General features: G+C 45.4%; 1 protein-coding gene across 1 annotated transcript; it reads right to left on the bottom strand.

Annotated features, from left to right (window-relative positions):
* Positions 1-12,881: 12,881 nt before the first annotated feature.
* TBX22 (T-box transcription factor 22) lies at positions 12,882-68,663 on the bottom strand. The gene is made up of 8 exons (XM_073597867.1): positions 68,560-68,663; positions 68,296-68,442; positions 56,212-56,313; positions 55,462-55,636; positions 25,056-25,220; positions 17,348-17,412; positions 17,170-17,276; positions 12,882-13,450 (listed from the first exon to the last, which is right to left on the bottom strand). Exons 1-8 carry the CDS (start codon positions 68,661-68,663, stop codon positions 12,882-12,884), a joined length of 1,434 nt encoding a protein of 477 aa, XP_073453968.1.
* Between the last annotated feature and the right edge of the window lie 3,426 nt (positions 68,664-72,089).

The following is a 72,089-nucleotide window of genomic DNA, read 5'->3' as shown; positions in this document are numbered from 1 at the left end:
ATATATTCATAATTATTATTATTATAATTATTAATATTGTTATTATTATTATTGTTATTAATATTATTATTATGATTATCATTTATTTTTAAATGTTATCAATAAACAATAATCAATGTAGCACTTCTATAGATACTGTTGTGGATTTTTCTGGAAGAGACAGTGAAATAAATATATTAGTGATATAATTATTTGGGATGGACACTCAGGGGGGGGGGGATTTACTAAAAATGGAGCCCTCAGAATCCGGTGCAGCTCTGCATGGCGGCCAATCAGCTTCTAGCTTCAGTTTCTTCAGTGAAGCTTTGGCAAAGAAACCTGGAAGCTGATTGGCTGCGGTGCTGAGCTGCTCTCCAGTGTGAAATCTCTTTGTATTTAGTAAATGATGATCTGATATATAGAACGTGTCCCCATCCCCCGACACTAGGAGGAGAAATCGATGGCAGTGATTGGAGGAGATCAGTGGGTTGTAGGCGGGGTGACACGGTGACACAATATGACATGCGGTTAATCTTCGTGGCGATTAGCGGCCATGATTGTCCTTTAAATAATATTTTTTTCATATGTAGTGATATTTGGAGAATATTGGATCGTTGGGTCGCTCTCACATATATCTGTTTTTGATGTGTTTTCAGCACATTTCAGGTTTCATGACTCCCAGCATGCACCTGTGAAACACCAACATGTGACCTACACATACCGAAGCGCAGTGCGTTATTGATGCGTTTTCTATTCATTTCAATGGAGAGCTGCGTTTGTGCTGCAGGTTTAAAAACTGCGCCAAAAATGCAGCAAGCGGGACTGAAGACAGAAGTGAAACGCGTCGGACCAACGTGAGGAGCTCCATGGGGTGAAGAGGACACATTGTTCATGCTTTTTTCTTCCACCTGTTTTTTAACTGAAAAACTGATCATTGTGAGAACGCCGTTATAGTGTCATGGCGTCTGTGTGCGCCCCCCACTGAAATTATACCGTATATATAAATCCTGTATTATAATATTAATTGTTACTTGTCCACTTCTGATTTCTTCTTGATACTCTTTTACTTATTTTTCCATTTTTATCACTTCAGGTGGTGTTCGGTGTATTTTAATCATTTCTAATCTTGTCCAGGAAACGCGTCGGCAAACCCTGAAGATTCGATCTTTGGTCCATTGAGGTGTATTGAGGTCCCGCTCACACGCGGACGTAGCAGAAACGCGGGTAGAAATGAGCGTTTCGGCAAACACATGAAAAATGCGCTAAAACTTGCAATGAACTTCCAGCGCCGTTCAAAAAACTTGCAACACTGAGGTGTGAGCGGAGCCTGAGGATAATGTCCCCCCTCCCCCACACATCGCCACCCGGGGTGTATTTTTGTGAATGCCAAATCTCACCATGCGGATCGGTGCCCCACCCCCACCCCCCCAGAACACACAGCCATTGGCTGCCAGCACTGATTGGATGAGGTTTTCCAACATACCTGATACCAATCGTCAGACCGACTTCTGTACACATCGATCGATAGCGGCTGATAATCACCCCGGGTGTATCGGTCTTCAGCGAATGAGGTGAAGGGAAAGTTCACATTACATAGAACACCCAATCAGGTTCAAGGAAAATAAAAATACAGGATTGTTACTGGAATATGATTGGATGATTGAGGTCAGCACCACTTCACCTCCCCCTCATTTCCTGAACCCCCCTCCCTTCATAACCCCCCTCCCTTCATAACCCCCCTCCCTTCCTGAACCCCCTCCCTTCCTGAACCCCTCCTTTCCTGCACCCCCTTCCCATAACCCCTTCTTTTCTGAACCCCTCTCCTTTCCTAAACCCCCCTCCCTTCCTGAACCCCCTCCTTTCCTAAACCCCCCTCCCTTCCTGAACCCCCTCCTTTCCTGCACCCCCTTCCCATAACCCCTGCTTTTCTGAACCCCCTCCTTTCCTGAACCCCCCTTTCCCATACCCCCTGCTTTTCTGAACCCCCTCCTTTCCTAAACCCCCCTCCCTTCCTGAACCCCCTCCTTCCCTGAACCCCTTCCCTTCCTGAACCCCCTCCTTTTCTGCACCCCCTTCCCATAACCCCTGCTTTTCTGAACCCCCTCCTTTCCTAAACCCCCCTCCCTTCCTGAACCCCCTCCTTTCCTAAACCCCCCTCCCTTCCTGAACCCCCTCCTTTCCTGCACCCCCTTCCCATAACCCCTGCTTTTCTGAACCCCCTCCTTTCCTGAACCCCCCTTTCCCATACCCCCTGCTTTTCTGAACCCCCTCCTTTCCTAAACCCCCCTCCCTTCCTGAACCCCCTCCTTCCCTGAACCCCTTCCCTTCCTGAACCCCCTCCTTTTCTGCACCCCCTTCCCATAACCCCTGCTTTTCTGAACCCCCTCCTTTCCTAAACCCCCCTCCCTTCCTGAACCCCCTCCTTTCCTAAACCCCCCTCCCTTCCTGAACCCCCTCCTTTCCTGCACCCCCTTCCCATAACCCCTGCTTTTCTGAACCCCCTCCTTTCCTGAACCCCCCTTTCCCATACCCCCTGCTTTTCTGAACCCCCTCCTTTCCTAAACCCCCCTCCCTTCCTGAACCCCCTCCTTCCCTGAACCCCTTCCCTTCCTGAACCCCCTCCTTTTCTGCACCCCCTTCCCATAACCCCTGCTTTTCTGAACCCCCTCCTTTCCTAAACCCCCCTCCCTTCCTGAACCCCCTCCTTTCCTGCACCCCCTTCCCATAACCCCTGCTTTTCTGAACCCCCTCCTTTCCTGAACCCCCCCTTTCCCATACCCCCTGCTTTTCTGAACCCCCTCCCTTCCTAACCCCCTCTTTTCCTGACCCCCCTCCTTTCCTGAACCCCCTTTTTTCTGAACACCCCTCCTTTCCTGAACTCCCCATCTTTTCCTAAACCCCCTCCCTTCCTGAACCCCCCTTTCCTAAACCCCCTCCTTCCCTGAACCCCCTTCCTTCCTGAAACCCCCTCCTTTTCTGAACCCCCCTCCCAACCTGAACCCCCTCCTTTCCTGAACCCCCACTCTTTTCCTGAACCCCCTCCTTTCCTGAACCCCCCTCCCTTCCTAAACCCCCTTTTTTCTGAACCCCCCTCCTTTCCTAAACCCCCTCCTTTCCTAATCACCCTCCTTTCCTGAACCCCCCTCCTTTCCTAAACCCTCCTCCTTTCCTGAACCCCCTCTTTTCCTGAACCCCCCTCTTTTCCTGAACCCCCTTCTTTTCCTGAAGCCTCCTCTTTTCCTGAACCCCCTCCTTTTCTGAACCCCCTCCTTTCCTAAACCCCCTCCTTTCCTAATCACCCTCCTTTCCTGAACCCCCCTCCTTTCCTAAACCCTCCTCCTTTCCTGAACCCCCTCTTTTCCTGAACCCCCTCCTTTCCTGAACCCCCTCCTTTTCCTAACCCCCCTCCATTTCTGAACCCCACTTCCTTTCCTGAACCCCTCCTTTCCTGAACCCCCTCCTTTTCTGAACCCCCTTCCTCTATTCCTGAACCCCCTTCTTTTCATGAACCCCCTCCTCTGAACCCTCTTCTTTCCTGAACCCCTCTCCTTTCCTAAACCCCCTCCTTTCCTAATCACCCTCCTTTCCTGAACCCCCCTCTTTTCCTGAACCCCCTTCTTTTCCTGAAGCCTCCTCTTTTCCTGAACCTCCTCCTTTTCTGAACCCCCTCCTTTCCTAAACCCCCTCCTTTCCTGAACCCCCTCCTTTTCTGAACCCCCCTCCTCTATTCCTGAATGCCCCCTTTCCTGAACCCCATTGTTTTCATGAACCCCCCTCCTTTTCTGAACCCCCTCCCTGAACCCTCCTTTTTTTCTGAACCCCCCTCCTTTCCTAAACCCTCCTCCTTTCCTGAACCCCCTCTTTTCCCGAACCTCCCTTCTATAGTGAACCCCCCTCCTTTTCTGAACCCCCCTCCTTTCCTGAACCCCCCCTCCTCTATTCCTGAATGCCCCCTTTCCTGAACCACCCTTCTTTTAATGAACCCCCCCTCTTTTCCTGAACCTCCCTCCTTTCCTGAACCCCCCACCGTTTCTGAACCCCCTCTGAGTGACACTGAACAGTGCCAGCAGTACCAATCAGTGATAAAGCTGATCTGCAGAGGAATTCCTTGTCTATGTGCCGTTCAAATCAAATCTTATATAGAAGAAAACAGACATGAAGAACTTCCACTGACACCAATGTTGGGGGTTATTATTACATCCACTGACACCAATGTTGGGGGTTATTATTGCTTCATCTGACACCAATGTTGGGGGTTATTATTACTTCATCTGACACCAATGTTGGGGGTTATTATTACTTCATCTGACACAAGTGTTGGGGGTTATTATTGCGTCCACTGACACCAATGTTGGGGGTTATTATTACATCCACTGACACCAATGTTGGGGGTTATTATTGCGTCCACTGACACCAATGTTGGGGGTTATTATTCCATCCACTGACACCAATGTTGGGGGTTATTATTGCTTCATCTGACACCAATGCTGGGGGTTATTATTGCGTCCACTGACACCAATGTTGGGGGTTATTATTCCATCCACTGACACCAATGTTGGGGGTTATTATTGCTTCATCTGACACCAATGCTGGGGGTTATTATTGCATCCCCTAACACCAATGTTGGGGGTTATTATTCCATCCACTGACACCAATGCTGGGGGTTATTATTACTTCATCTGACACCAATGTTGGGGGTTATTATTGCGTCCACTGACACCAATTTTGGGGGTTATTATTGCATCCACTGACACCAATGTTGGGGGTTATTATTGCATCCCCTGACACCAATGTTGGGGGTTATTATTGCATCCCCTAACACCAATGTTGGGGGTTATTATTCCATCCCCTGGCACCAATGTTGGGGGTTATTATTGCATCCCCTAACACCAATGTTGGGGGTTATTATTCCATCCCCTGGCACCAATGTTGGGGGTTATTATTGCATCCCCTAACACCAATGTTGGGGGTTATTATTCCATCCCCTGGCACCAATGTTGGGGGTTATTATTTCGTCCACTGACACCAATGTTGGGGGTTATTATTGCTTCATCTGACACCAATGCTGGGGGTTATTATTGCTTCATCTGACACCAATGTTGGGGGTTATTATTGCTTCATCTGACACCAATGCTGGGGGTTATTATTGCTTCATCTGACACCAATGTTGGAGGTTAATATTGCATCCCCTGACACCAATGTTGGGGGTTATTATTCCATCCACTGACAAAAATGCTGGGGGTTATTATTGCTTCATCTGACACCAATGTTGGGGGTTATTATTGTATCCTTTGACACCAATGTTGGGGGTTATTATTGCTTCCCCTGACACCAATGTTGGGGGTTATTATTGCTTCATCTGACACCAATGTTGGGGGTTATTATTGTATCCTTTGACACCAATGTTGGGGGTTATTATTGCTTCCCCTGGCACCAATGTTGGGGGTTATTATTGTATCCTTTGACACCAATGTTGGGGGTTATTATTGCTTCATCTGACACCAATGTTGGGGGTTATTATTGCATCCTTTGACACCAATGTTGGGGGTTATTCCATCCCCTGACACCAATGTTGGGGGTTATTATTCCATCCCCTGACACCAATGTTGGGGGTTATTATTCCATCCCCTGACACCAATGTTGGGGTTATTATTGCTTCCCCTGACACCAATGCTGGCATACAGTATACATGGCTAGTCGGGTGTGTTCTGCTATGTAAGCCCCCTAACCTTCCTGCAATGATGGTCAGTGGTGGTCTATAAACCTTCTCTTCCCATTGGTGGTCAGTGGCAGTTGTTATTAACCCCTTTATGGTGCAGCATGAAGGGGTTAATAATCATGGCCACTAATGCAGTAATGTCATGTGACAGTGATAATTACCCCCCTCACTCCCCCACAAGGGGGTAATTATACAAAGCTGCATCTATCCCCGGCATTTGTATTGAACCCTCTCCGCCCCCCCCCCCCGGCCTGCAAATGGCGCCATATCAGAGCTGCAGGTGAATGTTAGTAAATATGGTTGGTTTGTACTCATTTGAACAGCCAATGATCTGCGAGGATCAGTCTGATCACATTTCTTTCACATTCTATGTTCCCACAACAACCAATCAGCATCCATCACTCATTATCATTCATATGAAGATTGGGAATGAGATGAAATAACATCACACATTGCGCTGAGCGAAGCGGTTTTATTATAGGATTTGGGGGTACAGGGGGGAGGGGGGTCTGTAGGAAATGTACAAAGCAGAAATCTTCATAGAATTATTACAGTTTTTATTTACATTCCGGGACCCCCCACTGACTGGAGTCTATGAGGGTGACAACCTATGCGGTATGAGCGAGCTAAGGAGGGACTGGGGTCACTGGGGAAGGAGTTCGGGGTCACCGGGGACAGAGTGCGGGGTCAACGGGGAGGGAGTTCGGGGTCACCGGGGACAGAGTGCGGGGTCACCTGGGAGGGATTGTGGGGTCACCGGGGAGGGAGTGCGGGGTCACCGGGGAGGGAGTTCAGGGTCACCTGGGAGGGAGTGCGGGGTCACCTGGGAGGGAGTTCAGGGTCACCTGGGAGGGATTGCGGGGTCACCGGGGAGGGAGTTCGGGGTCACCGGGGAGGGAGTTCAGGGTCACCTGGGAGGGAGTGCGGGGTCACCGGGGAGGGAGTTCGGGGTCACCGGGGAGGGAGTTCAGGGTCACCTGGGAGGGAGTGCGGGGTCACCGGGGAGGGAGTTCGGGGTCACCGGGGAGGGAGTTCAGGGTCACCTGGGAGGGAGTGCGGGGTCACCGGGGAGGGAGTTCAGGGTCACCTGGGAGGGAATGCGGGGTCACCGGGGAGGGAGTTCAGGGTCACCTGGGAGGGAGTGCGGGGTCACCGGGGAGGGAGTTCAGGGTCACCTGGGAGGGAGTGCGGGGTCACCGGGGAGGGAGTGCGGGGTCACCGGGGAGGGAGTTCGGGGTCACCGGGGAGGGAGTTCAGGGTCACCTGGGAGGGATTGCGGGGTCACCTGGGAGGGAGTTCAGGGTCACCTGGGAGGGATTGCGGGGTCACCTGGGAGGGAGTTCAGGGTCACCTGGGAGGGATTGCGGGGTCACCTGGGAGGGAGTTCAGGGTCACCTGGGAGGGAGTGCGGGGTCACCTGCACCTGATTGGGTATTCTTTGCACTGTGAACAGTCTGTAGTGACTCCTCCCCCTCTCTGGGCTCCGGCTCACCTCTCATTTTCTGTGACAGAAAAAAGATCCCGGACGAGCCCCCCGCCGAGGGGCCATCTACACCCCAATACGGGGAAATGTATAAAGCCGTGTGCGTTCCATGACAGGAGGATTCCTCATCCAATCACATTCATCTCTTCCTATTCAGTATGACATCACAGAGAACTCACAAATATTCAATCCTTCCTCTGCAGACGATCGATAACCGGAAACGGACGCAGGTGACGTCTGCGAAATCTGCTGCGGGGCACGACCGCATATTATTTCAAAGAACGGTTTGCACCTTTGATGGTCTTTGTTTGTATTTTGAAAATTGCAATTTTTTTATAACTGAATATAACAAATAATTATTAAGAGTAATACAATGTATACAAATGGAGGTGACACCGTCCTCCCAGAACTTCTCCGGTGACACCGTCCTCCCAGAACCCCTCCGGTGACACCGTCCTCCCAGAACTTCTCCGGTGACACCATCCTCCCAGAACTTCTCCGGTGGCACCGTCCTCCCAGAACCCCTCCGGTGACACCGTCCTCCCAGAACCCCTCCGGTGACACCGTCCTCCCAGAACGCATCCGGTGACACCGTCCTCGCAGAATGGCTCCAGTGACCCTGTCCTCCCAGAACCCCTCCGGTGACACCGTCCTCACAGAACGCATCCGGTGACACCGTCCTCCCATAACCCCTCCGGTGACACCGTCCTCCCAGAACACATCCGTGACACCGTCCTCCCATAACCCCTCCGGTGACACCGTCCTCCCAGAACGCATCCGGTGACACCGTCCTCGCAGAATGGCTCCAGTGACCCTGTCCTCCCAGAACCCCTCCGGTGACACCGTCCTCCCAGAAACCCTCCGGTGACACCGTCCTCCCAGAAACCCTCCGGTGACACCGTCCTCCCAGAACCCCTCCGGTGACACCGTCCTCACAGAACGCCTCCGGTGACACCGTCCTCCCAGAACTTCTCCGGTGACACCGTCCTCCCAGAACCCCTTCGGTGACACCATCCTCCCAGAACCCCTCCGGTGACACCGTCCTCCCAGAACTTCTCCGGTGACACCGTCCTCCCAGAACCCCTCCGGTGACACCATCCTCCCAGAAAGCCTCCGGCAACACCGTCCTCCCAGAACGCCTCCAGTGACACCGTCCTCCCAGAACTTCTCCGGTGACACCGTCCTCCGAGAATGCCTCCGGTGACACCGTCCTCCCAGAACACCTCCGGCAACACCGTCCTCCCAGAACGCCTCTGGTGACACCGTCCTCCCAGAACCCCTCCGGTGACACCGTCCTCCCAGAACCCCTCCGGTGACACCATCCTCCCAGAACCCCTCCAGTCACACCGTCCTCCCAGAATGCCTCCAGTGACACCGTCCTCCCAGAACCCCTCCGGTGACACCATCCTCCCAGAACCCCTCCAGTCACACCGTCCTCCCAGAACCCCTCCGGTGACACCATCCTCCCAGAACGCCTCCGGTGACACCGTCCTCCCAGAACCCCTCCGGTGACACCGTTCTCCCAGAACCCCTCCGGTGACACCGTCCTCCCAGAACCCCTCCGGTGACACCATCCTCCCAGAACGCCTCCGGTGACACCGTCCTCCCAGAACACCTCCGGTGACACCATTCATAGACAACCAAGAGACTTCCAAATGTTCTTTTCCTTCAATCCACCATTAATTGAGAATGTCTCTGCCCACAATGTCTCCACCTACAATGTCTCCTCCCACAATGTCTCCTCCCACAATGTCTCTCCTACAATGTCCCCACCTACAATGTCTCCACCCACAATGTCTCCTCCCACAATGTCTCCTCCCACAATGTCTCCACCTACAATGTCTACACCTACAATGTCTACACCCTCAAAACCTCCCTTCACAATGTCTCCACCTACAATGTCTCCACTCACAATGTCTCCACCTACAATGTCTCCTCCCACAATGTCTCCACCCACAATGTCTCCTCCCACAATGTCTCCGCCCACAATTTCTCCTCCTACAATGTCTCCGCTCACAATGTCCCTACCTACAATGTCTCCTCCCACAATGTCTCTGCCCACAATGTCTCCTCCCACAATGTCTCCACCCACAATGTCTCCTCCCACAATGTCGCCGCCCACAATGTCTCTTCTTACAATGTCTCCACCCACAATGTCTCCTCCCACAATGTCTCCACCTACAATGTCTCCTCCCACAATGTCTCCACCCACAATGTCTCTTCTTACAATGTCTCAACCCACAATGTCTCCACCCACAATGTCTCCTCCCACAATGTCTCTGCCCACAATGTCTCCACCCACAATGTCTCCTCCCGCAATGTCTCCACCCACAATGTCTCTTCTTACAATGTCTCCACCCACAATGTCTCCTCCCACAATCTCTCCGCCCACAATGTCTCTTCTTACAATGTCTCAACCCACAATGTCTCCACCCACAATGTCTCCACCCACAATGTCTCCACCCACAATGTCTCCTCCCACAATGTCTCCGCCCACAATGCATCCTCCTACAATGTCTCCACCCACAATGTCTCCTCCTACAATGTCTCCGCCCACAATGCATCCTCCTACAATGTCTCCACCCACAATGTCTCCTCCTACAATGTCTCCACCCACAATGTCTCCACTAACAATCGGAAACCCTCCCACCATCTCTCACATTCTAATTATGGAAAGTCTAGTGTGTGTGGAACTCCTGCCGATCGGATCTTCCCAATATGTGTGATATTCCAAGGATTCTGCAAGCTCCGCCCATAATCTCTCATGTACATCACATGACAGAGAATATAGTACAGAATCCTCCATATTGTAACAATTTGAAACTCCACCCATTAATGGTATCAACACCTCAACAAGGATGTTTACTGATGCGTTTCATATCTATGACAACGTCTGGATGAAACGCGTTAGACTGGAGCCTGGGTGACATAATTATTGTAGTTGGTGGGCGGAGTTTCAGATATACCGATTGCGATATGCATTAGAGATTGGAGAGAGGCCCCGCCCCCTGTGTTTAGCGCTGACAGCGACTATTTTATGGTCATGTTATTTTGGTATTATGAGTTTTAATAAACCCCCCAAGGCCAAGAGCCAATCACAGCGCTCACATGATACAGAAGCCATGCCACCTCCTGAGCATTAAAGCCCGGTATGGCTTCTAAATCAGGCGACCGCTGTGATTGGCTCTCATGACAGTCACATAATCAGGACCGTGTCCCACTGGCTCCCAATCAAAGCCATGGGGGAGGGACGGTGACAGCTCAGTCAGTGTGCTGGGAGCCAACAATGGGCGCATTCTTAGTACATAAGCCTGTTGCCATGACGTTACCACCAAATTTTCTTGCCACGTATGTGTCACATGGTCAGAAAGAAGTTACAATTTGTAGGATTTTCTGCTATTCTCTATCATATGATGGGGGGAGGATCCTTAGAATATCACACAGGAAGTTCCATACTGGGAGAGGGCGCTTTTATCCGGCCCTCGGGGTACTATTTTCATTTACTGACACCAACAATGGGGAATTGTTTATACCCCCTGTGTTGGGACCTTTTCAGTCCGTTCCCTCCTAAGTCTGAAGGACAGTAAAGGAAAGGAGGAGGGGGCGCCAACTAAGTGTAGTTTTAAAATAGGATTTAAATATTGCAAAGTAAAAGAAACACTTACAAGATGAAGGGTTAAACATATAATAAGGTCCTTTGCCCGGAGGCGGGGCTTCCGATCCTCCGGTGATGTCACTTCCACCCGGGCCTGTGAGAGTTCCCGCCTCCTTCCATGCACTGCCAGCGAGGAGGACCCAGCCGGCGAAGCCTGTAGGACGATATTACCCCCCGGGCAGAGGACCTCATTATGGGCACTGTTTAACCCTTCATCTTCTAAGTGTTTATTTTACCTTGCGATATTAAAATCCTACTTCAATACTACACTTAGTTGGCGCCCCCCATCAGAGTTGGACTCACTCTCACTGCTATTTAATGACTTTTCATTCATGGACTGAGTTTCCTTTGTTCTTCTCCCTTTTTTAAGAGACCCTCTTTGGTTCGGGATGCACCCCCTCTTTTTCCTCTGAAGGACAGTAAAGGGGTCCTTTGTTAGGTTCCCCGGTTCTGGAGCACCAGACGTTCCACCAATAGAGGGAGACGGCGAGTGTTTTCCATTGTGGGCGGAGTCACAATTATTGGTGGAGTGAAGGAAAGGAACATCTGGAAGTCTCTCTGATTATAAATGGTGTCACTGGAGATGTTTTGGGACGATGGTGTCACCTTCATCTACAGAAGACTCCTCAGAGGTGGAATACGTTGTATGAGGGATATTATTGGTCCCATTGACTCCTTTTATCTCATGTTCTTTGTCACCGATGTCGTATTTCTGTAGTTGTGGAATGAGCCGGGATGTCGGCTTCCATGGTGCCGATCCGGTAATAATCACTTCCCATGTTTAGGATTGTAGCTCATGTTTTTAGCCGAATCTTATGAATCCTCCTGTCTGCGTCCGGCCTGTCAGTAATCTGCAAAATTCTGAAAACAGATAGGAGATACACTATATTCCCAAAAGTATTGGGACGCCTGCCTTTACACACACATGACCTTTAATGACATCCTAGTCTTAGTCCGGAGGGTTCAATATTGAGTTGGCTCCGCCCTTTGCAGCTATAACAGCTTCACCTCTTCTGGGAAGACCGTCCACAAGGTTTAGGAGGGTGTCTATGGGAACGTTTGACCATTCTTCCAGAAGAGCATTTGAGAGGTCAGGCACTGATGTTGGATGAGAAGGCCTGGCTCGCAGTCTCCGCTCTAATTCATCCTGAAGGTGTTCTATTAGGTTGAGGTCAGGACTCTGTGCAGGCCAGTCAAGTTCCTCCACCCCAAACTCGCTCATCCATGTCTTTATGGACCTTGCTTTGTGCACTGGTGGGCAGTCATGTTGGAACATGAAGGGGCCGTCCCCAAACTCCTCCCACAAAGTTGGTAGCATGAAATTGTCCAAAATGTCTTGGTATGCTGACGCCTTAAGAGTTCCTTTCGCTGGAACTAAGAGGCCAAACCCAACCCCTGAAAAACAACCCCCCACCATAATCCCCCCTCCCCCCCCCACACCATAATCCCCCCTCCACCAAATGATTTAGACCAGTGTACAAAGCAAGGACCATAAAGACATGGATGAACGAGTTTGGAGTGGAGGAAATTGACTGGCCTGCACAGAGTCCTGACCTCAACCCCATAGAACCCCTTTGGGATGAATTAGAGTGGAGACTGTGAGCCAGGCCTTCTCATCCAACATCAGTGGCTGACCTCACAAACGCTCTTCTGGAAGAATGGTCAAACATTCCCATAGACACCCTCCTAAACCTTGTGGATGGTCTTCCCAGAAGAGGTGAAGCTGTTATAGCTGCAAAGGGCGGAGCCAACTCAATATTGAACCCTCCGGACTAAGACTGGGATGTCATTAAAGGTCATGTGTGTGTAAAGGCAGGCGTCCCAATACTTTTGGGAATATAGTGTATCTGTGTAAATAAGGGCAGCTTGTACTGTGACTTTATTATGTAAGAAGCAATTGGCTCTCCCTCTCTGGAGCCGGTCAGATAAAAGTCGGGTTTTTTAGGAACGGTTTTGGGGTCATCTGTGATTAACCCGCGTCGGCCAGTCAGAGAAGTCCATTCAGACCAGTAACAAAGTATCTCATATTAAATAATTTTGGTCATTTACAGGCAATGGTTGAGCGGTGACGGCCAGCGGGAACTGTTGGGTCGGCCATCTCTGTGTGATGCGGTTAAAGTGTCCGCCATCTTGAAATGGTTTGCGGTGGCGAGGAAATGAGGGGGCACTGAGAAGTTGACCAAACCGTAGGAAGGATGTAAAGAACAATGGAGGGTTTCCCGGGAGGGGAGAACATTCCCAGTTGTGGGGAGTCCGTACAACATCTGTGCAGGGGGGGAGAAGGCCTGGACACAAGGCCCCTTGGAGCTTTCCAGTTTGTTGGATTTGGAGATGCCGAACGCGGACAAGATCGGGACGTCCAGCACGAGCGGAGAAAGGAGCGGCCCGGCCGCATAGGCCTGCTTATCCTGGCTGGGGAAGAGGATGGACCGCGGCCTCAGAATGCTGGTGGGACAGACCCGATAGCACAGCGGGAGGTTTATATTGTGCAAATAGTTCTCCGAATACGGAAGGCCAAGATTACCGGCGGGAAGGTGGAAGGCCGGGGGCGATGAGGATGGAGATAGGAGAGGGGACGGCGCTCCACCGCTGGAGGTGATCGGAGATGAGCCGCCTGCAGGGACAGAGAGGAGAGAATTATACTAATCAATTATACAATATATACTTCACCACATCACCGAGCTCAACCCAAACTCTGGCAATCTGAGAACACCACCACATTCATGGCTGGAATCTTTATTTCTAAAGAATTGATGATAATCAAGAAACATAATTCATATTTACACCATTTTTTCAGTTTTGTATTAGTCTCAATGTGAGGGAAATTGTTCTACGGAGGTGAGCGGTGCGCGGCATGATCCATCCCCCAGAGAGGGGTCTCCATATCCCAACATCCGCAAGGAAACCGATATTTACAGCTTTGGGGTAAAAAAAAATTGTTATACAAAATATATGTATATGGTCACCTGTTTGTGACCATCACAACTATAGGGGCTTCTCAGACATTCCAAACCCATAGCCTTGGATATCGAATTTCCCCCCTTCCATGGCCCTTATTATGAAGTTGTCCCCTCCCCCCCCACGTCAATTAATATGGAGTTATCCCCCTCCCCTACATCCATTAATATGACATTGCCCACCTCCTCCAGGGCCAATAATATGGAGTTGCCCCGTATTGGATATACCATCCTTCACGCCTCTGTGAAGACTTTTCACGAGATTTTGGAGGGTGTCTGTGGGAATTTGTGCCATTCCCAAGGTCAGGTACTGATGTTGGATGAGAAGACCTGGCTTACATCTTGGGGCATCGTGCACCAAAAAAAGACCTAGCTCATAATCTGTGTTCCAATTCATCCCAAAGGTGTTCAGTAGGGATGAGGTCAGGGCTCTGTGCTGGACACTCAAATTTATCCAGACCAAGCTAGTCAACCCATGCCTTTTATGGAGCTGGTCCAAACTGGTCAACTCGTGTTCATGGAGCTGGTCCACACTGGTCAACCCATGTCTTTATGGAGCTGGCCCAAACAGGTCAACCCATGTCTTTATGGAGCTGGTCCAAACAGGTCAACCCATGTCTTTATGGAGCTGGTCTAAACTGGTCAACCCATGTCTTTTTGGAGCTGGTCCACAATGGTCAACCCATGTCTTCACACATCTGGCCCAAACAGGTCAACCCATGTCTTTATGGAGCTGGTCTAAACTGGTCAACCCATGTCTTTATGGAGCTGGCCCAAATAGGTCAACCCATGTCTTTATGGAGCTGGTCTAAACTGGTCAACCCATGTCTTTTTGGAGCTGGTCCACAATGGTCAACCCATGTCTTCACACATCTGGCCCAAACAGGTCAACCCATGTCTTTATGGAGCTGGTCTAAACTGGTCAACCCATTTCTTTTTGGAGCTGGTCCACAATGGTCAACCCATGTCTTCATGCATCTGGTCCAAACTGGTCACCCCATGTCTTTATGGAGCTGGTCCAAACTGGTCAACCCATGTCTTCATGCATCTGGTCCAAACTGGTCACCCCATGTCTTTATGGAGCTGGTCCAAACTGGTCAACCCATGTCTTCATGGAGCTGGCTTTGTACACAGGGGACAGTCATGCTGAAACAGGTTGAAAGAGCACACATGTCTCCAATGCCTTTGTATGATGGAGTATAAAGGAACCCTTCACTGAAGACCCCTGAACTCTATCATTTGGAGAGGGGTCCACTGGTCACAGAGTGGGCTTCATGGTCAGGCTGTACATTTATTATTATAATTATTATTATTACTTCTACAATTATTATTATTAGTAGTAATTAGAATATTTATATCTTGTTTTTGTATCCCAAAGCACAATTGATCAGATGAGACGTCCTTCTGAGATATCTCATTATTATCAGCTGTTATTTAAAAAAGAAACTGTTTATTGAGTTTTACAAGGAATTAAGGCTGCAACAGTGTTATTAATAATAAAAATAATAATAATAATAAAAATATTACTATTAATAATAATTATATATATGTCTTTATCCCAAAGCACAATCTGATGAAATGTCCTTCTTTATTATCAACAGAGTTATTTATTTGTAATACTGTTTATTGAGTTTTAAAAGCAAAAAAGGCTTCAACAGTGTTATTAATATTATTATTATTATTATTATTAATTATGTATTGTTTTTGTATCTCAAAGCCCAGATGAGCAGATAAGATGTCCTTCCAAGATATATTATTATTATCAGCCGTGTTATTTTTTCATTTTATTTTTTTTAAATACTTTTCATCAAATTTTACAAGGAAATAAGGCTTCAACAGTGTTATTTGTGTTATTATTATTATTATTATTATTACTAATTATTATAACTTATTATTATTATTAATAATAATAATAATAATAATAATATCTATGTCCTGTATTTGTTTGCCAAAGCATAATTGATCAGATGAAATGTCCTTCCAAAATATATCATTATTATCAACTATGTAAATTGTTATTTTAATTACTGTTTATTGAGTTTTACAAGGAAATAAGGTTCCAACAGTCTTATTATTGTGATTATATTAATAATAATAATAATAATATTTATATGTCTTGTTTTTGTTTCCCAAAGCACAATTGATCAGATGAAATGTCCTCCTGGAATATATCATTATTATCAACAGAGTTTTTTTTTGTATACTGTTTATAGAGTTTTACATAGAACAAAGGCTGCAACAGTGTTATTATTATTATTATTATTATTATTATTATTATTATAAAAATATTCACATTCATTTTTTTGTATTCCAAAGCACAATAAATGATCAGAGGAAATGTCCTTCTGGGATTTATCTTATTATTTATTTCCCTATTTTTGGGTTTTTTTTGGGGTGGTATTTATATGGCACCACCAATTTGTACATCGCTCTCCCTATCTGTGACTGTCGGCCACCTCTATAGATTTGTGACGTTGTTTTATCAGTTTAGTTCTTTGTGTTTTATTTCTTTATTGGCAGAAACGCTTCATTTTTTTTGGGGCCCCCCTTCTTAGGTCGGGGGGGGGGCAGCATTGATGGGTGTAAGTTTTAGGTAATCTTGGACCTCGAATACGGGGGGGGGGAGGGGATCTCCATACACTCGTCCTGAGAAATAAATGGTACAAATAAAATCTTGTCCAGAAGTGAGCGGCGCCCCACACATCTACAATCAATCAGGACGAGCGACTTCCTGTCTCTATAGATCTGCTATAAATAATAATCTATTAAAATGATTGAAGTTCCTTCTTTTTTCTCACTGAGGAAACAACAAAATATCAAAACTCAACATAAAAAAAAATCCAAAGTGACGCAACGTGACGCAACATGACGCAACATGACGCGTGGCGCCGGAGGAATTTTTTTACGTTTTTCTGCCTCCCCTCCCCCCAGCAATAAAAATTAGAATAAAAAAAAAATCCCTTTTTAGAGCTGAAAAGAGAAATTTGCGTCCCTCGGCGGCGTCTCTCCATCGGCCTCATTTTTTCAGCGTTGTTTTGCCTGTTTTTCATGCGTCTCGCCGCTCTCGGGTCGCTCTGCGATTTTCAGTGGCGCTGTGTTCGATCGCCGCGCTGCACTTTTTACATTTTTTTCTGAGTATACCACGCCATACATTTACATTATTGGGGTCATTCGGGGTCGCTATTGGGGGTTCCAGGGGTGGAAAGCCTGAAATTCGCTGTTTTTGCCGCCAGTGAAGACACGCCCCTAGACAACATTTTGGCATGAAATCAAGTTTTTGGAAAAATCTTCGTCTCCTGGATACACCAATCAGAAATGACAATTCTATCCCTCCCTGTGATTGGCCGAGCCCCCTGTGATGATGTCATCAGCCCACTATGACCCGTTAGATTCCTCTTACCCGCCGTCTCGGACAAAGCCTTGAAGTCTATGGCCAGCGCCGGTCTCCAGGGGTAACTCTCCAGCAGGCCGTCCAGCACTCCTCTATAAAACATGAAGAGAGTCACCAACCGTCACCCCCGACAACACCGCCAACCACAAGAGCTGACACTCACCTGTTCCTCCCGGGGTCTCGGAATCCCTTGGCAAATGGATTGCGGTCTATCTTCAGCTTCGTTATCTGAGGAGGAAAATGATACAAATAAGATGAAGGAAATCCGGGCTCTGTGGAGGCGACCGGACAGAACGACACAGAGGAGATTCAGAGGAGATTCAGAGGAGATTCAGAGAAGATTCATGGGTGACACAGAGGAGATTCAGAAGAGATTCAGAGAAGATTCAGAGGAGATTCAGAGGAGATTCAGAGGTGACACAGAGGAGATTCAGAGGAGATTCATGGGTGACACAGAGGAGATTCATGGGTGACACAGAGGAGATTCAGAAGAGATTCAGAGAAGATTCAGAGGAGATTCAGAGGAGATTCAGAGGTGACACAGAGGAGATTCAGAGGAGATTCATGGGTGACACAGAGGAGATTCATGGGTGACACAGAGGAGATTCAGAAGAGATTCAGAGAAGATTCAGAGGAGATTCAGAGGAGATTCAGAGGTGACACAGAGGAGATTCAGAGGAGATTCATGGGTGACACAGAGGAGATTCATGGGTGACACAGAGGAGATTCATGGGTGACACAGAGGAGATTCAGAGGAGATTCAGAGGAGATTCAGAGAAGATTCAGAGAAGATTCATGGGTGACACAGAGGAGATTCAGAGGAGATTCATGGGTGACACAGAGGAGATTCATGGGTGACACAGAGGAGATTCAGAGGAGATTCATGGGTGACACAGAGGAGATTCATGGGTGACACAGAGGAGATTCAGAGGAGATTCAGAGGAGAGTCAGAGGAGATTCAGAGGAAATTCATGGGTGACACAGAGGAGATTCAGAGGAGATTCATGGGTGACACAGAGGAGATTCAGAAGAGATTCAGAGAAGATTCAGAGGAGATTCAGATGAGATTCATGGGTGACACAGAGGAGATTCAGAAGAGATTCAGAGAAGATTCAGAGGAGATTCAGATGAGATTCATGGGTGACACAGAGGAGATTCAGAAGAGATTCAGAGAAGATTCAGAGGAGATTCAGATGAGATTCATGGGTGACACAGAGGAGATTCAGAAGAGATTCAGAGAAGATTCAGAGGAGATTCAGATGAGATTCATGGGTGACACAGAGGAGATTCATGGGTGACACAAAGGAGATTCAAAGGAGATTCAGAGAAGATTCAGTGGAGATTCAGAAGAGATTCAGAGAAGATTCAGAGGAGATTCAGAGGAGACACGGAGGAAATTCAGGAGGAGATTCATGGGTGACACAGAGGAGATTCAGAGGAGATTCATGGGTGACACAGAGGAGATTCAGAGGAGATTCAGAGAAGATTCAGAGGAGATTCATGGGAGACACAGAGGAGATTCCGAGGAGATTCAGAGAAGATTCAGAGGAGATTCATGGGTGACACAGAGGAGATTTAGAGGTGACACAGAGGAGATTCAGAGGAAATTCAGAGGAGATTCAGAGAAGATTCAGAAGAGATTCAGAGGAGACTCAGAGAAGATTCAGAGGAGACACAGAGGAGATACAGAAGAGATTCAGAGAAGATTCAGAGGTGACACAGAGGAAAGTTAGAGGAGATTCAGAGGAGATTCAGAGGTGACACAGAGGAGACTCAGAGGAAATTCAGAGGAGATTCAGAAGAGATTCAGAAGAGACACAGAGGAGATTCAGAGGAGATTCAGAGGTGACACAGAGGAGATTCAGAGGAGATTCAGAGGAAATTCATGGGTGACACAGAGGAGATTCAGAGGAGAGTCAGAGGAGATTCAGAGGTGACAGAGGAGACTCAGAGGGGATTCAGAGGAGATTCAGAGGAGAGTCAGAGGAGATTCAGAGGTGACACAGAGGAGATTCAGAGGAGATTCAGAGGTGATGCAGAGGAGATTCAGAGGAGATTCAGAGGAGAGTCAGAGGAGATTCAGAGGAGACACAGAGTAGATTCAGAGGAGAGTCAGAGGAGATTCAGAGGTGACACAGAGGACATTCAGAGGAGATTCAGAGGGGATTCAGATGTGAAGCAGAGGAGAGTCAGAGGAGATTCAGAGGTGATACAGAGGAGATTCAGAGGAGAGTCAGAGGAGATTCAGAGGAGATTCAGAAGAGATTCAGAGGAGACACAGAGGAGATTCAGAGGAGATTCATGTGTGACACAGAGGAGATTAAGAGGAGATTCAGAGCTGATTCAGAGGATATTCAGAGGTGATGCAGAGGAGATTCAGAGGAGATTCAGAAGAGATTCAGAAGAGATTCAGAAGAGATTCAGAGGAGATTCAGAGGAGACACAGATGAGATTCAGAGGAGACACAGAAGAGATTCAGAGGAGATTCAGAGGTGACACAGAGGAGATTTGGAGGAGATTCAGATGAGATTCAGAGGTGACACAGAGGAGATTCAGAGGAGATTTAGAGAAGATTCATGGGTGACACAGAGGAGATTCAGAGGAGATTCAGAGATACAGAGGAGATTCAGAGGAGACACAGAGGAGATTCAGAGGAGATTTAAAAGAGATTCAGAGGAGACACAGAGGAGATTCAGAGGTGACAAAGAGGATATTTAGAAGAGATTCAGAGAATATTCATGGGTGACACAGAGGAGATTCAAAGGAGATTCAGAAGAGATTCAGAGGAAATTCAGAGGAGACACAGAGGATATTCAGAGGAGTTTCAGAGGAGACACAGAGGAGATTTAGAAGAGATTCAGAAGAGATTCAGAGGAGATTTAGAGGTGACACAGAGGAGATTCAGAGGAGATTCAGAAGAGATTCAGAAGAGATTTAGAGGAGATTCAGAAGAGATTCAGGGGAGATTCAGAGGAGATTCAGAAGAAATTCAGAGGAGATTCAGAAGAGATTCAGGGGAGATTCGGAGGAGATTCAGAGGTGACACAGAGGAGATTCGGAGGAGATTCAGAAGAAATTCAGAGGAGATTCGGAGGAGATTCAGAGGTGACACAGAGGAGATTCAGAGGAGATTCAGAAGAGATTCGGAGGAGATTCAGAGGAGATTCAGAAGAGATTCAGAGGAGATTCAGAGGAGATTCAGAGGTGACACAGAGGAGATTCAGAGGAGATTCAGAAGAGATTCAGAAGAGATTCAGGGGAGATTCAGAAGAAATTCAGAGGAGATTCGGAGGAGATTCAGAGGTGACACAGAGGAGATTCAGAGGAGATTCAGAAGAGATTCGGAGGAGATTCAGAGGAGATTCAGAAGAGATTCAGAGGAGATTCAGAGGAGATTCAGAGGTGACACAGAGGAGATTCAGAGGAGATTCAGAAGAGATTCAGAAGAGATTCAGAAGAGATTCAGAGGAGATTCGGAGGAGATTCAGAGGTGACACAGAGGAGATTCAGAGGAGATTCAGAAGAGATTCAGAAGAGATTCAGAGGAGATTCAGAGGAGACACAGAGGAGACACAGAAGAGATTCAGAGGAGATTCAGAGGTGACACAGAGGAGATTTGGAGGAGATTCAGATGAGATTCAGAGGTGACACAGAGGAGATTCAGAGGAGATTTAGAGAAGATTCATGGGTGACACAGAGGAGATTCAGAGGAGATTCAGAGATACAGAGGAGATTCAGAGGAGACACAGAGGAGATTCAGAGGAGATTTAAAAGAGATTCAGAGGAGACACAGAGGAGATTCAGAGGTGACAAAGAGGATATTTAGAAGAGATTCAGAGAATATTCATGGGTGACACAGAGGAGATTCAAAGGAGATTCAGAAGAGATTCAGAGGAAATTCAGAGGAGACACAGAGGATATTCAGAGGAGTTTCAGAGGAGACACAGAGGAGATTTAGAAGAGATTCAGAGGTGACACAGAGGAGATTCAGAGGTGACACAGAGGAGATTCAGAAGAGATTCAGAAGAGATTTAGAGGAGATTCAGAGGAGATTCGGAGGAGATTCAGAGGTGACACAGAGGAGATTCAGAGGAGATTCAGAAGAGATTTAGAGGAGATTCAGAGGAGATTCGGAGGAGATTCAGAGGTGACACAGAGGAGATTCAGAGGAGATTCAGAAGAGATTCAGAAGAGATTTAGAGGAGATTCAGAAGAGATTTAGGGGAGATTCAGAGGAGATTCAGAAGAAATTCAGAGGAGATTCAGAAGAGATTCAGGGGAGATTCGGAGGGGATTCAGAGGAGATTCGGAGGAGATTCGGAGGAGATTCAGAAGAGATTCAGAGGAGATTCGGAGGAGATTCAGAGGTGACACAGAGGAGATTCAGAGGAGATTCAGAAGAGATTCAGAGGAGATTCGGAGGAGATTCAGAAGAAATTCAGAGGAGATTCGGAGGAGATTCAGAGGTGACACAGAGGAGATTCAGAGGAGATTCAGAAGAGATTCGGAGGAGATTCAGAGGAGATTCAGAAGAGATTCAGAGGAGATTCAGAGGAGATTCAGAGGTGACACAGAGGAGATTCAGAGGAGATTCAGAAGAGATTCAGAAGAGATTCAGGGGAGATTCAGAAGAAATTCAGAGGAGATTCGGAGGAGATTCAGAGGTGACACAGAGGAGATTCAGAGGAGATTCAGAAGAGATTCGGAGGAGATTCAGAGGAGATTCAGAAGAGATTCAGAGGAGATTCAGAGGAAATTCAGAGGTGACACAGAGGAGATTCAGAGGAGATTCAGAAGAGATTCAGAAGAGATTCAGAAGAGATTCAGGGGAGATTCAGAAGAAATTCAGAGGAGATTCAGAGGAGATTCAGAAGAGATTTAGAGGAGATTCAGAGGAGATTCGGAGGAGATTCAGAGGTGACACAGAGGAGATTCAGAGGAGATTCAGAAGAGATTCAGAAGAGATTTAGAGGAGATTCAGAAGAGATTCAGGGGAGATTCAGAGGAGATTCAGAAGAAATTCAGAGGAGATTCAGAAGAGATTCAGGGGAGATTCGGAGGAGATTCAGAGGAGATTCGGAGGAGATTCAGAGGAGATTCAGAAGAGATTCAGAGGAGATTCGGAGGAGATTCAGAAGAGATTCGGAGGAGATTCAGAAGAAATTCAGAGGAGATTCAGAGGAGATTCAGAGGTGACAAAGAGGAGATTCAGAGGAGATTCAGAAGAAATTCAGAGGAGATTCAGAGGTGACACAGAGGAGATTCAGAGGAGTTTCAGAGGTGACTCAGAGGAGATTCAGAAGAGATTCAGAGGAAATTCAGAGGAGACACAGAGGAGATTTAGAAGAGATTCAGAGGTGACACAGAGGAGATTCTGAGGAGATTCAGAAGAGATTCGGAGGAGATTCAGAGGTGACACAGAGGAGATTCAGAGGAGATTCAGAAGAGATTCAGAAGAGATTCAGAGGAGATTCAGAAGAAATTCAGAGGAGATTCAGAGGTGACACAGAGGAGATTCAGAGGAGTTTCAGAGGTGACTCAGAGGAGATTCAGAAGAGATTCAGAGGAAATTCAGAGGAGACACAGAGGAGATTCAGAGGAGATTCAGAAGAGATTCAGAAGAGATTCAGAGGAGATTCAGAAGAAATTCAGAGGAGATTCAGAGGTGACACAGAGGAGATTCAGAGGAGTTTCAGAGGTGACTCAGAGGAGATTCAGAAGAGATTCAGAGGAAATTCAGAGGTGACTCAGAGGAGATTCAGAAGAGATTCAGAGGAAATTCAGAGGTGACACAGAGGAGATTCAGAGGAGATTCAGAAGAGATTCAGAAGAGATTCAGGGGAGATTCAGAAGAAATTCAGAGGAGATTCAGAAGAAATTCAGAGGAGATTCGGAGGAGATTCAGAGGTGACACAGAGGAGATTCAGAGGAGATTCAGAAGAGATTCGGAGGAGATTCAGAGGAGATTCAGAAGAGATTCAGAAGAGATTCAGGGGAGATTCAGAAGAAATTCAGAGGAGATTCAGAGGAGATTCAGAAGAAATTCAGAGGAGATTCAGAAGAGATTCAGAAGAGATTCAGAAGAGATTCAGGGGAGATTCAGAAGAGATTCAGAAGAGATTCAGGGGAGATTCAGAGGAGATTCAAAAGAGATTCAGAAGAGATTCAGAGGAGATTCAGAAGAAATTCAGAGGAGATTCAGAGGTGACACAGAGGAGATTCAGAAGAAATTCAGAGGAGATTCAGAGGAGATTCAGAGGTGACACAGAGGAGATTCAGAGGAGATTCAGAAGAGATTCAGAAGAGATTTAGAGGAGATTCAGAAGAGATTCAGGGGAGATTCAGAGGAGATTCAGAAGAAATTCAGAGGAGATTCAGAAGAGATTCAGGGGAGATTCGGAGGAGATTCAGAGGAGATTCGGAGGAGATTCAGAGGAGATTCAGAAGAGATTCAGAGGAGATTCGGAGGAGATTCAGAAGAGATTCGGAGGAGATTCAGAAGAAATTCAGAGGAGATTCAGAGGAGATTCAGAGGTGACAAAGAGGAGATTCAGAGGAGATTCAGAAGAAATTCAGAGGAGATTCAGAGGTGACACAGAGGAGATTCAGAGGAGTTTCAGAGGTGACTCAGAGGAGATTCAGAAGAGATTCAGAGGAAATTCAGAGGAGACACAGAGGAGATTTAGAAGAGATTCAGAGGTGACACAGAGGAGATTCTGAGGAGATTCAGAAGAGATTCGGAGGAGATTCAGAGGTGACACAGAGGAGATTCAGAGGAGATTCAGAAGAGATTCAGAAGAGATTCAGAGGAGATTCAGAAGAAATTCAGAGGAGATTCAGAGGTGACACAGAGGAGATTCAGAGGAGTTTCAGAGGTGACTCAGAGGAGATTCAGAAGAGATTCAGAGGAAATTCAGAGGAGACACAGAGGAGATTCAGAGGAGATTCAGAAGAGATTCAGAAGAGATTCAGAGGAGATTCAGAAGAAATTCAGAGGAGATTCAGAGGTGACACAGAGGAGATTCAGAGGAGTTTCAGAGGTGACTCAGAGGAGATTCAGAAGAGATTCAGAGGAAATTCAGAGGTGACTCAGAGGAGATTCAGAAGAGATTCAGAGGAAATTCAGAGGTGACACAGAGGAGATTCAGAGGAGATTCAGAAGAGATTCAGAAGAGATTCAGGGGAGATTCAGAAGAAATTCAGAGGAGATTCAGAAGAAATTCAGAGGAGATTCGGAGGAGATTCAGAGGTGACACAGAGGAGATTCAGAGGAGATTCAGAAGAGATTCGGAGGAGATTCAGAGGAGATTCAGAAGAGATTCAGAAGAGATTCAGGGGAGATTCAGAAGAAATTCAGAGGAGATTCAGAGGAGATTCAGAAGAAATTCAGAGGAGATTCAGAAGAGATTCAGAAGAGATTCAGAAGAGATTCAGGGGAGATTCAGAAGAGATTCAGAAGAGATTCAGGGGAGATTCAGAGGAGATTCAAAAGAGATTCAGAAGAGATTCAGAGGAGATTCAGAAGAAATTCAGAGGAGATTCAGAGGTGACACAGAGGAGATTCAGAAGAAATTCAGAGGAGATTCAGAGGAGATTCAGAGGTGACACAGAGGAGATTCAGAGGAGATTCAGAAGAGATTCAGAAGAGATACAGGGGAGATTCAGAAGAAATTCAGAGGAGATTCAGAGGAGATTCAGAAGAAATTCAGAGGAGATTCAGAGGTGACACAGAGGCTACACAGCTTAGCCACACCCACAGCCTGCTGATTGGAGCAGCCCACTAATGAAGCCCCGCCCTGCTCTTCCTGATAGGGGGACAGATTGATGTGGGAGACATAAGCCGTGGCGTAGTACAGAAGGTTGCGGCTCACCTGCTGGTTCTGATAGGCCGTCACGGTGGTGAACTCGGTCTCCTTGAAGGAGAAGGTCCTCACCCCTTCGGCCGGCAGGGACTGGATCTGGGACAGGTCGATGGAGGCGTCCTGGACGATGACGTGAACTCGCGGTTTGTATTTGTGCATCGATTGAAGAATGACCTACAAGGAGAAGACGATCGAAGTCACTCTCTGACAGACGGAGTGAAAGTCTCATTCACTTACATAGAAGAGGAAAGATGAATCTCAGGGTCCCCCAGGGAGATATGCATGGAGTGTGTCTGACATGCGGTGTACCGTTCCTGGGGGAGATCTGCATGGAGTGTGTCTGACATGCGGTGTACCGTTCCTGGGGGAGATCTGCATGGAGTGTGTCTGACATGCGGTGTACCGTTCCTGGGGGGAGATCTGCATGGAGTGTGTCTGACATGCGGTGTACCGTTCCTGGGGGGAGATCTGCATGGAGTGTGTCTGACATGCGGTGTACCGTTCCTGGGGGGAGATCTGCATGGAGTGTGTCTGACATGCGGTGTACCGTTCCTGGGGGGAGATCTGCATGGAGTGTGTCTGCAATGCAGTGTACTGTTCCCAGGGGGGGGAGATCTGCATGGAGTGTGTCTGACATGCGGTATACCGTTCCCGGGGGGAGGGGAGTCTGGGAACAAGGTGATGTCTGAACGTTCGGCGGTGACGCGTTCGTCACGTTTGTTTTCTCTGAGATACGGATCTGAGAGAACGAGACGAACGTTTCACAGACTGAGCCGCCTTCATTCCTCCGACAATTCCGTGTTTTATTCCCAACGCCTTAAATCAACACGACTGCGGCCAAACGGCGGCACGGCGCCATCCAGGAGTCCTAATTCAATTCGATGATGAAATCCGCTCTGCTAATGATCTCCGGGACGCCGAGCGCCGGGCTGTGCGAATGGCGGGAAACCCCTCGCAGGTACAGGGGGGCGGCCAATCGTGTGCTAGAAAAGTCCCATCTCCTCACACGTGATTGGCTGTTCAAATAGAACACGGCTCCTCCTTACTGATTATCACTTCGCAATCCCTTGTGGGGACAATGTAACCGTCCCGTGTCAGGATCACATCTCTCTCACATGTAACAATGTAACCGTCCCGTGTCAGGATCACATCTCTCTCACATGTAACAATGTAACCGTCCCGTGTCAGGATCACATCTCTCTCACATGTAACAATGTAACCGTCCCGTGTCAGGATCACATCTCTCTCACATGTAACAATGTAACAGTCCCGTGTCAGAATCACATCGATCTCACATGTAACAATGTAAAAGTCCCGTGTCAGGATCACATCGATCTCACATGTAACAATGTAACCGTCCCGTGTCAGGATCACATCGATCTCACATGTAACAATGTAACCGTCCCGTGTCAGGATCACATCGATCTCACATGTAACAATGTAACCGTCCCGTGTCAGGATCACATCTCTCTCACATGTAACAATGTAACAGTCCCGTGTCAGGATCACAACGATCTCACATGTAACAATGTAACCGTCCCGTGTCAGAATCACATCGATCTCACATGTAACAATGTAACCGTCCCGTGTCAGGATCACATCTCTCTCACATGTAACAATGTAACCGTCCCGTGTCAGGATCACATCTCTCTCACATGTAACAATGTAACCGTCCCGTGTCAGGATCACATCTCTCTCACATGTAACAATGTAACCATCCCGTGTCAGGATCACATCTCTCTCACATGTAACAATGTAACTGTCCCGTGTCAGGATCACATCTCTCTCACATGTAACAATGTAACTGTCCCGTGTCAGGATCACATCTCTCTCACATGTAACAATGTAACCGTCCCGTGTCAGGATCACAATGATCTCACATGTAACAATGTAACCGTCCCGTGTCAGAATCACATCGATCTCACATGTAACAATGTAAAAGTCCCGTGTCAGGATCACATCGATCTCACATGTAACAATGTAACCGTCCCGTGTCAGGATCACATCGATCTCACATGTAACAATGTAACCGTCCCGTGTCAGGATCACAACGATCTCACATGTAACAATGTAACCGTCCCGTGTCAGAATCACATCGATCTCACATGTAACAATGTAACCGTCCCGTGTCAGAATCACATCGATCTCACATGTAACAATGTAAAAGTCCCGTGTCAGGATCACAACGATCTCACATGTAACAATGTAACCGTCCGGTGTCAGGATCACATCGATCTCACATGTAACAATGTAACAGTCCCGTGTCAGAATCACATCTCTCTCACATGTAACAATGTAACCGTCCCGTGTCAGGATCACATCTCTCTCACATGTAACAATGTAACCGTCCCGTGTCAGGATCACATCTCTCTCACATGTAACAATGTAACTGTCCCGTGTCAGGATCACATCTCTCTCACATGTAACAATGTAACCGTCCCGTGTCAGGATCACATCGATCTCACATGTAACAATGTAACTGTCCCGTGTCAGGATCACATCGATCTCACATGTAACAATGTAACCGTCCCGTGTCAGGATCACATCGATCTCACATGTAACAATGTAACCGTCCCGTGTCAGGATCACATCTCTCTCACATGTAACAATGTAACCGTCCCGTGTCAGGATCACATCGATCTCACATGTAACAATGTAACCGTCCCATGTCAGGATCACAATGATCTCACATGTAACAATGTAACCGTCCCGTGTCAGGATCACATCTCTCTCACATGTAACAATGTAACAGTCCCGTGTCATGATCACATCGATCTCACATGTAACAATGTAACCGTCCCGTGTCAGGATCACATCTCTCTCACATGTAACAATGTAACAGTCCCGTGTCAGGATCACATCTCTCTCACATGTAACAATGTAACCGTCCCGTGTCAGGATCACATCTCTCTCACATGTAACAATGTAACCGTCCCGTGTCAGGATCACATCGATCTCACATGTAACAATGTAACAGTCCCATGTCAGGATCACATCTCTCTCACATGTAACAATGTAACCGTCCCGTGTCAGGATCACATCTCTCTCACATGTAACAATGTAACCGTCCCGTGTCAGGATCACATCTCTCTCACATGTAACAATGTAACCGTCCCGTGTCAGGATCACATCGATCTCACATGTAACAATGTAACCGTCCCGTGTCAGGATCACATCTCTCTCACATGTAACAATGTAACCGTCCCGTGTCAGGATCACATCTCTCTCACATGTAACAATGTAACCGTCCCGTGTCAGGATCACATCTCTCTCACATGTAACAATGTAACAGTCCCGTGTCATGATCACATCGATCTCACATGTAACAATGTAACAGTCCCGTGTCAGAATCACATCGATCTCACATGTAACAATGTAACCGTCCCGTGTCAGGATCACATCGATCTTACATGTAACAATGTAACCGTCCCGTGTCAGGATCACATCTCTCTCACATGTAACAATGTAACCGTCCCGTGTCAGGATCACATCGATCTCACATGTAACAATGTAACCGTCCCGTGTCAGGATCACAATGATCTCACATGTAACAATGTAACCGTCCCGTGTCAGGATCACATCTCTCTCACATGTAACAATGTAACAGTCCCGTGTCATGATCACATCGATCTCACATGTAACAATGTAACCGTCCCGTGTCAGGATCACATCTCTCTCACATGTAACAATGTAACAGTCCCGTGTCAGGATCACATCTCTCTCACATGTAACAATGTAACCGTCCCGTGTCAGGATCACATCTCTCTCACATGTAACAATGTAACAGTCCCGTGTCAGGATCACATCTCTCTCACATGTAACAATTTAACCGTCCCGTGTCAGGATCACATCGATCTCACATGTAACAATGTAACAGTCCCGTGTCAGGATCACATCTCTCTCACATGTAACAATGTAACCGTCCCGTGTCAGGATCACATCTCTCTCACATGTAACAATGTAACCGTCCCGTGTCAGGATCACATCTCTCTCACATGTAACAATGTAACAGTCCCGTGTCAGGATCACATCTCTCTCACATGTAACAATGTAACCGTCCCGTGTCAGGATCACATCGATCTCACATGTAACAATGTAACAGTCCCGTGTCAGGATCACATCTCTCTCACATGTAACAATGTAACAGTCCCGTGTCAGGATCACATCTCTCTCACATGTAACAATGTAACCGTCCCGTGTCAGGATCACATCTCTCTCACATGTAACAATGTAACCGTCCCGTGTCAGGATCACATCGATCTCACATGTAACAATGTAACCGTCCCATGTCAGGATCACAATGATCTCACATGTAACAATGTAACCGTCCCGTGTCAGGATCACATCTCTCTCACATGTAACAATGTAACAGTCCCGTGTCATGATCACATCGATCTCACATGTAACAATGTAACAGTCCCGTGTCAGGATCACATCTCTCTCACATGTAACAATGTAACCGTCCCGTGTCAGGATCACATCTCTCTCACATGTAACAATGTAACCGTCCCGTGTCAGGATCACATCTCTCTCACATGTAACAATGTAACAGTCCCGTGTCAGGATCACATCTCTCTCACATGTAACAATGTAACCGTCCCGTGTCAGGATCACATCGATCTCACATGTAACAATGTAACCGTCCCATGTCAGGATCACAATGATCTCACATGTAACAATGTAACCGTCCCGTGTCAGGATCACATCTCTCTCACATGTAACAATGTAACAGTCCCGTGTCATGATCACATCGATCTCACATGTAACAATGTAACCGTCCCGTGTCAGGATCACATCTCTCTCACATGTAACAATGTAACCGTCCCGTGTCAGGATCACATCGATCTCACATGTAACTATGTAACCGTCTGGTGTCAGGATCACATCTCTCTCACATGTAACAATGTAACCGTCCCGTGTCAGGATCACATCTCTCTCACATGTAACAATGTAACCGTCCCGTGTCAGGATCACATCTCTCTCACATGTAACAATGTAACCGTCCCGTGTCAGGATCACATCTCTCTCACATGTAACAATGTAACAGTCCCGTGTCATGATCACATCGATCTCACATGTAACAATGTAACAGTCCCGTGTCAGAATCACATCGATCTCACATGTAACAATGTAACCGTCCCGTGTCAGGATCACATCGATCTCACATGTAACAATGTAACCGTCCCGTGTCAGGATCACATCTCTCTCACATGTAACAATGTAACCGTCCCGTGTCAGGATCACATCTCTCTCACATGTAACAATGTAACAGTCCCGTGTCATGATCACATCGATCTCACATGTAACAATGTAACAGTCCCGTGTCAGGATCACATCTCTCTCACATGTAACAATGTAACCGTCCCGTGTCAGGATCACATCTCTCTCACATGTAACAATGTAACCGTCCCGTGTCAGGATCACATCGATCTCACATGTAACAATGTAACCGTCCCGTGTCAGGATCACATCTCTCTCACATGTAACAATGTAACCGTCCCGTGTCAGGATCACATCTCTCTCACATGTAACAATGTAACCGTCCCGTGTCAGGATCACATCTCTCTCACATGTAACAATGTAACAGTCCCGTGTCATGATCACATCGATCTCACATGTAACAATGTAACAGTCCCGTGTCAGAATCACATCGATCTCACATGTAACAATGTAACCGTCCCGTGTCAGGATCACATCTCTCTCACATGTAACAATGTAACCGTCCCGTGTCAGGATCACATCTCTCTCACATGTAACAATGTAACCGTCCCGTGTCAGGATCACATCGATCTCACATGTAACAATGTAACCGTCCCGTGTCAGGATCACATCTCTCTCACATGTAACAATGTAACCGTCCCGTGTCAGGATCACATCTCTCTCACATGTAACAATGTAACCGTCCCGTGTCAGGATCACATCTCTCTCACATGTAACAATGTAACAGTCCCGTGTCATGATCACATCGATCTCACATGTAACAATGTAACAGTCCCGTGTCAGAATCACATCGATCTCACATGTAACAATGTAACCGTCCCGTGTCAGGATCACATCGATCTCACATGTAACAATGTAACCGTCCCGTGTCAGGATCACATCTCTCTCACATGTAACAATGTAACCGTCCCGTGTCAGGATCACATCTCTCTCACATGTAACAATGTAACAGTCCCGTGTCATGATCACATCGATCTCACATGTAACAATGTAACAGTCCCGTGTCAGAATCACATCGATCTCACATGTAACAATGTAACAGTCCCATGTCAGGATCACATCTCTCTCACATGTAACAATGTAACCGTCCCGTGTCAGGATCACATCGATCTCACATGTAACAATGTAACCGTCCCGTGTCAGGATCACATCTCTCTCACATGTAACAATGTAACCGTCCCGTGTCAGGATCACATCGATCTCACATGTAACAATGTAACCGTCCTGTGTCCGGATCACATCGATCTCACATGTAACAATGTAACCGTCCCGTGTCAGGATCACATCGATCTCACATGTAACAATGTAACCGTCCCGTGTCAGGATCACATCTCTCTCACATGTAACAATGTAACCGTCCGGTGTCAGGATCACATCTCTCTCACATGTAACAATGTAACCGTCCCGTGTCAGGATCACAACGATCTCACATGTAACAATGTAACCGTCCCGTGTCAGGATCACATATCTCTCACATGTAACAATGTAACCGTCCCCTGTCAGGATCACATCTCTCTCACATGTAACAATGTAACCGTCCCCTGTCAGGATCACATCTCTCTCACATGTAACAATGTAACCGTCCCGTGTCAGGATCACAACGATCTCACATGTAACAATGTAACCGTCCCGTGTCAGGATCACATCTCTCTCACATGTAACAATGTAACCGTCCCGTGTCAGGATCACATCGATCTCACATGTAACAATGTAACCGTCCCGTGTCAGGATCACATCTCTCTCACATGTAACAATGTAACCGTCCCGTGTCAGGATCACATCTCTCTCACATGTAACAATGTAACCGTCCCATGTGAGGATCACATCGATCTCACATGTAACAATGTAACCGTCCCGTGTCAGGATCACATCGATCTCACATGTAACAATGTAACCGTCCCGTGTCAGGATCACATCGATCTCACATGTAACAATGTAACCGTCCCCTGTCAGGATCACATCTCTCTCACATGTAACAATGTAACCGTCCCCTGTCAGGATCACATCTCTCTCACATGTAACAATGTAACCGTCCCGTGTCAGGATCACAACGATCTCACATGTAACAATGTAACCGTCCCGTGTCAGGATCACATCTCTCTCACATGTAACAATGTAACCGTCCCGTGTCAGGATCACATCGATCTCACATGTAACAATGTAACCGTCCCGTGTCAGGATCACATCGATCTCACATGTAACAATGTAACCGTCCCGTGTCAGGATCACATCTCTCTCACATGTAACAATGTAACTGTCCCGTGTCAGGATCACATCTCTCTCACATGTAACAATGTAACCGTCCCGTGTCAGGATCACATCTCTCTCACATGTAACAATGTAACCGTCCCGTGTCAGGATCACATCTCTCTCACATGTAACAATGTAACAGTCCCGTGTCAGGATCACATCTCTCTCACATGTAACAATGTAACCGTCCCGTGTCAGGATCACATCGATCTCACATGTAACAATGTAACCGTCCCATGTCAGGATCACATCTCTCTCACATGTAACAATGTAACCGTCCCGTGTCAGGATCACAACGATCTCACATGTAACAATGTAACCGTCCCGTGTCAGGATCACATCTCTCTCACATGTAACAATCTAACCGTCCCGTGTCAGGATCACATCTCTCTCACATGTAACAATGTAACCGTCCCGTGTCAGGATCACATCTCTCTCACATGTAACAATGTAACCGTCCCGTGTCAGGATCACATCGATCTCACATGTAACAATGTAACCGTCCCGTGTCAGGATCACATCTCTCTCACATGTAACAATCTAACCGTCCCGTGTCAGGATCACATCTCTCTCACATGTAACAATGTAACCGTCCCGTGTCAGGATCACATCTCTCTCACATGTAACAATGTAACCGTCCCGTGTCAGGATCACATCGATCTCACATGTAACTATGTAACCGTCTGGTGTCAGGATCACATCGATCTCACATGTAACAATGTAACCGTCCCGTGTCAGGATCACATCGATCTCACATGTAACTATGTAACCGTCTGGTGTCAGGATCACATCGATCTCACATGTAACAATGTAACAGTCCCGTGTCAGGATCACATAGATCTCACATGTAACAATGTAACCGTCCCGTGTCAGGATCACATCTCTCTCACATGTAACAATGTAACCGTCCCGTGTCAGGATCACATCTCTCTCACATGTAACAATGTAACAGTCCCGTGTCAGGATCACATCTCTCTCACATGTAACAATGTAACCGTCCCGTGTCAGGATCACATCGATCTCACATGTAACAATGTAACCGTCCCGTGTCAGGATCACATCGATCTCACATGTAACAATGTAACCGTCCCGTGTCAGGATCACATCTCTCTCACATGTAACAATGTAACCGTCCCGTGTCAGGATCACATCGATCTCACATGTAACAATGTAACCGTCCCGTGTCAGGATCACATCTCTCTCACATGTAACAATGTAACATTCCCGTGTCAGGATAACATCTCTCTCACATGTAACAATGTAACCGTCCCGTGTCAGGATCACATCTCTCTCACATGTAACAATGTAACAGTCCCGTGTCAGAATCACATCGATCTCACATGTAACAATGTAACAGTCCCGTGTCAGGATCACATCTCTCTCACATGTAACAATGTAACCGTCCCGTGTCAGGATCACATCTCTCTCACATGTAACAATGTAACCGTCCCGTGTCAGGATCACAACGATCTCACATGTAACAATGTAACCGTCCCGTGTCAGGATCACATCTCTCTCACATGTAACAATGTAACCATCCCGTGTCAGGATCACATCTCTCTCACATGTAACAATGTAACCGTCCCGTGTCAGGATCACATCTCTCTCACATGTAACAATGTAACAGTCCCGTGTCAGGATCACATCTCTCTCACATGTAACAATGTAACCGTCCCGTGTCAGGATCACATCGATCTAACATGTAACAATGTAACCGTCCCGTGTCAGGATCACATCTCTCTCACATGTAACAATGTAACCGTCCCGTGTCAGGATCACAACGATATCACATGTAACAATGTAACCGTCCCGTGTCAGGATCACATCTCTCTCACATGTAACAATGTAACCGTCCGGTGTCAGGATCACATCGATCTCACATGTAACAATGTAACCGTCCCGTGTCAGGATCACATCGATCTCACATGTAACAATGTAACAGTCCCGTGTCAGGATCACATCTCTCTCACATGTAACAATGTAACCGTCCCGTGTCAGGATCACATCTCTCTCACATGTAACAATGTAACAGTCCCGTGTCAGGATCACATCTCTCTCACATGTAACAATGTAACCGTCCCGTGTCAGGATCACATCTCTCTCACATGTAACAATGTAACCGTCCCGTGTCAGGATCACATCTCTCTCACATGTAACAATGTAACCGTCCCGTGTCAGGATCACATCGATCTCACATGTAACAATGTAACCGTCCCGTGTCAGGATCACATCTCTCTCACATGTAACAATGTAACCGTCCCGTGTCAGGATCAAATCTCTCTCACATGTAACAATGTAACCGTCCCGTGTCAGGATCACATCGATCTCACATGTAACAATGTAACAGTCCCGTGTCAGAATCACATCGATCTCACATGTAACAATGTAACAGTCCCGTGTCAGGATCACATCTCTCTCACATGTAACAATGTAACAGTCCCGTGTCAGAATCACATCGATCTCACATGTAACAATGTAACAGTCCCGTGTCAGGATCACATCTCTCTCACATGTAACAATGTAACAGTCCCGTGTCAGGATCACAACGATCTCACATGTAACAATGTAACAGTCCCGTGTCAGGCTCACATCTCTCTCACATGTAACAATGTAACCGTCCCGTGTCAGGATCACATCTCTCTCACATGTAACAATGTAACCCTCCCGTGTCAGGATCACATCGATCTCACATGTAACAATGTAACCGTCCCGTGTCAGGATCACATCTCTCTCACATGTAACAATGTAACTGTCCCGTGTCAGGATCACATCTCTCTCACATGTAACAATGTAACCGTCCCGTGTCAGGATCACATCGATCTTACATGTAACAATGTAACCGTCCCGTGTCAGGATCACATCTCTCTCACATGTAACAATGTAACCGTCCCGTGTCAGGATCACATCGATCTCACATGTAACAATGTAACCGTCCCGTGTCAGGATCACATCTCTCTCACATCTAACAATGTAACCGTCCCGTGTCAGGATCACATCTCTCTCACATGTAACAATGTAACCGTCCCGTGTCAGGATCACATCGATCTCACATGTAACAATGTAACCGTCCCATGTCAGGATCACATCGATCTCACATGTAACTATGTAACCGTCCCGTGTCAGGATCACATCGATCTCACATGTAACAATGTAACCGTCCCGTGTCAGGATCACATCTCTCTCACATGTAACAATGTAACCGTCCCGTGTCAGGATCACATCTCTCTCACATGTAACAATGTAACCGTCCCGTGTCAGGATCACATCGATCTCACATGTAACAATGTAACCGTCCCGTGTCAGGATCACATCGATCTCACATGTAACAATGTACCCGTCCCGTGTCAGGATCACATCTCTCTCACATGTAACAATGTAACCGTCCCGTGTCAGGATCACATCTCTCTCACATGTAACAATGTAACCGTCCCGTATCAGGATCACATCTCTCTCACATGTAACAATGTAACCGTCCCGTGTCAGGATCACATCTCTCTCACATGTAACAATGTAACCGTCCCGTGTCAGGATCACATCTCTCTCACATGTAACAATGTAACTGTCCCGTGTCAGGATCACATCGATCTCACATGTAACAATGTAACCGTCCTGTGTCCGGATCACATCGATCTCACATGTAACAATGTAACCGTCCCGTGTCAGGATCACATCTATCTCACATGTAACAATGTAACCGTCCCGTGTCAGGATCACATCTCTCTCACATGTAACAATGTAACAGTCCCATGTCAGGATCACATCTCTCTCACATGTAACAATGTAACCGTCCCGTGTCAGGATCACATCGATCTCACATGTAACAATGTAACCGTCCCGTGTCAGGATCACATCTCTCTCACATGTAACAATGTAACCGTCCCGTGTCAGGATCACATCTCTCTCACATGTAACAATGTAACCGTCCCGTGTCAGGATCACATCTCTCTCACATGTAACAATGTAACCGTCCCGTGTCAGGATCACATCTCTCTCACATGTAACAATGTAACCGTCCCGTGTCAGGATCACATCTCTCTCACATGTAACAATGTAACCGTCCCGTGTCAGGATCACATCTCTCTCACATGTAACAATGTAACCGTCCCGTGTCAGGATCACATCTCTCTCACATGTAACAATGTAACCGTCCCGTGTCAGGATCACATCGATCTCACATGTAACAATGTAAGCGTCCCGTGTCAGGATCACATCTCTCTCACATGTAACAATGTAACCGTCCCGTGTCAGGATCACATCTCTCTCACATGTAACAATGTAACCGTCCCGTGTCAGGATCACATCGATCTCACATGTAACAATGTAACAGTCCCATGTCAGGATCACATCTCTCTCACATGTAACAATGTAACCGTCCCGTGTCAGGATCACATCTCTCTCACATGTAACAATGTAACCGTCCCGTGTCAGGATCACATCTTTCTCACATGTAACAATGTAACCGTCCCGTGTCAGGATCACAACGATCTCACATGTAACAATGTAACCGTCCCGTGTCAGGATCTCATCTCTCTCACATGTAACAATGTAACCGTCCCGTGTCAGGATCACATCTCTCTCACATGTAACAATGTAACCGTCCCGTGTCAGGATCACATCTCTCTCACATGTAACAATGTAACAGTCCCGTGTCATGATCACATCGATCTCACATGTAACAATGTAACAGTCCCGTGTCAGAATCACATCGATCTCACATGTAACAATGTAACCGTCCCGTGTCAGGATCACATCGATCTCACATGTAACAATGTAACAGTCCCGTGTCATGATCACATCTCTCTCACATGTAACAATGTAACCGTCCCGTGTCAGGATCACATCTCTCTCACATGTAACAATGTAACCGTCCCGTGTCAGGATCACATCTCTCTCACATGTAACAATGTAACCGTCCCGTGTCAGGATCACATCGATCTCACATGTAACAATGTAACCGTCCCGTGTCAGGATCACATCGATCTCACATGTAACAATGTACCCGTCCCGTGTCAGGATCACATCTCTCTCACATGTAACAATGTAACCGTCCCGTATCAGGATCACATCTCTCTCACATGTAACAATGTAACCGTCCCGTGTCAGGATCACATCTCTCTCACATGTAACAATGTAACCGTCCCGTGTCAGGATCACATCGATCTCACATGTAACAATGTAACAGTCCCATGTCAGGATCACATCTCTCTCACATGTAACAATGTAACCGTCCCGTGTCAGGATCACATCTCTCTCACATGTAACAATGTAACCGTCCCGTGTCAGGATCACATCTCTCTCACATGTAACAATGTAACCGTCCCGTGTCAGGATCACATCGATCTCACATGTAACAATGTAACCGTCCCGTGTCAGGATCACATCTCTCTCACATGTAACAATGTAACCGTCCCGTGTCAGGATCACATCGATCTCACATGTAACAATGTAACAGTCCCGTGTCAGAATCACATCGATCTCACATGTAACAATGTAACAGTCCCGTGTCAGGATCACATCTCTCTCACATGTAACAATGTAACCGTCCCGTGTCAGGATCACATCTCTCTCACATGTAACAATGTAACCATCCCGTGTCAGGATCACATCTCTCTCACATGTAACAATGTAACCGTCCCGTGTCAGGATCACATCTCTCTCACATGTAACAATGTAACCGTCCCGTGTCAGGATCACATCGATCTCACATGTAACAATGTAACCGTCCCGTGTCAGGATCACATCGATCTCACATGTAACAATGTAACCGTCCTGTGTCCGGATCACATCAATCTCACATGTAACAATGTAACCGTCCCGTGTCAGGATCACATCGATCTCACATGTAACAATGTAACCGTCCCGTGTCAGGATCACATCTCTCTCACATGTAACAATGTAACCGTCCCGTGTCAGGATCACAACGATCTCACATGTAACAATGTAACCGTCCCGTGTCAGGATCACATCTCTCTCACATGTAACAATGTAACCGTCCGGTGTCAGGATCACATCTCTCTCACATGTAACAATGTAACCGTCCCGTGTCAGGATCACAACGATCTCACATGTAACAATGTAACCGTCCCGTGTCAGGATCACATCTCTCTCACATGTAACAATGTAACCGTCCCGTGTCAGGATCACATCTCTCTCACATGTAACAATGTAACCGTCCCGTGTCAGGATCACATCTCTCTCACATGTAACAATGTAACCGTCCCGTGTCAGGATCACATCTCTCTCACATGTAACAATGTAACCGTCCCGTGTCAGGATCACATCGATCTCACATGTAACAATGTAACCGTCCCGTGTCAGGATCACATCGATCTCACATGTAACAATGTAACCGTCCCGTGTCAGGATCACATCTCTCTCACATGTAACAATGTAACCGTCCCGTGTCAGGATCACATCTCTCTCACATGTAACAATGTAACAGTCCCGTGTCAGGATCACATCGATCTCACATGTAACAATGTAACCGTCCCATGTCAGGATCACATCTCTCTCACATGTAACAATGTAACCGTCCCATGTCAGGATCACATCGATCTCACATGTAACAATGTAACCGTCCCGTGTCAGGATCACATCTCTCTCACATGTAACAATGTAACCGTCCTGTGTCAGGATCACATCGATCTCACATGTAACAATGTAACCGTCCCGTGTCAGGATCTCATCTCTCTCACATGTAACAATGTAACCGTCCTGTGTCAGGATCACATCTCTCTCACATGTAACAATGTAACCGTCCCGTGTCAGGATCACATCGATCTCACATGTAACAATGTAACCGTCCCGTGTCAGGATCACATCTCTCTCACATGTAACAATGTAACCGTCCCGTGTCAGGATCACATCGATCTCACATGTAACAATGTAACCGTCCCGTGTCAGGATCACATCGATCTCACATGTAACAATGTAACCGTCCCGTGTCAGGATCACATCTCTCTCACATGTAACAATGTAACCGTCCCGTGTCAGGATCACATCTCTCTCACATGTAACAATGTAACAGTCCCGTGTCAGGATCACATAGATCTCACATGTAACAATGTAACCGTCCCGTGTCAGGATCACATCTCTCTCACATGTAACAATGTAACCGTCCCGTGTCAGGATCACATCTCTCTCACATGTAACAATGTAACAGTCCCGTGTCAGGATCACATCTCTCTCACATGTAACAATGTAACCGTCCCGTGTCAGGATCACATCTCTCTCACATGTAACAATGTAACAGTCCCGTGTCAGGATCACATCGATCTCACATGTAACAATGTAACCGTCCCGTGTCAGGATCACATCGATCTCACATGTAACAATGTAACCGTCCCGTGTCAGGATCACATCTCTCTCACATGTAACAATGTAACAGTCCCGTGTCAGGATCACATCTCTCTCACATGTAACAATGTAACCGTCCCGTGTCAGGATCACATCTCTCTCACATGTAACAATGTAACCGTCCCGTGTCAGGATCACATCTCTCTCACATGTAACAATGTAACCGTCCCGTGTCAGGATCACATCTCTCTCACATGTAACAATGTAACCGTCCCGTGTCAGGATCACATCTCTCTCACATGTAACAATGTAACAGTCCCGTGTCATGATCACATCGATCTCACATGTAACAATGTAACAGTCCCGTGTCAGAATCACATCGATCTCACATGTAACAATGTAACAGTCCCGTGTCAGGATCACATCTCTCTCACATGTAACAATGTAACCGTCCCGTGTCAGGATCACATCGATCTCACATGTAACAATGTAACAGTCCCGTGTCAGAATCACATCGATCTCACATGTAACAATGTAACCGTCCCATGTCAGGATCACATCTCTCTCACATGTAACAATGTAACCGTCCCATGTCAGGATCACATCGATCTCACATGTAACAATGTAACCGTCCTGTGTCAGGATCACATCTCTCTCACATGTAACAATGTAACCGTCCCGTGTCAGGATCACATCTCTCTCACATGTAACAATGTAACCGTCCCGTGTCAGGATCACATCGATCTCACATGTAACAATGTAACCGTCCCGTGTCAGGATCACATCTCTCTCACATGTAACAATGTAACCGTCCCGTGTCAGGATCACATCTCTCTCACATGTAACAATGTAACCGTCCCGTGTCAGGATCACATCGATCTCACATGTAACAATGTAACCGTCCCGTGTCAGGATCACATCGATCTCACATGTAACAATGTAACCGTCCCGTGTCAGGATCACATCTCTCTCACATGTAACAATGTAACCGTCCCGTGTCAGGATCACATCTCTCTCACATGTAACAATGTAACAGTCCCGTGTCAGGATCACATAGATCTCACATGTAACAATGTAACCGTCCCGTGTCAGGATCACATCTCTCTCACATGTAACAATGTAACCGTCCCGTGTCAGGATCACATCTCTCTCACATGTAACAATGTAACAGTCCCGTGTCAGGATCACATCTCTCTCACATGTAACAATGTAACCGTCCCGTGTCAGGATCACATCTCTCTCACATGTAACAATGTAACAGTCCCGTGTCAGGATCACATCTCTCTCACATGTAACAATGTAACCGTCCCGTGTCAGGATCACATCTCTCTCACATGTAACAATGTAACCGTCCCGTGTCAGGATCACAACGATCTCACATGTAACAATGTAACCGTCCCGTGTCAGGATCACATCTCTCTCACATGTAACAATGTAACCGTCCCGTGTCAGGATCACATCTCTCTCACATGTAACAATGTAACCGTCCCGTGTCAGGATCACATCTCTCTCACATGTAACAATGTAACCGTCCCGTGTCAGGATCACATCGATCTCACATGTAACAATGTAACCGTCCCGTGTCAGGATCACATCTCTCTCACATGTAACAATGTAACCGTCCCGTGTCAGGATCACAACGATCTCACATGTAACAATGTAACCGTCCCGTGTCAGGATCACATCTCTCTCACATGTAACAATGTAACCGTCCGGTGTCAGGATCACAACGATCTCACATGTAACAATGTAACCGTCCCGTGTCAGAATCACATCTCTCTCACATGTAACAATGTAACCGTCCCGTGTCAGGATCACATCGATCTCACATGTAACAATGTAACCGTCCCGTGTCAGGATCACATCGATCTCACATGTAACAATGTAACAGTCCCGTGTCAGGATCACATCTCTCTCACATGTAACAATGTAACCGTCCCGTGTCAGGATCACATCTCTCTCACATGTAACAATGTAACCGTCCCGTGTCAGGATCACATCTCTCTCACATGTAACAATGTAACCGTCCCGTGTCAGGATCACATCTCTCTCACATGTAACAATGTAACCGTCCCGTGTCAGGATCACATCGATCTCACATGTAACAATGTAACAGTCCCGTGTCAGAATCACGTCGATCTCACATGTAACAATGTAACAGTCCCGTGTCAGGATCACATCTCTCTCACATGTAACAATGTAACCGTCCCGTGTCAGGATCACATCGATCTCACATGTAACAATGTAACCGTCCCGTGTCAGGATCACATCTCTCTCACATGTAACAATGTAACCGTCCCGTGTCAGGATCACATCGATCTCACATGTAACAATGTAACCGTCCCGTGTCAGGATCACATCGATCTCACATGTAACAATGTAACCGTCCCGTGTCAGGATCACATCGATCTTACATGTAACAATGTAACCGTCCCGTGTCAGGATCACATCTCTCTCACATGTAACAATGTAACCGTCCCGTGTCAGGATCAAATCTCTCTCACATGTAACAATGTAACCGTCCCGTGTCAGGATCACATCTCTCTCACATCTAACAATGTAACCGTCCCGTGTCAGGATCACATCTCTCTCACATGTAACAATGTAACCGTCCCGTGTCAGGATCACATCTCTCTCACATGTAACAATGTAACCGTCCCGTGTCAGGATCACATCGATCTTACATGTAAAAATGTAACCATCCCGTGTCAGGATCACATCTCTCTCACATGTAACAATGTAACCGTCCCGTGTCAGGATCACATCGATCTCACATGTAACAATGTAACTGTCCCGTGTCAGGATCACATCTCTCTCACATGTAACAATGTAACCGTCCCGTGTCAGGATCACATCTCTCCCACATGTAACAATGTAACCGTCCCGTGTCAGGATCACATCTCTCCCACATGTAACAATGTAACTGTCCCGTGTCAGGATCACATCTCTCTCACATGTAACAATGTAACCGTCCCGTGTCAGGATCACATCGATCTCACATGTAACAATGTAACCGTCCCATGTCAGGATCATTTCTCTCTCACATGTAACAATGTAACCGTCCCGTGTCAGGATCACATCTCTCTCACATGTAACAATGTAACCGTCCCGTGTCAGGATCACATCTCTCTCACATGTAACAATGTAACCGTCCCGTGTCAGGATCACATCGATCTCACATGTAACAATGTAACTGTCCCGTGTCAGGATCACATCTCTCTCACATGTAACAATGTAACCGTCCCGTGTCAGGATCACATCTCTCTCACATGTAACAATGTAACCGTCCCGTGTCAGGATCACATCTCTCTCACATGTAACAATGTAACCGTCCCGTGTCAGGATCACATCTCTCTCACATGTAACAATGTAACCGTCCCGTGTCAGGATCACATCGATCTCACATGTAACAATGTAACCGTCCCGTGTCAGGATCACATCTCTCTCACATGTAACAATGTAACCGTCCCGTGTCAGGATCACATCGATCTCACATGTAACAATGTAACCGTCCCGTGTCAGGATCACATCGATCTCACATGTAACAATGTAACCGTCCCGTGTCAGGATCACATCGATCTCACATGTAACAATGTAACCGTCCCGTGTCAGGATCACATCTCTCTCACATGTAACAATGTAACCGTCCCGTGTCAGGATCACATCTCTCTCACATGTAACAATGTAACCGTCCCGTGTCAGGATCACATCTCTCTCACATGTAACAATGTAAGCGTCCCGTGTCAGGATCACATCTCTCTCACATGTAACAATGTAACCGTCCCGTGTCAGGATCACATCTCTCTCACATGTAACAATGTAACCGTCCCGTGTCAGGATCACATCGATCTCACATGTAACAATGTAACAGTCCCATGTCAGGATCACATCTCTCTCACATGTAACAATGTAACCGTCCCGTGTCAGGATCACATCTCTCTCACATGTAACAATGTAACCGTCCCGTGTCAGGATCACATCTTTCTCACATGTAACAATGTAACCGTCCCGTGTCAGGATCACAACGATCTCACATGTAACAATGTAACCGTCCCGTGTCAGGATCACATCTCTCTCACATGTAACAATGTAACCGTCCCGTGTCAGGATCACATCTCTCTCACATGTAACAATGTAACCGTCCCGTGTCAGGATCACATCTCTCTCACATGTAACAATGTAACAGTCCCATGTCAGGATCATATCTCTCTCACATGTAACAATGTAACCGTCCCGTGTCAGGATCACATCTCTTTCACATGTAACAATGTAACCGTCCCGTGTCAGGATCACATCTCTCTCACATGTAACAATGTAACCGTCCCGTGTCAGGATCACATCGATCTCACATGTAACAATGTAACCGTCCCGTGTCAGGATCACATCTCTCTCACATGTAACAATGTAACCGTCCCGTGTCAGGATCACATCTCTCTCACATGTAACAATGTAACCGTCCCGTGTCAGGATCACATCGATCTCACATGTAACAATGTAACAGTCCCGTGTCAGGATCACATCTCTCTCACATGTAACAATGTAACCGTCCCGTGTCAGGATCACATCGATCTCACATGTAACAATGTAACCGTCCTGTGTCAGGATCACATCGATCTCACATGTAACAATGTAACCATCCCGTGTCAGGATCACATCTCTCTCACATGTAACAATGTAACCGTCCCGTGTCAGGATCACATCTCTCTCACATGTAACAATGTAACCGTCCCGTGTCAGGATCACATCTCTCTCACATGTAACAATGTAACCGTCCCGTGTCAGGATCACATCGATCTCACATGTAACAATGTAACCGTCCCGTGTCAGGATCACATCTCTCTCACATGTAACAATGTAACCGTCCCGTGTCAGGATCACATCGATCTCACATGTAACAATGTAACTGTCCCGTGTCAGGATCACAACGATCTCACATGTTACAATGTAACCGTCCCGTGTCAGGATCACATCTCTCTCACATGTAACAATGTAACCATCCCGTGTCAGGATCACATCTCTCTCACATGTAACAATGTAACCGTCCCGTGTCAGGATCACATCTCTCTCACATGTAACAATGTAACCGTCCCGTGTCAGGATCACATCTCTCCCACATGTAACAATGTAACCATCCCGTGTCAGGATCACATCTCTCTCACATGTAACAATGTAACCATCCCGTGTCAGGATCACATCTCTCTCACATGTAACAATGTAACCGTCCCGTGTCAGGATCACATCTCTCTCACATGTAACAATGTAACCGTCCCGTGTCAGGATCACATCTCTCTCACATGTAACAATGTAACCGTCCTGTGTCAGGATCACATCGATCTCACATGTAACAATGTAACTGTCCCGTGTCAGGATCACATCTCTCCCACATGTAACAATGTAACCGTCCCGTGTCAGGATCACATCTCTCCCACATGTAACAATGTAACCATCCCGTGTCAGGATCACATCTCTCTCACATGTAACAATGTAACCGTCCCGTGTCAGGATCACATCTCTCTCACATGTAACAATGTAACCGTCCCGTGTCAGGATCACATCGATCTCACATGTAACAATGTAACTGTCCCGTGTCAGGATCACATCGATTTCACATGTAACAATGTAACCGTCCCGTGTCAGGATCACATCTCTCTCACATGTAACAATGTAACCGTCCCGTGTCAGGATCACATCTCTCCCACATGTAACAATGTAACCGTCCCGTGTCAGGATCACATCTCTCCCACATGTAACAATGTAACCGTCCCGTGTCATGATCACATCTCTCTCACATGTAACAATGTAACCGTTCCGTGTCAGGATCACATCTCTCTCACATGTAACAATGTAACCGTCCCGTGTCAGGATCACATCGATCTCACATGTAACAATGTAACCGTCCCGTGTCAGGATCACATCGATCTCACATGTAACAATGTAACCGTCCCGTGTCAGGATCACATCTCTCTCACATGTAACAATGTAACCGTCCCGTGTCAGGATCACATCTCTCTCACATGTAACAATGTAACCGTCCCGTGTCAGGATCACATCTCTCTCACATGTAACAATGTAACCGTCCCGTGTCAGGATCACATCGATCTCACATGTAACAATGTAACTGTCCCGTGTCAGGATCACATCGATTTCACATGTAACAATGTAACCGTCCCGTGTCAGGATCACATCTCTCTCACATGTAACAATGTAACCGTCCCGTGTCAGGATCACATCGATCTCACATGTAACAATGTAGCCGTCCCGTGTCAGGATCACATTGATCTCACATGTAACAATGTAGCCGTCCCGTGTCAGGATCACATCTCTCTCACATGTAACATTGTAACCGTCCCGTGTCAGGATCACATCGATTTCACATGTAACAATGTAACCGTCCCGTGTCAGGATCACATCGATCTCACATGTAACAATGTAACCGTCCCGTGTCAGGATCACATCGATCTCACATGTAACAATGTAACTGTCCCGTGTCAGGATCACATCGATCTCACATGTAACAATGTAACTGTCCCGTGTCAGGATCACATCGATCTCACATGTAACAATGTAACCGTCCCGTGTCAGGATCACATCTCTCTCACATGTAACAATGTAACCGTCCCGTGTCAGGATCACATCTCTCTCACATGTAACAATGTAACCGTCCCGTGTCAGGATCACATCGATCTCACATGTAACAATGTAACCGTCCCGTGTCAGGATCACATCTCTCTCACATGTAACAATGTAACCGTCCCGTGTCAGGATCACATCGATCTCACATGTAACAATGTAACCGTCCCGTGTCAGGATCACATCGATCTCACATGTAACAATGTAACCGTCCCGTGTCAGGATCACATCTCTCTCACATGTAACAATGTAACTGTCCCGTGTCAGGATTACATCGATCTCACATGTAACAATGTAACCGTCCCGTGTCAGGATCACATCTCTCTCACATGTAACAATGTAACCGTCCCGTGTCAGGATCACTTCGATCTCACATGTAACAATGTAACCGTCCCGTGTCAGGATCACATCTCTCTCACATGTAACAATGTAACCGTCCCGTGTCAGGATCACATCTCTCTCACATGTAACAATGTAACCGTCCGGTGTCAGGATCACATCGATCTCACATGTAACATTGTAACCGTCCCGTGTCAGGATCACATCGATCTCACATGTAACAATGTAACCGTCCCGTTTCAGGATCACATCTCTCTCACATGTAACAATGTAACCGTCCCGTGTCAGGATCACATCTCTCTCACATGTAACAATGTAACCGTCCCGTGTCAGGATCACATCGATCTCACATGTAACAATGTAACCGTCCCGTGTCAGGATCACATCTCTCTCACATGTAACAATGTAACCGTCCCGTGTCAGGATCACATCTCTCTCACATGTAACAATGTAACCGTCCGGTGTCAGGATCACATCGATCTCACATGTAACAATGTAACCGTCCCGTGTCAGGATCACATCTCTCTCACATGTAACAATGTAACCGTCCCGTGTCAGGATCACATCTCTCTCACATGTAACAATGTAACCGTCCCGTGTCAGGATCACATCTCTCTCACATGTAACAATGTAACCGTCCCGTGTCAGGATCACATCGATCTCACATGTAACAATGTAACCGTCCCGTGTCAGGATCACATCGATCTCACATGTAACAATGTAACCGTCCCGTGTCAGGATCACATCGATCTCACATGTAACAATGTAACCGTCCCGTGTCAGGATCACATCGATCTCACATGTAACAATGTAACCGTCCCGTGTCAGGATCACATCGATCTCACATGTAACAATGTAACCGTCCCGTGTCAGGATCACATCGATCTCACATGTAACAATGTAACCGTCCCGTGTCAGGATCACATCTCTCTCACATGTAACAATGTAACCGTCCCGTGTCAGGATCACATCGATCTCACATGTAACAATGTAACCGTCCCGTGTCAGGATCACGTCGATCTCACATGTAACAATGTAACCGTCCCCTGTCAGGATCACATCTCTCTCACATGTAACAATGTAACCGTCCCGTGTCAGGATCACATCGATCTCACATGTAACAATGTAACCGTCCCGTGTCAGGATCACAACGATCTCACATGTAACAATGTAACCGTCCCGTGTCAGGATCACATCTCTCTCACATGTAACAATGTAAGCGTCCCGTGTCAGGATCACAACGATCTCACATGTTACAATGTAACCGTCCCGTGTCAGGATCACATCGATCTCACATGTAACAATGTAACCGTCCGGTGTCAGGATCACATCGATCTCACATGTAACAATGTAACCGTCCCGTGTCAGGATCACATCTATCTCACATGTAACAATGTAACCGTCCCGTGTCAGGATCACATCTCTCTCACATGTAACAATGTAACCGTCCCGTGTCAGGATCACATCTCTCTCACATGTAACAATGTAACCGTCCCGTGTCAGGATCACATCTCTCTCACATGTAACAATGTAACCGTCCCGTGTCAGGATCACATCGATCTCACATGTAACAATGTAACCGTCCCGTGTCAGGATCACATCGATCTCACATGTAACAATGTAACCGTCCCGTGTCAGGATCACATCGATCTCACATGTAACAATGTAACCGTCCCGTGTCAGGATCACAACGATCTCACATGTAACAATGTAACCGTCCCGTGTCAGGATCACATCTCTCTCACATGTAACAATGTAACCGTCCCGTGTCAGGATCACATCTCTCTCACATGTAACAATGTAACCGTCCCGTGTCAGGATCACATCTCTCTCACATGTAACAATGTAACCGTCCCGTGTCAGGATCACATCTCTCTCACATGTAACAATGTAACCGTCCCGTGTCAGGATCACATCTCTCTCACATGTAACAATGTAACCGTCCCGTGTCAGGATCACATCGATCTCACATGTAACAATGTAACCGTCCCGTGTCAGGATCACAACGATCTCACATGTAACAATGTAACCGTCCCGTGTCAGGATCACATCTCTCTCACATGTAACAATGTAACCGTCCCGTGTCAGGATCACATCTCTCTCACATGTAACAATGTAACCGTCCCGTGTCAGGATCACATCGATCTCACATGTAACAATGTAACCGTCCCGTGTCAGGATCACAACGATCTCACATGTAACAATGTAACCGTCCCGTGTCAGGATCACATCTCTCTCACATCTCTGCGATTTTTTTGGAAAGGGTCGCTGACTTTTTCCCCGCAGCAGTTTGCGTTTTCGCTTCCATAGACTTCAATGGAATTGCATCAAAATCACATGGGGGTATTTTTAGTGGGTGTTTTGGCACATTTGGGGTGTCCACTACCCGCACTTCGGGGGGCTCCTAACAATCGCCGCGCGTTTCCAAAATGTACATTTTTGTGTGTTTTTGCGGCGGGGTTGGAAAATGCTCTGATGTGAACGCAGATAAATGAACGTCTTATTATCTCTATTAAACTCTATTCTAGAAGGTTGGAGCCGGTAGGCGGTGTCACGGGCATGGCCGGAGCGGAGGCTGTTGGAGAGGACTGTGTGCAAGCCTGTTGCCCACTGATTATGGGCCCTAGCATTTGAGGTGAATGAGAAATCCAGTCTGAACTGTATTAATCGGACTCAGTCATGTATATATTGTATGGGGACTCCTTACTGTATATTTGTGTCCCTGAAGAGGGAGGGGGGATTCCTCCAGCAGCCCCCTGCTGATAAGACTGATTCATTCTGCTGGGACACATCCTGTGAGGAGATGCTGGTGTTATCAACATGTGTTTATGTTAATTGAGAGAGCTGATCACATTAGCCACCAGCCCTGGCTAATAGACGAATAGTCTAGGCTGAGGAGGGGGGAGATTGTTGTTTGTATTGTTAATTGTATTAATGTGTGAAGCTCGGTGCCCACAAGACTGTCATCTGGTCTGGGTACATTTTGTAGTAAATTAGGTCATGTTAATTAGGTTAGCTTTGAGTCATCCCTGCTGTATAAAGGTCTGTGAGATCTCAAAATAAAGGTAGTTCTGATGTACTCCAAGACTGGTGTTGTCTAGTTCTTGGGGTTCCTATAGCCAGATCCATTGGACTCGTGTTCCAGAACTTAGGAAGCGGTATATGACGGAAGCACTCAAGCGGACTGTGGGGCGTTCCGTGACAGGCGGGCTTCCTGATCTCACTGCACTGTGATTGGCTGCACAGTGTGATGGGTTATATTGGGTATGGTGGTATATTTGGGGGGTATGATGGGATATATTGGGTATGGTGGTATATTTGGGGGGGTATGATGGGTTATATTGGGTACGGTGGTATATTTGGGGGGTATGATGGGTTATTTTGGGTACGGTGGTATATTTGGGAGATATGATGGGTTATATTGGGTACGGTGGTATATTTGGGGGGTATGATGGATTATATTGGGTATGGTGGTATATTTGGGGGATATGATGGGTTATATTGGGTATGGTGGTATATTTGGGGGGTATGATGGGTTATATTGGGTATGGTGGTATATTTGGGGGGTATGATGGGTTATATTGGGTATGGTGGTATATTTGGGGGGTATGATGGGTTATATTGGGTACGGTGGTATATTTGGGGGGTATGATGGGTTATATTGGGTATGGTGGTATATTTGGGGGGTATGATGGGTTATATTGGGTATGGTGGTATATTTGGGGGGTATGATGAGTTATATTTGGTACAGTGGTATATTTGGGGGGTATGATGGGTTATATTGGGTATGGTGGTATATTTGGGGGGTATGATGGGATATATTGGGTATGGTGGTATATTTGGGGGGTATGATGGGTTATATTGGGTATGGTGGTATATTTGGGGGGTATGATGGGTTATATTGGGTATGGTGGTATATTTGGGGGGTATGATGGGATATATTGGGTATGGTGGTATATTTGGGGGGTATGATGGGTTATATTGGGTATGGTGGTATATTTGGGGGGTATGATGGGTTATATTGGGTACGGTGGTATATTTGGGGGGTATGATGGGTTATTTTGGGTACGGTGGTATATTTGGGAGATATGATGGGTTATATTGGGTACGGTGGTATATTTGGGGGATATGATGGGTTATATTGGGTACGGTGGTATATTTGGGGGGTATGATGGGTTATATTGGCTATGGTGGTATATTTGGGGGTATGATGGGTTATATTGGGTATGGTGGTATATTTGGGGGGTATGATGGGTTATATTGGGTATGATGGGATATTTGGGGGGTATGATGGGTTATATTGGGTATGGTGGTATATTTGGGGGATCTGATGGGTTATATTGGGTACGGTGGTATATTTGGGGGGTATGAAGCTTATATTGGGTATTGTGATATATTTGGGGGGTATGATGGGTTATATTGGGTATGGTGGTATATTTGGGGGGTATGATGGGTTATATTGGGTATGGTGGTATATTTGGGGGGTATGATGGGTTATATTGGGTATGGTGGTATATTTGGGGGTATGATGGGTTATATTGGGTATGGTGGTATATTTGGGGTGTATGATGGGTTATATTGGGTACGGTGGTATATTTGGTGGGTATGATGGGTTATATTGGGTATGGTGGTGTATTTGGGGGGTATGATGGGCTATATTGGGTATGGTGGTATATTTGGGGGGTATGATGGGTTATATTGGGTATGGTGGTATATTTGGGGGGGTATGATGGGTTATATTGGGTATGGTGGTATATTTGGGGGGTATGATGGGTTATATTGGTTATGGTGGTATATTTGGGGGGTATGAAGCTTATATTGGGTATTGTGATATATTTGGGGGGTATGATGGGTTATATTGGGTACGGTGGTATATTTGGTGGGTATGATGGGTTATATTGGGTATGGTGGTGTATTTGGGGGGTATGATGGGCTATATTGGGTATGGTGGTATATTTGGGGGGTATGATGGGTTATTTTGGGTATGGTGGTATATTTGGGGGATATGATGGGTTATATTGGGTATGGTGGTATATTTGGGGGATATGATGGGTTATATTGGGTATGGTGGTATATTTGGGGGGTATGATGGTATATTTGGGGTGTATGATGGGTTATATTGGGTATGGTGGTATATTTGGGGGGTATGATGGGTTATATTGGGTATGGTGGTATATTTGGGGGGTATGATGGATTATATTGGGTATGGTGGTATATTTGGGGGGTATGATGGGTTATATTGGGTATGGTGGTATATTTGGGGGGTATGATGGGATATATTGGGTATGGTGGTATATTTGGGGGGTATGATGGGTTATATTGGGTACGGTGGTATATTTGGGGGGTATGATGGGTTATATTGGGTATGGTGGTATATTTGGGGGATATGATGGGTTATATTGGGTATAGTGGTATATTTGGGGAGTATGATGGGATATATTGGGTATGGTGGTATATTTGGGGGGTATGATGGGATATATTGGGTATGGTGGTATATTTGGGGGGTATGATGGGTTATATTGGGTATGGTGGTATATTTGGGGGGTATGATGGATTATATTGGGTATGGTGGTATATTTGGGGGGTATGATGGGTTATATTGGGTATGGTGGTATATTTGGGGGGTATGATGGGATATATTGGGTATGGTGGTATATTTGGGGGGTATGATGGGTTATATTGGGTACGGTGGTATATTTGGGGGGTATGATGGGTTATATTGGGTATGGTGGTATATTTGGGGGGTATGATGGGTTATATTGGGTATGGTGGTATATTTGGGGGATATGATGGGTTATATTGGGTATGGTGGTATATTTGGGGGGTATGATGGGATATATTGGGTATGGTGGTATATTTGGGGGGTATGATGGGTTATATTGGGTATGGTGGTATATTTGGGGGGTATGATGAGTTATATTGGGTATGGTGGTATACTTGGGGGGTATGATGGGTTATATTGGGTACAGTGGTATATTTGGGGGGTATGATGGGTTATATTGGGTATGGTGGTATATTTGGGGGATATGATGGGATATATTGGGTATGGTGGTATATTTGGGGGATATGATGGGATATATTGGGTATGGTGGTATAATTGGGGGGTATGATGGGTTATATTGGGTATGGTGGTATTTTTGGGAGGTGTGATGGGATATATTGGGTATGGTGGTATATTTGGGGGGTATGATGGGTTATATTGGGTATGGTGGTATTTTTGGGAGGTGTGATGGGATATATTGGGTATGGTGGTATATTTGGGGGATATGATGGGATATATTGGGTATGGTGGTATATTTGGGGGGGTATGATGGGATATATTGGGTATGGTGGTATATTTGGGGGGTATGATGGGTTATATTGGGTATGGTGGTATATTTGGGGGGTATGATGGGATATATTGGGTATGGTGGTATATTTGGGGGGTATGATGGGTTATATTGGGTATGGTGGTATATTTGGGGGGTATGATGGGTTATATTGGGTACGGTGGTATATTTGGGGGGTATGATGGGTTATTTTGGGTACGGTGGTATATTTGGGAGGTATGATGGGTTATATTGGGTACGGTGGTATATTTGGGGGATATGATGGGTTATATTGGGTACGGTGGTATATTTGGGGGGTATGATGGGTTATATTGGCTATGGTGGTATATTTGGGGGTATGATGGGTTATATTGGGTATGGTGGTATATTTGGGGGGTATGATGGGTTATATTGGGTATGATGGGATATTTGGGGGGTATGATGGGTTATATTGGGTATGGTGGTATATTTGGGGGATATGATGGGTTATATTGGGTACGGTGGTATATTTGGGGGGTATGATGGGTTATATTGGGTATGGTGGTATATTTGGGGGGTATGATGGGTTATATTGAGTATGGTGGTATATTTGGGGGTATGATGGGTTATATTGGGTATGGTGGTATATTTGGGGGGTATGATGGGTTATATTGGGTATGGTGGTATATTTGGGGGGTATGAAGCTTATATTGGGTATTGTGATATATTTGGGGGGTATGATGGGTTATATTGGGTATGGTGGTATATTTGGGGGGTATGATGGGTTATATTGGGTATGGTGGTATATTTGGGGGGTATGATGGGTTATATTGGGTATGGTGGTATATTTGGGGGTATGATGGGTTATATTGGGTATGGTGGTATATTTGGGGTGTATGATGGGTTATATTGGGTACGGTGGTATATTTGGTGGGTATGATGGGTTATATTGGGTATGGTGGTGTATTTGGGGGGTATGATGGGCTATATTGGGTATGGTGGTATATTTGGGGGGTATGATGGGTTATATTGGGTATGGTGGTATATTTGGGGGGGTATGATGGGTTATATTGGGTATGGTGGTATATTTGGGGGGTATGATGGGTTATATTGGTTATGGTGGTATATTTGGGGGGTATGAAGCTTATATTGGGTATTGTGATATATTTGGGGGGTATGATGGGTTATATTGGGTACGGTGGTATATTTGGTGGGTATGATGGGTTATATTGGGTATGGTGGTGTATTTGGGGGGTATGATGGGCTATATTGGGTATGGTGGTATATTTGGGGGGTATGATGGGTTATTTTGGGTATGGTGGTATATTTGGGGGATATGATGGGTTATATTGGGTATGGTGGTATATTTGGGGGATATGATGGGTTATATTGGGTATGGTGGTATATTTGGGGGGTATGATGGTATATTTGGGGTGTATGATGGGTTATATTGGGTATGGTGGTATATTTGGGGGGTATGATGGGTTATATTGGGTATGGTGGTATATTTGGGGGGTATGATGGATTATATTGGGTATGGTGGTATATTTGGGGGGTATGATGGGTTATATTGGGTATGGTGGTATATTTGGGGGGTATGATGGGATATATTGGGTATGGTGGTATATTTGGGGGGTATGATGGGTTATATTGGGTACGGTGGTATATTTGGGGGGTATGATGGGTTATATTGGGTATGGTGGTATATTTGGGGGATATGATGGGTTATATTGGGTATAGTGGTATATTTGGGGAGTATGATGGGATATATTGGGTATGGTGGTATATTTAAGGGGTATGATGGGATATATTGGGTATGGTGGTATATTTGGGGGGTATGATGGGTTATATTGGGTAGGGTGGTATATTTGGGGGGTATGATGGATTATATTGGGTATGGTGGTATATTTGGGGGGTATGATGGGTTATATTGGGTATGGTGGTATATTTGGGGGGTATGATGGGATATATTGGGTATGGTGGTATATTTGGGGGGTATGATGGGTTATATTGGGTATGGTGGTATATTTGGGGGGTATGATGAGTTATATTGGGTATGGTGGTATACTTGGGGGGTATGATGGGTTATATTGGGTACAGTGGTATATTTGGGGGGTATGATGGGTTATATTGGGTATGGTGGTATATTTGGGGGATATGATGGGATATATTGGGTATGGTGGTATATTTGGGGGATATGATGGGATATATTGGGTATGGTGGTATACTTGGGGGGTATGATGGGTTATATTGGGTATGGTGGTATTTTTGGGAGGTGTGATGGGTAATATTGGGTATGGTGGTATATTTGGGAGGTATGATGGTATATTTGGGGTGTATGATGGGTTATATTGGGGTGCAGACTCTCTGGCTGGGAATTAGCGCACACCTACATGTCCTTTGTCGTCCATCTCGTTGTTGGTGAGTTTGACGCGGTCGAAGTTGATGATTTGCCTCATCCAGGTCTCCCCGGAGCAGGGCGAGTCGGGGTGAATGTAGAGTCGGGGGGTGATACACGAGTGGTCGGTGTTCCCGGCAACCATCCACTGTGAGCTGTGATAGACGTACCTGGAGAGAGCAGGAAATATTCATATTAATACCCCATGAGGGGGGCTCATCCTGCCTATATAGGGGGGGTGAGAGGGGTGCATCCTGCCTACATAGGGGAGGGGGGCTACAGAGGCTCAGTCTGCATATGTAGGGGGAGGGTGACAGGTACTCAGCCTGTCTATATAAGGGGGGTTTACAAGGGTATAGCCTGCCTATTAGGGGGGGTGGGGGTGACAATGGCTCATCATGCATTTATAGGGGGCTGCAGGGGTCTATCCTGCCTATATGGGGAAGGGGGGACATAGGGAGTTAGGATGGGGTGCCTATATGTGGCACTACAGAGGGCTTAGCCTCAGGGTACGGGGGACTCAGCCTGCCTGTATGGGGGCCACATGGGCTCAGCTATATGAGGAGGGAGCTGTGTTAAGGGGTCTCTACCTGTCTTTATAGCATGGGGGGCATCAGTACCTCAGCCTACTTATATTCTATATAGTGGGGGGCTGGAATGGGGGGTCACTGTGCATTCCTGGTAATGATAGGATGGAGGTCAGACCACGGGGGGAGGGGGGCTGGAAGGGGGTCAGAGGTCAGACCTGTATCTCTTGGAGTCCACAGGGATGATGTCCATGGCGATATAATATTGTTTTCCCGGATCCAATCCTTTCACCTTCACCCTCACCGATGGGAACATCCGCCTACAACACGAGAAATCCATAATTACAGGGGACACAAGGGGGGTCCTGACATATAATAGGGGGTCCTGACGTATAATAGGGGGTCCTGACATATAGTAGGGGGTCCTGATGTATAATAGGGGGTCCTGACATATAATGGGGGTCCTGACATACAATGGGGGGTCCTGACTTACAATGGGGGTGTGCTGACATATAATGAGGGGATCCGGACATACAATGGGGGGTCCTGACATACAGTGGGGGGTCCTGACATACAGTGGGGGGTCCTGACAAACAATGGGCAGTCCTGACATACAATGGGGGGTCCTGACATACAGTGGGGGGTCCTGACAAACAATGGGCAGTCCTGACATACAGTGGGGGGTCTGGACATACAGTGGGGGGTCCTGACATACAGTGGGGGGGGTCCTGACATACAATGGGGGGTCCTGACATACAGTGGGGGGTCCTGACATACAGTGGGGGGGGTCCTGACATACAATGGGGGGTCCTGACATACAGTGGGGGGGTCCTGACATACAATGGGGTCCTGACATACAGTGGGGGGTCCTGACATACAGTGGGGGGTCCTGACATACAGTGGGGGTCCTGACAAACAATGGGCAGTCCTGACATACAATGGGGGGTCCTGACATACAGTGGGGGGTCCTGACATACAATGAGGGGTCCTGACATACAATGGGGGGTCCTGACATACAATGGGGGGTCCTGACATACAGTGGGGGGTCCTGACATACAATGGGGGGTCCTGACATACAATGGGGGGTCCTGACATACAGTGGGGGGTCCTGACATACAATGGGGGGTCCTGACATACAATGGGGGGTCCTGACATACAATGGGGGGTCCTGACATACAGTGGGGGGTCCTGACATACAATGAGGGGTCCTGACATACAATGGGGGGTCCTGACATACAGTGGGGGGTCCTGACATACAATGGGGGGTCCTGACATACAATGGAGGGGTCCGGACATACAATGGGGGGTCCGGACATACAATTCTACTACAGATAATGGGATTTGGTAATTCTGACCTGATGGGGGAGATTTATTAACACCGGAGAATCTGGTGCAGCTCTAGAAACCAATCAGCTTCCAGGTTTTATTGTCAAAGCTTTATTGAAGAAGCTGATTGGCTGCACCAGACTCTGCTGTCTCCGGTGTTAGTAAATCTCCTCCTGTATGAGGAGATCGTCCATCTACACCGTATATATATATATATATATATATATACATGGAGGAGGAATCGGTGAGGATTTTATCATTCAGCCAAAGAAAACTATCTGTGAATGCAGAGCCAGATTTCGATCCCGGGGGGGCTCTTCAGGTTTGGGGGGCTCTTCAGGTTTGAGGGGCCTTTAGGTTCAGGGGGGCTCTTTAGGTTCGGAGGGGCTTCAGGTTCGGGGGGGCCTTCAGATTTGGGGGGTGCCCTTTAGGTTCGGGGGGCCCTTTAGGTTCGGGGGGTCCTTCAGGTTCGGGGGGTCCTTCGGGTTCGGGGGGGCCTTCAGATTTGGGGGGTGCCCTTTAGGTTCGGGGGGCCCTTTAGGTTCGGGGGTCCTTCAGGTTCGGGAGGTCCTTCGGGTTCGGGGGGGGCCTTCAGATTTGGGGGGTGCCCTTTAGGTTTGAGGGGCCCTTTAGGTTCAGGGGTCCTTCAGGTTCGGGGGGTCCTTCAGGTTCGGGGGGCTCTTATACACAGAGTTAGTTTACATTCTCAATGACAGTCACACGGCCTCATTCTGAGGAGACACGTACCACACGCATGCGCAGTCATAGCACTCTATGGGGTTGATTTCCTAAAGGCAAATAGACAAACAATCTGAGTCTCTCCAGAACTTAGTAAATGAGGTGAAGCTTCACTTTACAAGGAATACCCAATCACATGCAAGGAAAACAGCAGAAAAAAAATGCATTTTTGCCTGCACATGATTGGATGATGGAAGTCAGCAGAACGTTCGCTCATTTACTAAGCGGTGAGGAAAATGCATTTTGAAAAGTGCAACATTTATATTTATTATTGATTTTTGCTGGGTTTTTTTTTGCCTTCCTCGGGATGAATTGTGTATTTGGGATTGTGTGATTTTTTCCCCCCTTTTATTGGTTGAACTGGATGGACTTTTTTCAACCATGAAAATCCCCCCCAATGTGCGCTTTGCTCAATCCGCCAAAATTCATTTTTGAAAAAAGATACAACAACTCGGCAAAATATTACCAAGATACATTTCTTTTTAAAAAAAGTTAATTTTTTTATTATACATTTTATATTATTTTATTAGTACTTATTTTTCTATTATTTTATATATATTCTTTTCATATTGTTTTATATAATTTTTGTATAGAGAGGGGCCCCTTCTGTCAGGGGGACCCTGGGCAATTACCCCTTTATAAATCCAGCCGTGATTGTACAGCCAGATCTGGGGTCTGAGGTGGGTGTTAGATAGACTAGCAGATTTGGATGGTGATTATACAGGAATTATTTATTATTATTATTATTATTATTATTATTATTATTGTTGTTATTAAATGGGAATTATATATTATTATCATACAGGATTATTATTTTTATTATACAGGATTTATATATTATTATACAGGATTATTATTATTATTACACAAGATTTATATATTATTATTATGATTATAATTATTATTGTTATTATTATTATTATTGTTGTTATTATTATTATTATTATTATTGTTGTTATTATTAAATGGGAATTATATATTATTATCATACAGGATTATTATTATTATACAGGATTATTATTATTATACAGGATTTATATATTATTATTATTGTACAGGATTATTATTATTATACAGGATTTATATATTAATATTATTATATAGGATTTATATATTATACAGGATTGTTATTATTATTAATATTATTATTATTATACAGGATTTATATATTATTATTATTATTATTATTGTTATTATACAGGAATTTTATATTATTATACAGGATTATTATTATTTTTATTATACAGGATTTATATAGTTTGCGCAGTGCTTTACAACATTTGGACAGATACAGTTACAATACAATTCAACATGGGAGGATCCAGAGGGCTCTGATCCCGAGAGCTTACAATCTAGGAGGAATCAGAGGGTCCGGCTCATTATCTCCAACACTTTATAATCAGTTACAGCAAAGGTTTATTTATTTTTTATTATTTGGGATAAAGGTTTTATGTAAAGAAATAAAATCTGATCATTGTAAGCACCCCGTCAGTGGCAAATGGTTTATCTCATTCCTCCAACTGCCACTTTTGGTCTAGTAAAAAAAAAAAAAACGGACTTACTGGCCGGATCACCAGGTGAAAATAAAGGCAGAAAAAACCCCTAAACAAAGAAAACGAATGCGGCCGCCACCTCTAGAATCCGGTGAGCCACAAATTACGACGTTTTTGTTTTTGGATTTAAAACCACTTTAAGTGATCCCCTTTGATTGGCCGCCCTGATTTATAAAGGATGTTTTTATTATATCAGATTCCTTCCTCCGACATTCTGCGATTCGGAACGTTTTCATCGCTAATAAGATCCCCGAAGAAAGGAATCGCTTCATCGCCAAACGTTCCGCATCGATCGACGGCGACTGCGATTATCTCCAATTTACTAAAGATCAGAAATGTCGTCTTCTGGTGACATCAAAAGTATAAATATATATATAATACATAAAATGCATAAATATAATAAAATGTTTATATTTTATTATAATATTATTATTTGTCCATTAGATCTCTTTATATTTATTATATTATTATATCATTTATCATAAAATAAAATTATAATAAAATACATTTTGCAGAATTGATGGGAGTGAAAAATGTCCAGAAATCTTTTTTGGGTATCTATAGAACTGCGCTGATTGATATATATATCTATATACAGTATATAGAACTGCGCTGATTGATATATATATCTATATACAGTATATAGAACTGCGCTGATTGATATATATATCTATATACAGTATATAGAACTGCGCTGATTGATATATATATCTATATACAGTAGTATATAGAACTGCGCTGATTGATATATATATCTATATACAGTATATAGAACTGCGCTGATTGATATATATATCTATATACAGTATATAGAACTGCACTGATTGATATATATATCTATATACAGTATATAGAACTGCGCTGATTGATATATATATCTATATACAGTATATAGAACTGCGCTGATTGATATATATATCTATATACAGTATATAGAACTGCACTGATTGATATATATATCTATATACAGTATATAGAACTGCGCTGATTGATATATATATCTATATACAGTATATAGAACTGCACTGATTGATATATATATCTATATACAGTATATTGAACTGCACTGATTGATATATATATATCTATATACAGTATATAGAACTGCGCTGATTGATATATATATCTATATACAGTATATAGAACTGCGCTGATTGATATATATATCTATATACAGTATATAGAACTGCACTGATTGATATATATATCTATATACAGTATATAGAACTGCACTGATTGATATATATATCTACATACAGTATATAGAACTGCACTGATTGATATATATATCTATATACAGTATATAGAACTGCGCTGATTGATATATATATCTATATACAGTATATAGGACTTGATTCTCCTGTATACAGTATATATAATATATATTTTACATTGTACGCTCTGAGGGCGGGAAGTGATGTGAATGTATAATATATATAATATAAATGTAAAGTGCTGTATACATAGACAGTGGTATATAAATGATATATATATATATATACAGCTGAGGAGATTGTTATGGAATTACATGACGGATGAGAAACGTTTCATGTCAGGGACTCTCCAGCGACAGTCGCTCGCGTTCTCCGCCGGGGTTTATCTGGAGGGAGATTTTTAGCGCTCCTTCCACTTCTCGCAGCAGAAGAATTGCCTCTCGGCGACTCGAGGGATGAAATCGCTACAAAACGCAGCTCATCGCTCTTTGTCTGTCCCCGCACCTCTGAGGCTCGTATTAGGAAATCTCTTTGGGGTGATTGCAGCCACATTGGTGCACTCGCAACAAAACGGATTGAAATTGTCATTCTGCTAAAACGTTGGGGGGGGGGGCGATAAAACTGGGGAGTGGGAAATCCGGCACAGGTCCGCATGGCAGCCAATCAGCTTCCAGGGTTTGGGGCCCCTTTAGGGACGGTTCACATCTGCGGCGGTGCGAATTTTGCGCAAATTTGATCCGATTGCGTTGCGAATTTTCTTTGCGAATTCTTCATATGTTCTGGTGAATCTACTGCGATTCTACGGCAAATATTGAATTCGCATCGCACGCGGATCAAACTCGCACAGGACCCTTTTTGTACGCAGCTTAAATTCGCAACGCATTGATGTGAACGGCACTAATGGAAAACGATGTTATTTAAATGACTTGCGAATTTGAGAGATCGCAACGGATCAAATTTGCAATAGAATTCGCAGCAGTGTGAACCGGCCCTTACACCGCTCTGCAGCACACACGCGTCTTTACTGCGATTTTGCCGTGTTTTCTGGTGCGTTTTTTGGGTTTCCAGCACCTGTGAAAAATGGACGTGTGAATCAAAAACGCACTCAAATTTTTACAGCGATTTCACCGCGATTTTGATGCGTTTTCCATTCATTTAAGGCTCCATGCACACTGGTATAGAGAATGTTCCTTCTATAGGAGTTTTGTGTCTGTAGAAGCCGATCGATGTTTTCTCTCCATACACATAACAATGTTTAGAGGCAGAAAAAAAACCTTCTGATTTCACGTTTCTGATTGGAGGCAGAAAAATCGTAAAACTCTCCTAAACTCGTCTAAACTTTCTACATAAAATGCTCCATATCGGCGTTTTTTACTCCCTAGAGAACGAACGTTTTTATGAAGCGCAGTGTGGGTGGAGCCTCAATAGGGCGATGCGTTTTTGCTGCGGTTTTCAAGATGCACGGCGCCCGTAAACGCAGCGCAGGGAGGAGCCCCGGAGGATTTAAAGGGAAAGATTAAAAAAACGCAGGAAAATCGTTATAAATATGAAGGGGCCTCATTGTCAAATCTTCATTGAAGAAGCTGATTGGTTCCCAGGCAGAGCTGCCCCCCCCCCAATGCTTGGACCCTGAAGAGGGGGGGAGGGGGGGCACCCTGAAAACTTGTCCTGCAAATCTACATATCGGTGATAATCAATAAACGATCACCGACAATTCTCAGATTTTTTTTAAGAAGATTATAATTGATCTTTGCATAGATGTGCACCCCAAAACTCAAACACACATGAATATATATATATACACACACACATGAATATATATATATACACACACACATAAATATATATATATACACACACACATGAATATATATATATACACACACACATGAATATATATATATATACACACACACGAATATATATATATACACACACACACATGAATATATATATATACACACACACATGAATATATATATATACACACACACATGAATATATATATATACACACACACATGAATATATATATATACACACACACATGAATATATATATATATATATATATACACACACACGAATATATATATATACACACACACATGAATATATATATATACACACACACATGAATATATATATATATACACACACATGAATATATATATATACACACACACATGAATATATATATATACACACACACATGAATATATATATATATACACACACATGAATATATATATATACACACACACATGAATATATATATATACACACACACATGAATATATATATATACACACACACATGAATATATATATATATACACACACACATGAATATATATATATACACACACACACGAATATATATATATACACACACACACATGAATATATATATATACACACACACACGAATATATATATATACACACACACATGAATATATATATATATACACACACACATGAATATATATATATATATACACACACGAATATATATATATACACACACACACATGAATATATATATACACACACACATGAATATATATATATATACACACACACATGAATATATATATACACACACACACATGAATATATATATATATATACACACACACATGAATATATATATATATATACACACACACATGAATATATATATATATATACACACACACATGAATATATATATATACACACACACATGAATATATATATATACACACACACATGAATATATATATATACACACACACATGAATATATATATATACACACACACATGAATATATATATATACACACACACATGAATATATATATATACACACACACGAATATATATATATATACACACACATGAATATATATATATATATATATATACACACACATGAATATATATATATATACACACATGAATATATATATATATATATATATACACACACATGAATATATATATATATACACACATGAATATATATATATATATATACACACACATGAATATATATATATACACACACACATGAATATATATATATACACACACACATGAATATATATATATACACACACACATGAATATATATATATACACACACACATGAATATATATATATACACACACACATGAATATATATATATATATACTCACAAATACACTCTAAATAAATGTAAAACAAATGAATATGTTGTAGGGCAGTGGACGGTGTCAGTAGTTTTTTATTTTTGTATTATTTTTTACAATTTTATTTATATTCTTTTATTATTATTTTTTTTTTTTTTAAATTAGGAGCATTGGTGAAATATCAACAGGGGGATCTGCGCCACATGAGGTGACCAGGGTGTGTCCAGGCACACCCGGCACACCCCCTGCGCACCCCTATGGATCTTTGTATGATTTTATATCAAACCAAAGAAACTGAAATATTCAACAACTAAAATACAGCCCCCCCCTCCCCCCCCCCACTCATCCTCTATGGGGGGAGGGGCGGGGGCATTTATAGAATTATAGAGAGAAGACAGGATATAAACATTCTAATACAATCATCGTACATCGATTTCTATCAGTCCACACACAGCGAGATTATCTTCTATAGAAATATCAGAGAGAACTGGAAATCATAAATGATCGGAAATCCGGAATATTTGTAGAAAGTTCTTCTCAGGAGAGAAATGAGAAAGAAATATAAGAGATTATATATAGGAGGAGATTATATTCCAGGGAGGAAGATACAGAATGACGTCACAAGTCGGGGTATATCGCAGTGTAATAGATCAGAATACATTTGGTGGCTACAAACGATCCTCCGTCTGTATAATTGTATGAAATCAGATATAAAAATATAATGATTTCTTTTTAGTGCCGGATAGTATTATAATATCTGTCTATATATATAAAATATTTGAATCACTTGTGTAACAAATCTATTGGTACGAATTATTATTATTATTATTATTATTATTATTATTATTATTTGGAGTTAATGGGATTTGTTAAAAATATATTTTTATTTATAAAATGTAGCAAAGAGAATAGAAAAGATCTTCTGATTACATGAAATCTCGATCATATTCTCTCAGATGAAATCCATCCAATAATATATTGTGGTGAATTTATTTCTTTTTATCCTCTTATAATGGATCTTCACTCCTTTCTATATTTGTTATTATTATTTTTTATATCTATATACACAACTATTTTATATAGATAGATATAATTATTTATAGATTTGTTACACAACTTCTATATAATATATATATATAACAGTAGAGGAAATAATAATAATAATAATAATAATAATAATAATAATAATAATAATAGATATAACTTCCACTGATTGTTACAATTATCTTGCAAACCAACAGAATTATTTGATATAGATATTTATTCCTTTTTGTTACATTCTAACAGGAAATATTACAATGTTTCCAGGTGATCCGGATATTTATCACTCACCGAGGAAAGGAGTTTCTGTGGACAATGGGGAATTATCAGAACATTTCCATCCGGACTCCTTCAGTATAAGATTTATGAATGGATCTCTTATCTGTATTTATTTTTGATGACGTAGTATATTTGTAGATACATGTTATATTATGATTGCTGCTAATTATCGGATAATTTGCTGTCTCTTTTTATGTCAGACTCTGACGTCATCATACATGGGAATTTGTACTGATGACTTTATTACATCGGATTAGTTCTGATTATTTCTATACACATTGTGCAGTAATTGTAATATCTGTGACGTCACATGTCTGGATAGAAGACCAGTGCCTGATGTCATCTGACTATTACCACATCGCCAGTGATGTCATAATACCGTGTGATGTCACAGTACACCGCAGGTGACCCGGATATAAAATAATAAATGATTGTGATTATATACAGACAGGGACTGATCTATATTGTAATTCATGTTCTGTGCTCCCGGTAATGTGGTCACATTATGATGTCATGATCAGAGAGGTGACGTCACAATGCACCCATTCTGTGTATAGTTGTATTGTGACATCACAAGTCGGTTCTCTAAATGATATTTTTATTTCTAATCCCACAGACAGTTCATATTTCAGGAGAAGGTTTCCTCCTCTGATCGGATCGGATGGTGTATGGAAGGAGTGAAATATGAACTGTCTGTGCAACTAAAAAGGATCAACCAGAACCGAACTGTATGAGAGGAGACTTCACAATCCGAATTATTGGGGTGATAGGTGTATGGGGGAGGGGGGATGTGGGGATTGGGGTGATAGGTGTGTTGGGGGGAGGGGGGGTTGGGTGATAGGTGTGTTGGGGGGAGGGGGGATTGGGGTGATAGGTGTGTTGGGGGGAGGGGGGATTGGGGAGATAGGTGTGTTGGGGGGAGGGGGGATTGGGGTGATAGGTGTGTTGGGGGGAGGGGGGATTGGGGTGATAGGTGTGTTGGGGGGAGGGGGGATTGGGGTGATAGGTGTGTTGGGGGGAGGGGGAGGGTTGCGGTCTGGAAAGGACATTGGTGGAATGCAGTTTGTAGAATAAACAGAAAAGTTTGCTGGAAATATTCGGAGAAATTCCTCCTCCGGACAGCAAATGGTGAATCCCCCCCCATCTGTATACAATGTGTACTCCGTATAAACCCGTATATACAATGTATACTCCGTATAATCCCGTATATACAATGTATACTCCGTATAATCCCGTATATACAATGTATACTCCATATAAACCCGTATATACAATGTATACTCCATATAAACCCGTATATACAATGTATACTCCATATAATCCCGTATATACAATGTATACTCCATATAATCCCGTATATACAATGTGTACTCCATATAAACCCGTATATACAATGTATACTCCATATAAACCCGTATATACAATGTATACTCCATATAAACCCGTATATACAATGTATACTCCATATAATCCCGTATATACAATGTATACTCCATATAATCCCGTATATACAATGTATACTCCATATAATCCCGTATATACAATGTATACTCCATATAAACCCGTATATACAATGTATACTCCGTATAAACCCGTATATACAATGTATACTCCATATAAACCCGTATATACAATGTATACTCCATATAAACCCGTATATACAATGTATACTCCATATAAACCCGTATATACAATGTATACTCCATATAATCCCGTATATACAATGTATACTCCATATAATCCCGTATATACAATGTATACTCCGTATAATCCCGTATATACAATGTATACTCCATATAAACCCGTATATACAATGTATACTCCGTATAATCCCGTATATACAATGTATGGGGAGATTATATATATGACTGCACAGGAAGATCGGGTGTACAATATTTAAACAGTATATATAATAATTGTAGGAACTTTGTATATTGAATGTAATTCATGTCAATGAATAGTTTAGGGGCTCTGTATGACTGTATATACATATTTTATATGACTGTATAGGGAATATATATATATATTGTGGATATTATAACTGTATATTCAATAAATAGGAACATTATATGACTGTATATGATATACATATAATATATATATATATATATGAGATGTCTGGGAAATGATATATATAGGAATATTGTACATATAATATAAAGAGATATTATACATTATATACAGTATTTGATGATATTATGATTGTATATGATTAGTATACATATAATATATCGGGACATGTAATGTATATACGATGTACAGGAATATATATATATATATATACTCTCGGCATATAAATGATATTATGGGATGGGGCTCTGATTTCGGGGTACGGAGAATATTATTATCACCTGAACTTCCTGCAGATTTAATTTCTGCACCAAAATACCCCAAATCTGTCCGGAGCTGAACCCCGAAAATGAATTGTGGTGGGGAGGGAAGAGATGGGGGGACATAGAACAGTCCGGGGTGTATATACAGGATGGGGGGGGTGTATATACATATTTCGAATCGCACATTATATATAGCACGGTATATAGCTCTCTATATTAGACAGTATACACCGGTAATGTACTCGGTACGGAATATCTCTGATCCCCCCTGTATTGTAATGTCCGCCCTCATGTTGTAAAGAGCCATATAAATCCTGTATAATAATTATATATATATATATATAAATGCTACAGACTGAATATAAGGAATATAAATACAGACTTGTGTATTATCATTACCAGTATATAGAACATTCGCTGCTGACTTATATAATAGGAGGTACACCCTGTATATAATAAACGGTATATAGGTCTGTATGTCCCGGTGACGGACATGGCACATAGTATATGAGGGTGGAGGAGGAGGACACATAGTATATGAGGGTGGAGGAGGACACATAGTATATGAGGGTGGAGGAGGAGGACACATAGTATATGAGGGTGGAGGAGGACACATAGTATATGAGGGTGGAGGAGGACACATAGTATATGAGGGTGGAGGGTACCTGCCCGCCTTGGTGATGATCATCTCGGTTCCGATCTCATGGAATCTCCTCCACAGATCTCCCCCTTGCAGCTCCACTTGGACCGGAGGGCGCTCCGCACAGGCGGGGGAAAGGGGCGCCGCGGATTTGGATCTTTTTTCTGCGGGGACACAACGGGGGTACAGAGTGTGAGCGGTCCCCGTGTCATACATGGGGTGAAGAGAGTAGAATTTGGGGTTCCCATTGTATTCCTCTCACTAACCCGGCTCCTCCTCAGTCCTGGGGTCCCTCAGGTGCTCCTTGTCCTCTGTGGCCCCTGGCTCCTCCAGCTTCCTCTTCCCCACCAGCGCCTCCACTGAGAAGGAACGGGCCCGGGAGCTCAGCGCCATCCTGCCCCTCCAGGGGCCCCTAATATGATCTCCTCCGATCTCCGTTCAGAGGAGGAATGAGACCCAATTCTCCTCCTTACAACTGCCCAGTACAGGGGTCCCAGGGGACCCTCCCTCCGCCCACCAATCACTGAGGAGGGGAGGAGAGACCCCAACCTGAGTACAGAGAGACGGCAAAGAGAGACCCCCAACCATAGGAGAAGAGACCCCCAACCTGAGTACAGAGAGGGGAGACCCCCAACCTGAGTACAGAGAGGAGAGACCCCCAACTTGTGTACAGAGAGGAGAGACCCCCAACCTGAGTACAGAGAGGAGAGACCCCCAACCTGAGTACAGAGAGGAGAGACCCCCAACCTGAGTACAGAGAGGAGAGACCCCCAACCTGAGTACAGAGAGGAGAGACCCCCAACCTGAGTACAGAGAGGAGAGACCCCCAACCTGTGTACAGAAAGGAGAGACCCCCAACCTGAGTACAGAGAGGAGAGACCCCCAACCTGAGTACAGAGAGGAGACCCCCAACCTGCGTACAGAGAGGAGAGACCCCCAACCTGTGTACAGAGAGGAGAGACCCCCAACCTGAGTACAGAGAGGAGAGACCCCCAACCTGAGTACAGAGAGGAGAGACCCCCAACCTGAGTACAGAGAGGAGAGACCCCCAACCTGAGTACAGAGAGGAGAGACCCCCAACCTGAGTACAGAGAGGGGAGACCCCCAACCTGAGTACAGAGAGGAGAGACCCCCAACCTGTGTACAGAGAGGAGAGACCCCCAACCTGAGTACAGAGAGGGGAGACCCCCAACCTGAGTACAGAGAGGAGAGACCCCCCAACCTGAGTACAGAGAGGAGAGACCCCCAACCTGTGTACAGAGAGGAGAGACCCTCAACCTGAGTACAGAGAGGAGAGACCCCCAACCTGTGTACAGAGAGGAGAGACCCCCAACCTGAGTACAGAGAGGGGAGACCCCCAACCTGTGTACAGAGAGGAGAGACCCCCAATCTGAGTACAGAGAGGAGAGACCCCCAACCTGTGTACAGAGAGGAGAGACCCCCAACCTGAGTACAGAGAGGAGACCCCCAACCTCTGTACAGAGAGATGAGACCCCCAACCTGTGTACAGAGAGGAGAGACCCCCAACCTGTGTACGGAGAGGAGAGACCCCCAACCTGTGTACGGAGAGGAGACCCCCAACCTCTGTACAGAGAGATGAGACCCCCAACCTGTGTACGGAGAGGAGAGACCCCCAACCTGTGTACGGAGAGGAGAGACCCCCAACCTGTGTACAGAGAGATGAGACCCCCAACCTGTGTACAGAGGGGAGAGACCCCCAACCTGTGTACAGAGAGGAGACCCCCAACCTGTGTACAGAGAGATGAGACCCCCAACCTGTGTACAGAGAGGAGAGACCCCCAACCTGTGTACAGAGAGGAGAGACCCCCAACCTGTGTACAGAGAGGGGAGACCCCCAACCTGTGTACAGAGAGGGGAGACCCCCAACCTGAGTACAGAGAGGAGACCCCCAACCTGAGTACAGAGAGGAGAGACCCCCAACCTGAGTACAGTGAGGAGAGACCCCCAACCTGAGTACAGAGAGGAGAGACCCCCAACCTGCGCACAGAGAGGGGAGACCCCCAACCTGTGTACAGAGAGGAGAGACCCCCAACCTGAGTACAGAGAGGAGAGACCCCCAACCTGAGTACAGAGAGGAGAGACCCCCAACCTGCGCACAGAGAGGGGAGACCCCCAACCTGTGTACAGAGAGGAGAGACCCCCAACCTGAGTACAGAGAGGAGAGACCCCCAACCTGTGTACAGAGAGGAGAGACCCCCAACCTGAGTACAGAGAGGAGAGACCCCCAACCTGTGTACAGAGAGGAGAGACCCCCAACCTGTGTACAGAGAGGAGAGACCCCCAACCTGTGTACAGAGAGGAGAGACCCCCAACCTGAGCATGGAGAGGAGAGACCGCCAACCTGTGTACAGAGAGGAGAGCCCCCCAACCTGTGCACAGAGAGGAGAGACCCCCAACCTGTGTACAGAGAGGGGAGACCCCCAACCTGTGTACAGAGAGGAGAGACCCCCAACCTGTGTACAGAGAGGAGACCCCCAACCTGTGTACAGAGAGGGGAGACCCCCAACCTGTGTACAGAGAGGAGAGACCCTCAACCTGTGTACAGAGAGGAGAGACCCCCAACCTGTGTACAGAGAGGAGAGACCCCCAACCTGTGTACAGAGAGGGGAGACCCCCAACCTGTGTACAGAGAGGGGAGACCCCCAACCTGTGTACAGAGAGGGGAGACCCCCAACCTGAGTACAGAGAGGAGAGACCCCCAACCTTTGTACAGAGAGGAGAGACCCCCAACCTGCGTACAGAGAGGAGAGACCCCCAACCTGCGTACAGAGAGGAGAGACCCCCAACCTGTGTACAGAGAGGAGAGACCTCCAACCTGCGTACAGAGGGGAGAGACCCCCACTGAGTACAGAGAGGGGAGACCCCCAACCTGTGTACAGAAAGGGGAGACCCCCAACCTGAGTACAGAGAGGGGAGACCCCCAACCTGCGTACAGAGAGGGGAGACCCCCAACCTGAGTACAGAGAGGGGAGACCCCCAACCTGAGTACAGAGAGGGAAGACCCCCAACCTGTGTAGAGAAAGGGGAGACCCCCAACCTGAGTACAGAGAGGGGAGACCCCTAGCCTGAGTACAGAGAGAGGAGACCCCCAACCTGCGTACAGAGAGGGGAGACCCCCAACCTGAGTACAGAGAGGGGAGACCCCCAACCTGCGCACAGAGAGGAGAGACCCCCAACCTGCGTACAGAGAGGGGAGACCCCCAACCTGCGTACAGAGAGGGGAGACCCCCAACCTGAGTACAGAGAGGGGAGACCCCCAACCTGCGTACAGAGAGGGGAGACCCCCAACCTGCGTACAGAGAGGGGAGGCCCCCAACCTGAGTACAGAGAGGGGAGACCCCCAGCCTGAGTACAGAGAGAGGAGACCCCCAACCTGCGTACAGAGAGGGGAGACCCCCAACCTGAGTACAGAGAGGGGAGACCCCCAACCTGCGCACAGAGAGGAGAGACCCCCAACCTGCGTACAGAGAGGGGAGACCCCCAACCTGCGTACAGAGAGGGGAGACCCCCAACCTGCGTACAGAGAGGGGAGACCCCCAACCTGCGTACAGAGAGGGGAGACCCCCAACCTGAGTACAGAGAGGGGAGACCCCCAACCTGCGTACAGAGAGGAGAGACCCCCAACCTGCGTACAGAGAGGGGAGGCCCCCAACCTGCGCACAGAGAGGGGAGACCCCCAACCTGCGTACAGAGAGGAGACCCCCAACCTGAGTACAGAGAGATGAGACCCCCAATCTGAGCACAGAGAGGAGAGACCCCCAACCTGTGTACAGAGAGGAGAGACCCCCAACCTGAGTA

This window comes from Aquarana catesbeiana, linkage group LG09, assembly GCF_042186555.1.
Source record: "Aquarana catesbeiana isolate 2022-GZ linkage group LG09, ASM4218655v1, whole genome shotgun sequence".
In the NCBI taxonomy this organism is placed as follows: domain Eukaryota; kingdom Metazoa; phylum Chordata; class Amphibia; order Anura; family Ranidae; genus Aquarana; species Aquarana catesbeiana.
The sequence above is the reverse complement of the archived record's forward strand: the minus strand, read 5'-3'. Positions and strand labels throughout refer to the sequence as shown.

Excerpts from the sequence above, each read along its gene's own strand:
- TBX22 (XM_073597867.1), bottom strand. The coding sequence starts at position 68,663 with ATGGCGCTGAGCTCCCGGGCCCGTTCCTTCTCAGTGGAGGCGCTGGTG. Across the intron at positions 56,314-68,295 it reads ATCATCACCAAGGCGGGCAG|GCGGATGTTCCCATCGGTGA; the intron begins GTACCCTCCACC and ends CTCGTGTTGTAG. Across the intron at positions 13,451-17,169 it reads GAGGAATCTAACGGGTCATA|GCGGCTCATCTCCGATCACC; the intron begins GTGGGCTGATGA and ends CTGTCCCTGCAG.